Source organism: Sus scrofa, chromosome 7 (genome assembly GCF_000003025.6).
Source record: "Sus scrofa isolate TJ Tabasco breed Duroc chromosome 7, Sscrofa11.1, whole genome shotgun sequence".
NCBI classification, from domain to species: domain Eukaryota; kingdom Metazoa; phylum Chordata; class Mammalia; order Artiodactyla; family Suidae; genus Sus; species Sus scrofa.
The window spans coordinates 77,386,745-77,458,833 of record NC_010449.5 but is presented as its reverse complement, the minus strand read 5'-3'; the positions used below and the strand labels follow the sequence as shown (position 1 = coordinate 77,458,833).

The window sequence follows — 72,089 nt, the reverse complement described above, 5'->3', positions numbered from 1 at the left end:
TTTGACCTGTTGGCCACTTCATAACCAAAACTGAGCCTGGGTCAGTCTATCTGGTTTCCTTGCCCTAAGGATTATTCTGATGCTTTCTATGTAATCAATCATGGACAAAGACTCAGAAGACTATTGTATTTGTCCGATCAATTTTTCTGTGTAAAGTCTCTTAATTTCTCTCATCTTATGTGTCTCCATACCTGAGATGAACAATGTAGATCACAAGAGGGTCATGAACTCATAGATTAGGGAAGCAGGAAATGTCAAAACAACCACAAATCACATCATGCCTCTGAAATCATAAAGACGAGAAAAACTGTGCATCCCTGGGAATTATGGCTATAATGGTTTCAACAGAAAGGAAGAAATGTTCCTGAGTTATCTGATACTAGAAATTTGCCTGTTTCCTTTCTGAGTCCCTCTCTGATGATAGCCCCTGAAACAGCAAGGGATATGGCAAGGGTACTAGAAGAACTATCTCTCTTTGGCCTCCAGAGGGCAATGTTACACAAACTAGAATTATAAAGACAGTATTGATTTCTTTAGCTCCTCCTTTACAGAGCCGACAGAGGTGTGTAGCCACAGCTGCAGTGAGGAGCATTTAGAAGTCAGAAAACAACCAAATGTCTCTGGAACATGCTTAGGCAAGATTATAGATCTGTACTCATTCTTCCTTGTTTCAAGAGTGCTATTTCCTCAGACATATTCCTTCTTGCTCAGGGAAGATCTTCAAAAAAGTATCCCACAGCTCTTCATTGCTTAGCCATGAACTTGGTTTCTGCATTAGTGTGTATGACACTATTTGCCCTGAGTGAGTGAAATTCTTTCTCATCCTCGAAGTATAATATTGGGACTGGACTCTAAATAAAGTCACCTTTTCTTAATAGGTAAGTCTGTCTGATCTCACTGACACAGAATTGATATTTCAGGAGAAGTGCAAGCCCAGTCAGTGACCCAGCCTGACAGCCACATCACTGTCCCTGAAGGAGACCCTCCGGAGCTGAGGTGCAACTACTCATCTTCTTTTTCAACCTATCTCTTCTGGTACATGCAGTACCCCAACCAAGGACTTCAGCTTCTCTTGAAGTACATGTCTGGAAAGAGCCTTGTTTCAGGAATCAAAGGTTTTGAGGCTGAATTTAAGAAGAATGAAACCTCCTTCCACCTGAGGAAAACATCATCCCATTGGAGTGACTCAGCCAAGTACGTCTGTGTTCTGAGTGACACAGTGTCTGGGACTGTAGAGGAGCTGAACAATAGCTTCCAGTGAATGTGAGGCTTTCAGTGACTCAAGAGATCAACTTGGGGCATTTTTAGTAAAAGCTTGTGTTCTATAAAGACAAGTAGGGCAGAGGGGACTCAACTTGTTTGCTCTTGTGCAGACAAGGTCTTTACTTAATCTTCAGAGTCAGGATTCATGAGGAAAGACAATTCATGTGAAAAACACAATGTCTCCAACAGACTAGAGACTGGAACTTGTTTAGAGGACCACTTCATTATTTATTTATTTGCTTTTTAGGGTCTTACCTGGCTTATGGAAGTTCCCAGAGTTGGGGTCGAATTGGAGCAGCAACTGCCAGCTTAGGCTGCAGCCACAGCCACATGGGGTCCGAGCCATGCCTGTGATCTACACCACAGCTACTGGTAGCGCCAGATCCCTAACCCACTGAGTGAGGCCAGGGATTGAACCTGCATCCTCATGGATACTATTAGGGTTCATAACCTGCTGAGCCACAACGGGAACTCATAGAGGACCACTTTATTTTTTTATTTTTTGTCTTTTCTAGGGCTGCTCCCATGGCATATGGAGGTTCCCAGGCTAGGGGTCGAATCGGAGCTGTAGTCACTGGCCTACACCAGAACCACAGCAACATGGGATCTGAGCCGCATCTGCAACCTACAGAGGTGTGCAGCCACAGCTGCAGTGAGGAGCGGCAACGCCAGATCCTTAACCCACTCAGCAAGGCCAGGGATCGAACCCGAAATCTCATGATTCCTAGTCGGATTTGTTAACCACTGTGCCATGACGGGAACTCCCTAGAGGACCACTTTAAACGGGGTAGTGGCAGCATCTGCTTTTGTGTGGGGATTGCCATATGACCTGGGATTAGACATAGGAGAGTACTGTGACAGTCTACACAGATGGCTTTAATCCATTACCTTCACTCTAACCTAAGATCACTTCCTAATGTCCTAGATAACCCACCTGTGTGTGAATATTTGAAAAACTGAGTGGGGAGATGTTTAACCAGAGTTAGAGAAGGGACTGAGAAAAATGTGGTAAAATAAAAATCACTGGAGTTCTCTTGTAGCCTATTGGATTAAGAGTCCGACATTGTCACTGCAGTGGCTTGGGTCCCTGTTGTGGCATGTGTTTGATCCCTGGCCTGGGAACTTCCACATCCTGTGGGTACAGCCAAAAAAAAAAAAAAATCACTAAGGATACTGGGAGAACATTTACTGAACTTAACTATCCCATTTTAACATAATCTCAAAAACATGGAGCTCAGATCATACTAAATCCATCACTAAATCAGTCTGAGGAGGGCCTGGGCTATGATAATTTGACAAAGATGACTACCAGAGCAGGGCTGAGAATAGGAATTTGTTAGATCCACGTGGAGCTGGAGGCTCCAGTGGAAAATATTATCTGTTTCCTTTCCCCCTGATTTTTATAAATAAAAATTCTTAAAATGGCCTTCTACTCCACTGAATTAGAAATTACTAATACCCCTCATGAAATTTCTTATCCTGTATCTCCTCTGAGAAAAAAAGACAAAGAAATGAGGGAAATGAGGACTGAAAGTAAAGAGAGGAGAAAGGAGGGGTGGTGTAAGGAAAGACTAGAGGAGAAAAGAAAAATATTTTGTCTGAACTAAAGACCATGGGCTTCATCTTGTGTTCACAGAGCAGAATCAGCCACGTCATGTGCAGGATGTCAGGAGAAAGGGTTGGATGGGAGAAGCGAGGAGGTGGGAATGAGATCAAGGTGAATATCCTATACAAGTTCGCTTTTTCTACCGAGGTCTCACCGTTTACATCTACTGATCCTATACAGGTTCGCTTTCTTTTTCTACCAAAGTCTTACCGTATACATCTACTGTGTTACTATATAAGTGTTAAGTCTAAATTTTTAGATTTATAAAACTATCCTAATTTCTTTTATTAGAATTTACTTTTCTAACAAAAGGGTTTAACAAGATGTTATGCACCATAAAGCAGTATTCCTCCGCTAGACATTCCATATGAATAAATTATCAAATATTCAGTCAAACTCCATGTCTTAATTCTTGCTTAGAAATCACTCTCACTGAAACTGTCATCTTCCAGGATGTGTTGAACCAGATCCCTATTTACCTCTGATTTGTCTTTTTACTTTTCTTACCCTCCATCCACACTTCCTTTCTTTCCTACTTAAAACAGTTTTGAAGAAAAAAAAGAAGATGGGGACTATTGGATATTTCCCTTTATTGCTTCTCTCACCCCCACCAGCTTGGGTTCCCCTACCCCCAATACAACCACACACTTGAAAGACATTACATGCTCAGCCTGGGCTGGGCCATCACTGGTGGAGTTTCCTGTTAAGAAGAGAAATGATGAAACAGGTGTGTGATGGGTGCTCAGTGGTTCTGGTGGAACATATTGACAGTAAAAACAAAATTTGTCTGGAACCAAGACTCTAAACTCTCCAGAGCAGGAGTGAAGGCACCCCAGCCACTGGGCAAGAAGTCATGCAGAGACCTTGGGGAGCCCTGCTGGGGCTTCTGTGGGTCCAGATTTTCTGTGAGTTGGGGTTGCCCTAGAGGGGACAGGGGAGTGTCTCACAGGTGACAGTGGGAGGGAGGGAAAGAGAGCTGACCCAGAGCTTCTAGATGGTTCTACATCCTCATGGGTGTTTCCTGGGATATTTTACGGGTCTGGAAACTGCATCAGTGACTCCCCAGTGACATTATATGTGTTTGTCTTTCTCTTTCTATACAGGGGTGAGAGGGGTCAAGGTGGAGCAGACTCCTTCATCCCTGAGCCTCCAGGAGGGAACAAACTCTACTCTGAAGTGCAATTTTTCTGCCCCAGTGGACTGGGTGCAGTGGTTCCGACAGAATCCTGGGGGCGGCCTCATCAATCTGTTTTTCATAGCTTTGGGGACAAAGCAGAACGGAAGGTTAAGCTCCACAGTGAATTCTAAGGAACGATACAGCACCTTCCAGATCACGGCCTCCCACCTGGAAGACTCAGCCACCTACCTCTGTGGGGTGGAAGCACAGTGCTCCCAGGTGGGCTGCAGCCTCTACCCAAAGTGCAGCTGAGCCTGTACCCACAGTTTCTGCTCTGGGAAGACTTGCACAGCAGCACTTTCCATAGCCTTTGCTTTCCTCATCCATTTTGTCAGTATTTAAATTTTCTCTCTAATTATACAACATCAAATGCTAACCTGGAGATTCTAAAAAAAAAAAAAAAAAAAAAGGCAAGATCCAAATCCATGTTTAAGTAAACAGTGGAAAGGTCCAAATCAAAGTCAAATTTGGGACCTCAAGGAACAGACACTAAATAGGCTCGTATGGGGAGAAACCTAGAAATGTTCATGCACTGGTGGTAATATGTTAATGTTAACACACGGGTCCGCTTTTAAGGAAAGAAAAAAGAGCTTTGACATCCTTGACCATCTTGTATTCATAATTTTAGTGCCTGGAGGTCCTGAATAACAAATATAATAGCGAAATACCTAATCTTCCTGTAGCCCTTACATGCAACAAGTGCTGTATGAATCTCTTTAGTATTCAATCTCCTTATTACCCTATGATACAGATATTGTGTTGTCCTCATTTTTTTAATGACAGGAGAGAAAACCTTAAAAAGTAAAAAGCTGAAAGACTTAAGGCCAAGTTACTAAATGGCAGACCAGTATTAGAAGAGAAGCAATCTGACTTCAGATGCCACAGTATTAACCCTTACCACCTTCTTAGACATCTATAAGTCAAACTTTAATCATGATACATATGCAGAAAATTTTCATGAGAGTCAACAAAGAAACACATTTTGACCATTTCTAATGAGTGACTTCTAAGTCAAAGCTGGTTTGACGGACCTATTGTCTTCAGTTCTGTAGAACCACCCACTGCCACCTCTAGCAGGTCTCATTGACCCAAGCAGCAGTGGCCAGGAGACACATGAGGCCAGAGGCATCTCATGATTCAACCCAGACTCAGGCCCTACCAGGCCCCTGGGGATCTGCTTTTTTCTCTCTGCTAGAGAAGTAGCCAAAATTATTTTGTTTGGAGTTTGTTCAAGCATACATTCATTCAACAAATATTTATTTGGTTGTATACTCTGACAGGTGCTGGTGTAGTGGTTGAAGATACTTTATTCTACAGTATAGACAAGTTTCTTCACAAGTGGAATTTTTTTTTCCCAAGATATGAAGAGAATTTATTAAAGTACCAGGACATGAAATTTACTTTCAGTTATCAACAGCCTTTGCATCTACAATAACAACTCAGACTATAAAATGAAGATACCTTAGAGTTTCCATCATGGCTCAGTGGCAATGAATCTAACTAGAATCCATCCCTGGCCTCAATCAGTGGGTTAAGGACCCTGCATTGCCCTGAGCTGCAGTGTAGGTCGCAGACAAGGTTTGGATCACAGTTGCTGTGGCTGTGCTTGTCTGTGACCTACACCACAGCTCATGGGTCAGATCCTGACCCACTGAGAGAGGCCAGGGATCCGACCTACATCCTCATGGATACTAGTTGTTTTTGCTGCACCACAATGGAAATGCCTTCATTTCCTCTGGATATATACCCAGAAGTGGAATTGCTGGATCATATGGTAGTTCAATTTTAATTTGTTGTGGAAATGCCATATGGTTTTCTGTAGTCTCTGCACCAATTTACATTCCTACCAACAGAGTGCACATGTTCTCTTTTTCTCCATAACTTCACCAACACTTACTATCTCTGGTCTTTTTTTCTTTCTTTCTTTCTTTCTTTTTTTTTTTTTTGGCCACCCCACAGCATATAGAGTTCCTGGGCCAGAGTTTGAATCCAAGCTGGAGCTGCAACTGTAGCAGCGCCTGATCCTTAACCCACTGCAGTGGGCCAGGGATAGAACCTTCATCCCTGCTGCTTCAGAGACACTATCCATCCCCTCTCTGTTTTTTGATAATAGTCATTCTAACAGGTTAGAGGTGATATATCATTATGGTTTTGATTTGCATTTCCCTGATGATTACTGATTTGAGCACTTTTTCATATACCTTTTGGCCATTTGTATAGCTTCTTCTGATAAACGTCTATTCGGATTCTTTGTCTATTAAGAAGATCGTTACCCATTAAAAATTATTTGTTTGTCATGCTACCGAGTTTTATGAGTTCTTTATCTATTTTGGATATTAACCCTTTATCAGATGTATAATTCACAAATGTTTTCTCCTGTTATGTTGGTTTCCTTTTCCTTTTTTTTGGACAAGCCCAAGGCATGTGGGAGTTCCCCAGCTCAGAGATCGAATCCGTGCCATAGCATCGACCCAAGGCACTATGACGACAATGCCAGATCCTTAACCCACTGTGTCACCAGAGAACTCTAGGCAATTGCTTTCAAACTATGCAAATAAACCCCTTTCAGGGAAAGACTGGGAAATGGTTGTGACCATTTGCTCCCTCTGCACTGAGCTCTGGGGGAACAGACACACTGAGTCCTTGTGAGCCCATCAAAAACTGTTCCTTTGTTTATTATAGTCTTGTAGGTTTCAAGGATTCAAGTGCCACTGATTTTCAGAGGTGGGTGTTTTGTGGAGCTGTCTCTTATGCGGAAGTCTTATGAACTGGGGTGCTAGATGTTGGGTCTAAACCCTTCACACCTAAGGAAGAATGTGGGAGTTGTGAGTTCCCTCCCAATCATGTGTTATGGTGAGATTGTTTTCTGCCTCCCTAACCCATTTTCGATATATTTTCCCCTCATTCACCTAATGTGTTGGAGTCACACATTAGGATTTCTTTGAGGCAAAACTGCTCTGTATGTAGTTGTAGATTTGATGTATCTGTGGGAGAAGGTAAGTTCTGGAGGCTTCTATGTTGCCATGTTGTTCCAGAATCTCTTCCATGGTTTTGATAGTAACACAAAATTTAGTTAAAAAATTGTACAGCTGAGAATTTGTCCAGGGAATAGTTATACTAGGGTTATCCCTAATCTCAAATGATCTGTTCTTCCAGAGGAAAAGATTTCACAGTGAATGTCAGATTTCTCACCACAGCTTACAAGCCAAACTCTTCCCTGTGGTTGGACTAATATTAACTCATGGAAGTGTTTCTCCCTCTTCTTATCCCTTAATCTACAGTTTATCCAATTTTACTAAAGAAACATTCATGTTTTGACTTATGGAACTGTCCATTCCTTAGGGAGGAGGAGATCAGGGGTAAGGCCAGATTTGGGGTAGCAGAGACTGCAATAGCATGCATTTGACATATTTTATGTATTTGTCTATGTACTTGTTTGTTATTGTTTACTCTAATCTTTGTGCTTAAATGTTGCTTTTAGAAAGGGTTTTCCTTTGTGAGAGCTGAACCACGGTGGGTAATTTGGTTCATTAATTAGCCAATTAAAAATGTTGGAGAAGATAAGGAGGAAATATTTTACTCCTCAATTGCTTAGCAAAGTCACTCATGGCATTTTCCTGATTTCAAGTAGACTAAACCTGTCATGGAAAAATGTTGGAAACATCTGACTTCTTCCAGTTTATTCAAAATGACTCAATGGTGTGCTGAGAAGATATAAGATCAAATTTTTTTTTCTTTTTAGGGCCGTACCTGTGGCATATGGAAGTTCCCAGGCTAAGGGTTGAATTAGAGCCACAGCTGCTGGCCTACACCACAGCCATAGCAATGCCAGATCCTAGCTGCATCTGCAACCTACACCCAGGTCATGGCAACACCGGATCCTTAACCCATTGAGCAAGGCCAAGGATTGAACCCATGTCTTCATGTATTATAGTTGGGCTCATTTCCGCTGAGCCACAACAGGAACTTCTAGATGGAATTTGAACTCTCCATTTCCCTCTATGCTTTCTGATAATCCACATGATTTCTGATTGGAGACACACTTGGAACTTAATTTATTTGACCCATTGCTCTTTTATGTGTCAGAGTCTCCCACAGATACAGGACACAAGAGGATTTGACAAGCTAGTTTAGCAGTTGGAGATCTGACCACAAGGTGGCAGAGCATCTTTGCTGATGTGGAATATGTGAAAGGTTCCTTTTGGTCGACTGTAAGCTTAGGCTAAAGCCTGTGTAGAAAGTTTAAGAAACCACTGTGCTTTGGAGGAAAGGAAGAGATAACCTGGTAACAGAAGTAGCTCTCCTGGCTGGAGATTGCAGGTCCTAATTGGGAGAAGAATGAAGACATCCATTGGACCTTTATTCCTGTTCTTGTGGCTGCAGCTGTACTGTGAGTGGGAGAGCTTTTGGGACAGGGTGTTTTAGTAAATATTTATCAGAAGTCTGAGGAGAAGACTTGCCTTTTCCAGACTGCCTGAAATTACTGAGGAAAAAAAAGGGAACTCTGGAAAAATGGTGATGACAATCTTGTCTAGCTTTTCTTTCTTTCTTTTTTTGTGGGGGTACAGGTATGAGAGGAGAAAATGTGGAGCAGCATCCTTCTTTTCTGAGAACCTGGGAGGGAGACACCTGGGTCATCAACTGTACTTACACAGACAGTGCCTCCACTGACTTCTATTGGTACAAACAAGAACCTGGAAAAGGTCTGCAGTTGCTGATACATAGTTTTTCAAGTGAGGCCAAGAAACAAGAACAAAGACTCACTGTCTTATTGGATAAGAAGGAAAAACATCTCTTCCTGAACATCACAGCAGCCCAACCTGGGGACTCAGCAACCTACTTCTGCGCAACAGGAACACAGTGGTCCATAGGCACCTGGATCCTGTACCCAAACCTGAGACTGGGCTGAAGTCCCAGTCTTCCTTCTTTGTCACAGATGGTCAAGTCAGGAATTTTTCTTTACTATTGCATTTTAAATATATAGAAATTTTACACATCCCTCAAAAAAGTCAGCTTTGAAATGACCCAATAAATGATAGAATATTTTGAATGAATGCTTAAGAGGAGTTAATGATTTCTTAGATATCTGGGCTTTAGGATTGACTTTATGGGTACCATTCAGAGTTCCTTCCTACCAAGAACATCTTGATGTCAATGTCAGAAAATATGCTTTTTGATGGAAAGAGTCTCATCTTTTGATAAAATATTTATTAACTTTTCCTGATTTAAAAAATATTAACTGCATGATATAGAAAAAACACCCCAAGAATACAAAATAGAAAATTTAAATGTAATCCTATCATCCAGATAAATCATGGCTAACACTTGGTATACCTTCTTAAATAAAACCTTTTTAAAAATGAGAAGCACACAGACTGATATTTTGACTTACTTCCACTTAATAATATATCCTAACCTGAACATTTCACATTTGTCAAATCTTATAAGACCTAATTTGTAATGATTCCATGAGTGATTTTATTTCACCATTTTTTTCCTTCTTAAATCATCCATTTCCATTCGTGGTAAAAGGTAATATTTTTCTGAACTCAGATGTTATCTTTTAAATGTATAGTTTTGCAAATGTGGTAGCCAATAATAACAATAATGATAATAGTAAAAACTATAAATAAGATAAAAATATCCAATAGAAAGACAGTAAAAAAAAAGCAAGGAATGGACTTGAAAATAAAAGAATCTCAAGAAAACAAAAGAGGCATTCTAACAAAAATAAACAGATGGGTCCTAATCAAACTTACAATCTTTTGCACAGCAAAGGAAACCATAAAAAAATAAAATGAAAAGACAACGTACGGAATGGGAGAAAATGATGCAACCAATGAGGGCTTAATCTCCAAAATACACAAACAACCTGTACAACTCAATGGCAAAAAAATAAACAACCTAATCAAAAAATGGGCAGAAGACCTAAACAGACATTTCTCCAAAGAAGACCTACAGATGGACAACAAGCACATGAAAAAATGCTCAACATCACTGATTATTAGAGAAATGCAAATCAAAACTATAATGAGGTACCACCTCACAATCGTCAGAATAGCCATCATTAACAAGCCTACAAATTACAAATGCTGGAGGGGATGAGGAAAGGGACTCTCCTACACTGTTAGTGGGAGTGTAAATTGGTACAACCACTATGGAAAACAGTATGGAAATTCCTCAGAAAACTAAATATAGGACTACCATGTGATCTAGCAACCCCACTCCTGGGCATATATCTGGACAAAACCATAATTTGAAAGTATACATGCACCTGTATGTTCATAGCAACACTGTTCACAATAGCCAAGACATGGAAACAACCTAAATGTCCATCAACATATGAATGGATTAAGAAGATGTAGTACCTATACACAAATAGTCATAAAAAAGAATGAAATAATGCCATTTGCAGTAACATGGATGGAACTAGAGACTCTCATACTAAATGAAGTAAGTCAGGAAGAAAAAGACAAATACCGTATGATATCACATATCTGGAATCCAATATATGGCACAAATGAACCTACCTACAGAAAAGAAACAAACTCATGGACATGGAGAACAAACTCGTGGTTGCCAAGGGGGAAGGGGATTGGGAATTTGGGGTTAGTAGATGCAAATTATTGCATTTAGAGTGGATAATCAGTGAGGTCCTACTATATAGCACAGGGAACTATATCCAATCTGTTGGGATAGAATATGATGGAAGATAATATAAGAAATGAAATGAATGTATATGTGTGGCTAGGTCACTTTGCTGTATAGTAGAAATTGGCACAACCCTGTAAATCAACTATAATTTAATAAAAAATAAACAAAACAAAAACAAAAGAGTTCTAAATTGATGGGAGGAATTTTTTCACCAATGATGTTTATCAATTGTTTGGACCAGATGTTTTCTGAAACATCCCTACAGAGCAGGGACAATGAAATCATTCCTTTGATAGGCACCTTAGCTCTCTGGGGCCAGTATCCTGTGTTTTCACATCCTGAGTTTCCTCAGGGCTCATCACCTGCCGTGGCTGCAGTCTGATGGCTACTAGATGGCAGGTATTCTTTGTTAACTTCCTGAGTTCCCTCAGGACTCACCTTGAAGCTGCAGTTGCTGATTGTGACATCTTTGTTTTCTGATTGGCAGGCAATATTTTATTTCCCAAGACTCAACAAGCTCTCTTCTAGACTTGCTACTTAAAGTGTCCTCTGAGAACCAGCAGCACCAACATCACCTAATAAGCTTGTTAGGAATATACATTATCCAGCCACACCAGACCCAGTGAAGCAGAATCTGCTTCTTAGCAAAATCCCTAGGTGGTTAAGTAAGTGTGAGAAGCACATTTCATCGGTGTAAACAACCATCTGAACACAAGATGGCAGTGTCTCCTATTTCTTCGTGTTTCTCAGATTTGAAATAAAACTCACTTTAGCATTAGATAGGCCCCTGTGTGTATTAAAGGACTGAAGAGACTTGTCTCTCATTGGCTGGATAGGAGGTGGAGACTTCCTCCAAAGAAGAGCCTCAGTGGTACCCACCAAATAAAAAAGAGCATCTTTTTGACTGAGGAGACTGAGTCCACATTTCAGGCCACAGTTGGGGAGAAGAATGGAACTGTTCCTGAGAGTTGTTTTAATGATTTTGTGGATCCCAGTAGATTGTGAGTTGGAGGCATCCTGGTGATAAAGTGATTCGGGGACACAGCACACAGGATGGAGAGGAGAGGGCTAAGATCCACTCTGCTTCATTTTTGGTTATACTGGGGCTTGTGGGAAGAAAATATGACTCTTAAAAATGTCAGTGTAGTGACTAAACCTCCTGTTTCTGGCCTTGCATTTTTGTCCAGGGGTGAGCAGCCAAAAGATGGAACAGAATCCCCCATCTCTCAGCATTCAAGAAGGTGGAAAAGCCATGCTGATTTGTAACTATACAAATTATTCTCCAGCATTTATACAGTGGTACCGACAAGACCCAGGAAGAGGCCTGCTCTTCTTGCTCCTAATACGTGAAAATGAGCATGAGAAACAGACAGGAAGACTGAGCACCACCTTTGACACCAGAGTCAAACAGACTGCCTTTCATATTGCAGCCTCCCAGCCTGCAGACTCAGCCACCTACTTCTGTGCTGCAGACACACAGTAGGGCCCTGCCACCCACTGCCTGCACCCAAACCCTGCAAATCACTCACAGTCAACAGAGCTGCTGGCTACGCCATCCCACAAAGGCTGACCAAGCTCCTGGCAAAATAAAATGGAGATTATTTGAAGGGGTAAATGGTGTGAGTCAGAGCCTGGATTGAGAGCTAGTCTTAGTTCTACTGATACTGACTATACGACTCTGAGCAACTCATGAGCTTTGTAGGTCTTAGTTTCCTCAACTAAAAATGATGGGAAAAAAAAGGAAGTTTGCATTGTGGCTCAGCCATAACAAACCTGACTGGTATCCATGAGGATGCAGTTTCAATCCCTGGCCCTGTTCAGTAGGTTAAGGATCCGGTGTTGCTGTGAGCTATGGTATAGGTCGCAGTCACAGGTTGGATCCCACGATGCTGTGACTGTGGCTGTGGTGTAGGCTAGCAGCTGAAGCTCCCATTTGACCCTTAGCCTGGGAACTTCCATATACTGTGGGTGTGGCCCTAAAAAGAAAAAAAAAGAAAAGAAAAAAAGTGGATTTATTGAGAGACATAGAATGTGGGCCATCTCACAAAGTTCCATCAACAGAATGCAGTCCATCTCAAGTGAGAGATCAGGCCCTGAAATATGTAGTGGTTAGTTTTTATGCATTGAATAATTTCATAGGCTAATTAGTGGGAGGATTATTCCAACTATTTCAGGGAAGGGGTGGGGATTTCTGGAAATTGGGCCACCACCCAATTTTTTGGCCTTTTATGGTTGGTCTTGGAACTGTTATGATGCCTGTGAGTGTGCCATTTAGCTGATGTATTATAATGAACCTAATGAAACTTCAGGTCTACTGGAAGTGGATCCTTCCACCATCTTGACCCTAGCTGGTTCTAACCAGTTTTTAGCATATCCTCAATGGCTACGTCATTCTGTTTTGTTTTGTTTCCCCCCCCCTTTTTTGGCCATCTTGTGGCATATGGAATTTCTGGGCCAGGGATCAGATCTGAGCCCCAGTTTTGACCTACACCACAGCTGTGGCAACACCATATCCTTTTAACACTCTGTGCTGAGTTGGGGATGGAAGCTGTGCCTAGGCGGTACAGAGATGCCACCGATCTCATTACAACAATGGCTATGTCATTCTTTTAAAGATTGTGCCCTGCCACCTTCTCTCTGATTCAATAGTGTCTTTCTGGACTTTACATCCAGTAGGGGGCAAAATTTGCTATCCTAAAATATGTCTCTTTGGCATGAGGATTAATTTAGGCTGATTATTTTTAAGGTCCAAAAGACTCAGGAAGAACCACTGGCCTTCCCCCCAACTTCCTAAAAAGGTAAATAGAGGACCTATTCCAGGAAGGGAGCCATCACCATAGTTATCTCTAGTAGGAACTAGGGATGTAGACAGGGAGGAACTTAGCAAAGTCTGTTAAAATTCCTCTCTGTGTCCCATTGTCTCTGCAAGGCCCATGTTTTTCCTTCTCCCTGTGAATTTCTTTCCTCTCTTTTGAAGTCCCAAAACACCACTTCCAACATCCTCTTTTGTTTTAACTGAAGACCATATTTAAGGTGAGAGTTTCAGCCATTTGGGTGAGTTACTAACTTCTCCTGCTCTCTTCTGTGTATTGTAGGAAGGGGGACACAAGAATGGGCTCTTGTCTAACACTTGGAAAATGAATTATCTGAGGAAACACACGTGCTGGCAAAGCAAGAGACTTCATTGGGACTTTAAAAAACAAAAGTCGGAGTTCCTGTCGTGGCTCAGTGGCTAATGAATCCGACTAGGAACCATGAGGTTGCGGGTTCAATCCCTGGCCTTGCTCAGTGGGTTAAGGATCTGGCATTGCTGCAAGCTGTGGTGTAGGTGGCAGACGTGGCTTGGATCTGGTGTTGTTGTGGCTGTGGCATAGGCCAGTGGCTACAGCTCCAATTTGACCCCTAGCCTAGGAACCTCCATATGCCGTGGGTGTGGCCCTAGAAAAGGCAAAAAGACCAAAAAAAAAAAAAAGTTTTTTATTGGGAAGGAGTGCCTAGGCAGAGAGCAGCAGGGTAAGGAGACCTAGGAAAACTGTTCAGCCATGTGGCCCATTGTCTCTGGATTTATGGGAATGGAGTTAGTTTACAGGTTGTCTCTGGCCGATCGTCTTGCTCAGCCCATATTTGATCTGGCCCTGGGTCCTTCTTGGTGGCACATGCACCTCTCAGCCAAGATGGATTCCAGCACCAAGGATCCGGGGAGGTTGGTGGTCTCCTTCCTCTTATTGGAACAGAATACTAACTCAGGTAGTCAGTGTAGGAGCATGGGCTTCAATGCATTCTTTGATATGGCTATTGATTAACATTTGTGGTTTGAGGGCTCCAGGGAGTAATTCCCCACAGGCCTTGTTTATTATAGGAACTAACATCCCCACAGGCCTTGTTTACTATAGGGAGTGTACCTATACCCAGATGGGCATTAATCCCTAACCCCTGTGACTCAGTTTACAGGAAGAAAAGGGCAAAGAAATCAGGAGACTAACAGGACATTTCTACCCCTAAGACCCCTGCTGGACAAGGACTGACGTAGGTAACTGGACAAGGCCAATGGGAGAAAACCACATATTTTGGGACCCCACATTGGTGCCCCCCATCTTTAAGGGATAAAAACCCCTATAGGACAATTGAGATCAGGGGCCTTCTCCCCTCTCCCAGCAGCCCTGAGAGCTATTTGCTTTCCTGTAATAATGACTTCGCTGCTTGCTGCCTGTGTGTTCAGAGAGTTCATTCTTCCACTGCATGAATAAGAACCTGGATTTGGTAACATCTTTCCAGCATCACTATCGGCCACTTCCAAATCCTACCGGTTAGTTCAGGGCAGCACCATGTTCCTTATCAAGGACACCTGTCTTGTGACAGCTCATGTAAGTGGTTATTTCTGTGCCCAGCCAGTGGGCAGTTTCAGTCAATGGTCCCCTGACGTGTGTATGTTATGAAAGTTTTGTTTGATTTTTTTCCTGTTAATCTGTCTTATGTCAATTTAATTCTTAGACCAGCCAGAAGAAGCTAGAAGTGTAGAGGGAATTTTCTCAATTTCTGACAATCTAAATTTGTTTAGGCAGTTAAGGTGGAGGTTTAAAAAAAAAGATTTCCTGAGATGAGACTTTTGTTTTTTAAAAACAATTAGTTCAAAATAATCCTCAAGCCAAAAAGACACATTTTGTGGTGGCAAATTTTGTTTCCCTATAGACTGAAATACATGATTTCTCAAGCTTGTCTTAGTCCCAAATTTCAAACAGTCTAATTTTTCAGAAAATGAAACAAATGTGCCTTAAAGAATGCTTGAGAACTTGAAGAAGTTTTTCATTTTGTTTGTTTCTTTGTTTTTAAGGCAGTTAATTCTGTCTGGTTATTGTGACTAGGCCAGAATAACATGAGAAATACACTGAATTGAATTCATTCCTCTTGAACTTAAAATTATATTAGATATAAAAATAGTGAAAAATTTGAACACTTCTAAACTGAACACAAGATAAAAGATGACGGGTGTTCCTGTCATGGCTCAGTGGTTAATGAATTTGACTAGTATCCATGAGGGTGAGGGTTTGATTCCTGGCCTTGTTCAGTGGGTTAAAGATTCAGCGTTGCTGTGAGCTGAGGTGTAGGTCGAAGACTTGGCTCAGATCCTGCGTTGCTGTGGCTGTGAGACAGAATACTAACTCAGGTAGTCAGTGTAGGAACATGGGCTCTGATGCAGTCTTTTGATATGGATATTGATTAACACTTGTGGCTTAAGGGCTCCAGGGAGTAATACCTCCACAGGTCTTGTTTTATTATAGGAAATGCGCATTCCCCAGAGGTGTTGTTTACTATAGGAAATATGAATCTCTAGCCCACTCCTCAACTGATAAAAAGAAATGAGAGGAATGGTGACTTAATCTAAGGACAGAAAAGGACAAAGGAACCATAAACTTACAGGACATTTCCAACTCTAAAACCCCTATTGGACAAGGACCGATATAAGTAATTGAGCAAGCCAATGGGAGAAAAACCACATCTTTCTGGACCCTCCATTAGTGCCCCCATCTTTAAGGAATAAAAACCCTATAGGACAATAGAAAAAGGGGGGCTCTTCCCCCTCCCAGCTGTCCTGGGAGCTATTTGCTTTTCTTTAATAAAGATTTTGCTTGCTTGCTGCCTGTGTGTTCACGGAGTTCATTCTTTGACTGCTGTGAACAAGAGCCCAGATTCTGGTATCATCTTTCTAGAATCAGCTGTACTGTAGGCCAGAAGCTGTAGCTCCGATTAGACCCCTGGCCTGGGAACTTCCATATCTGTGGGTGCGGCCCTAAAATGATCACAATAAAAGATGATGATGGCAAAAATGATGTTGACTAAAAATATATATGCACAACCTTAAAGTTGAGAATTATGTTTTATTCAGTGGACAACCTGAAGATTTAAGCCCTAGAAGCAGCATCTCAAGTAACCCTGAGAAAACATCTCCAAGAAGGTGAAGGGAGAATGAGGATATATAGGAATTCTGCAACAAAGAACAGGTCTGGACTCACTGAAATTGATTTCAGAGAGATAGCAGTGAGTGAAGGCTTGGAGTGAGACCTTAATTCTCTGCTCAGTTATTGAACCTGGGCAGCCTGAATGAAAACCTGAAATCCTAGTCACTAGATAGCAGAATTGCCCTGATTCGTGCACCCTGTTGAAAGCAAGAATGTTTCAAAGAGGCAAAGACTATGAAAATGGGTATAAAGTTTATTGTTAGAAACACAGTACAACAGGAGATCCCATCGTGACACAGTGGAAACAATCCGACTAGGAGCCATGAGGTTGTGGTTTGATCCCTGGCCTCACTCAGTGCGTTAAGGATCTGGCGTTGCTGTGAGCTGTGGTGTAGGTTGCAGATGTGGCTCAGATCTGGCACGGCAGTGGCTGTGGCCAGCAGCAACAGCTCCGATTGGACCCCTAGCCTGGGAACCTCTGTGTGCCACAGTTGCAGCCCTAAAAACCAAAAAAAAAAAAAAAAAAAAAAAAAAAAAAAAAACCCACAGTATAACATGTGGGAGAGCACACAGAGAATAGTCTATTTATCTAAGGCAGAAGTAAAGCAGTAATGCACACCCAAAGAAGTGGGGGGTGCACTCTCCTGAATGAGGAGCATGCCAGAGAGTTGATTTAAGCCACTTATATGGGGCCATTTTTCCAGATCTTTGTAATCCATTAGCCCATTATCTTGTTTTACTTTTCACACCTGACCAGATCCAGGGCCCTTCACTGATCTGCTTGTGCACATTTTGGCCAAGATGGATTCTAAAGCAAAACATGGCAGAAAGGTTATCTGGACTTATGGCCTGACACCCCCTCCCTTTCTGGCTCAGAGAGGTCTCTCTGCACATGCATAGTTGAGATCTCCCTGACTCTGAGATGGGGAGTATATGACCTCTTGGTCTTTTGTCCAAGCAGGGCTCAGCCCCTCTTTTGATCCTGTCATTACTATTGTTTAACAGTTCATAAGACAAGTACCAGTTATTTGCCTTGTGCCTGTTGTTATTTCTGTCTTGTAGTATAGATAGGTGGCTGGCTGTAAAATGTTAATCCCAGAGCACACCTATCTCCCACCTCAGGAAATGTAAATGAGGGGCTAGTTGCAAATGTCTATCCTGAGCACATCTATCTCCTGCCTCAAAATCATTCCTTTGATGTGCTTTGTAGCTGTTAGGGGGCAGTATTCAGTGTTTTCATATCCTGAGTTCCCTCAGGGCTCACCGGCTCACCCTTGGAGGTACTGCAATCCCTGAAGACTATGCCATACATTCTTTTCTGATGTGACAGGGAATATTTTATTTCTCAATGATGCCGCCACTGATGAAACTGAGTAGGACCTTGTGGGGCTCCTGGACACAATTTCTTTTTTTTTTTTTTTTTTTTTTTTTTTTTTTTGTTTTTTTTTTTTGTATTTTTGGGCTCCAAGCATATGGAGTCCAGCTGGGTCGATCAGAGCTTAGCCACCCTACCCAGCCACAGCATCCGAGCCGCTCCCCACCCACCCCCCCGTCAACCACTGCAGCAGGACCCCCCCTCTGCCTCGACGCCCTCGCCCGACGGCTCCCTGGACACAATTTCTTGTTTTTAGGAAATAGGCCTCATTCAGCCTCCATGACCTTCTCTGAGTTCCAAAGGGCAGGTTCAAACAGTTGCTCATCAGGGAAGAGAGGGGTGCAGGGACCAGGGAGGAACAGTCAAGAAACAGTAGTGTAGCCTAGGAGCAAAGTCCTGTACCTCCTCAAGGAATATACATAACAACACCTTCGAGTTCTTCTGAAGAAATAAAACCCCAATATATGAAAAGTGTTAACTACTTGATGAAGCATTCTTCATTCTGGAAAGGAGGACCTCCAGAATCCATCCTGGGGTCACTAAACACCAGCTTTGAAGAAGAATGCAAGCTTGTGTCTAACCTGATCCTTACTGTGGCCGTATTTTCCACTCCCCAAACTAGAAGACCACCTCTTATTTTCTCCCAAAGGGGGGCACATCCTTTAAGGGATTAGCCTGTGGTGGCCTCTTTTGCCTGATAAAGCAATAAAGCTATTTTTTTCTCCTTCACCCAAAGCTCTTCGTTTCTATTTGGCACTGGTGGACAGTGGCTGAGTTTTGACAACAATGATGATAATAACAAATTGACCTGTATCTTGGGTTTTTACTCATTTTGTGAACAGATGGTCATGATATATTGGGCAACATCCCACAGTCACAAACATCACAAAGCTCAATTTAGAGTCTTAATGTTTACTATGCGTGTGGTATTAAAACCAAAACACTTCTGGCTTGAACACAGCTGAAACCCAGATTGGAACTTGAATCCACTGTTGTTGTTGTTGTTGTTGTGTTTGTCTTTTTAGGGCCGCACCCATGGCATATGAAGATTCCCAAGCTAGGGGTCCAATCAGAGCTGCAGCTGCCAGCCTATGCCACAGCCACAGCAAGGCCAGATCTGAGCCACATCTGCGACCTACACCACAGCTCACGGCAATGCCAGATCCTTAACTCACTGATCGAAGCCAGGAATCAAACCTGCAACCTCATGGTTCCTAGTGGGATTTATTTCGGCTGTGCTGTGATGGGAACTCCAAATCCACTGTTTTTTCATTAGAATCACTCACATGGTGTCTGGACTTACTGAGATTTATGTTCTTTGTGTCTCAGTGAAGAAGCAATTCAGTGAGAGGCAAAGTGATAGGCAAGAAATAGATTTATTAAGATAGGACCTTTGTGAGGGATAAAAGTGAGCAGGCAAGGAGGCTCTGCCCAGAGGATTAGTTGGGATACATTTTTATAATTCAAGGAAGTGGAGGAGGGGAAAGACCACTTCTTCCTCATTCTTTGAGTAGACATTAGGCTTATATCACTAACTTCTTCCCTTTGAGGTCATGTTGCAGGATTCTCATAGAGAGACAGGACACTGAGGTTTTTGCCAGGAAGCAGCCTTTATTCATGCCTGCACTGGCTCAGCGGATTCATATCCAAAGGCTGAGCCCCGAAAGCAGGGGGGCATTGTCTGATATATCCTCCTTTATTTTCCCTTTTACATTTTGTTCCCTTTGTCCCCCTTGTAAGACAACATAAATTCTGTAAATTCTGGTTGGATGGTCTATGTTACAGAGTTGAACATGGATACTGATAATGCTCTGCTGCCGCAGAGTTACGCATGCACACACAGATGCTGGTTATGCCACATTGCCTTCCCTTTGTTCTGGGAGGGCCCTTACCACAGTCAAACTAGGACTGTTGTGGTGCTATTTCAAATCAGCAGAAGGGAGGTAACATATGAGAAAATACTTTGAATCATCTCAGGTTTCCATGAGAGGGTCTCCTACTTTGGAATATCGTCTTTCCCTTAAATGCCTGTCTTTGGTCCTAAGGATTATCATCTTGCTGAACTTGAATGCAGGCCTCATTTTACCTTTCAATTAATGACCTGAGGCATATCTCATGCTTTTATTTATGGTTTTATAAGTTAAGTAAGCCTGCCTCATTCTGATGGCAGCATCTCTATAAAGTAAATCACTTTCTCTAATTTACAGTGGTCTCTCAAAGTTCCCTAGGTTTCCCTCTCAACTATGGTCCCCTACTGGACGTGTACAACTACCTGTGTAATTATCCTACTCTATTCTTATCAGGATCAGTGAGTGTTTCTATATACAACTCTTTTAAAAAGAGGGACCTTGCACCTTCCTTTGCTAGGCATAGGTTCTGAGTTGAAGACTTCTCTTTTTTTTCTTTACATTGCACTGCACTAAAATTTCTCCTGAAAGGGTACAAAATACACCACCACAACATATGCCTCTTTGGAATTTGGAATATTGCTTATTCTGAGATAGGTTTTTTTTGTTTTTTTTTTAGGGCTGCACCTACAGCATCTGAAACTATCTAGGGTAGGGGTTGAATTGAAGCTGCAGCTGCCACAGCCACAACATTGGATACGAGCCACAATCCTGTTGTGCCACAGCAGGAATTCCAACAAGGCAGTATTTTAAAATTTAAGTATTATGTCTAAATATATATACATTATATATAATATATATATCATGTATAATATATATATACATGATATATATATTTAGACATAATGCCATTGCACACTAAATAGACTAGTGTATAGTGTAAATATAACTTTTATAAAAAATTTGTGTGACTTGCTTTATTGCAATATTGGCTTTATTGGTGTGGTCTGGAACTGAAGCTGCAATATCTCCAAGGTGTGCCTGTGCTCAATTTCATCTGTAGATATTCAAACCCATCAATATTCTTTTGATGATGTAGCACCCATAAATGGGTGTTATATTTCAGTCATGTTCTACGTGGATAGCAGTGGGATTTTACTTTTTTATCTGAATATTATATCATTATTGTTGTTGCTCTAAAACCACTGAATCTTCATAATTCTGTTTGAAGTAGACAGATAATCTACTTCATTTTCATGGTGTGGACCTGTGTGCTAAGCTGTTTGTTTGTTTGTTTTTTTGTTTTGGCCATGCCTGGGGCATATGGAAGTTCCTTGGGCAGGGAATGAACCCATATCACAGCTGTAACCTGAGCCACTGCAGTGACAACACTGGAACCTTAACCTGCTGAGCCACAAGGGAACTCCCCGTCTGATCTGATTTTTAATTTCACCAGACAGGGCAATTATCTCCACATCCCACTGTGTTCTCCTCTCAATTTGATGCTGACTGCCAGCAAGGCCATCCAAAGCTCAGCTTAGGGAAGTTGATCTGATTATCTTGAACAATGGTTCCACTGCTTTTACATAAAGACTCTAATATATTACTGCAACTTTTGGTAGACTGCTTGTTAATCAGCATCTCTATATAGTAAATCCCTTCTCTATTTTATAGCTCCATTTTTCATTGAGGCAAGGATTGATAAAATATAAGGAGAGTGATATATCACATATTTGGGAAGAAAGAAGCATGTTCAGTGGAAATTTTTTTTTTTTGTCTTTCGGTTTTTTCTAGGGCCGCACTCACGGCATATGGAGGGTCCCAGGCTAGCAGTATAATCCGAGCTGTAGGCACCGGCCTACACCAGAGCCACAGCAACCCTGGATCCTTAATCTACTGAGCAAGGCCAGGGATTGAACCCGCAACTTTATGGTTCCTAGTCCGATTCGCCAACCACTGTGTCACGACGGGAACTCCTTCAGTGGAATTTTTTCATGCGTCTCTAAGTAGAAGGAAAGCACATGTTAGCTTCCTGTGGGGGAGTCTGGGTCCTTGGTCCTATGTGTGGCCTCCAGAGGGCGATGTTGCACAAACTAGAGATCCCTGTTTCCCTTGGAGATGGGCCTTTTCCCCTAAGCCCCTCCTTCCTGCAGCTATGAGGGCAGAGGCATCCTTTCCAGTTCTTTGAAGATAGGGACAGATGAGGAGAATCACAAATCAGAAAGCACTCAAGATCATCTCATCAGTTTTTGTATTTTCACCTCAACAAGGGGCTTGTCCAGCCCAACCTTACTCACACCTCCTATTTTCAAGAGCTAGGTTCTGCACCTGCTTCCGGCCTACTTGAGATCTTCCAGAAAGAAGTCGGCAGCGTTTCCACTGCTCGGCCATGTTCCTGTTGCTCATCCCAGTACTGGGGCTGCCTTTTTCTCTGAGTGAGTAATAGTCTATTATAGTCACTAAGTCCACAGGAGTAAGTGTTCTCTTCCTCAAATTTTAGCAGAAATGCTTTTCATAGTGAAATCTGCACTGCTCTTACTGATATAACGTTTATTTCGCAGGGGATGCCAGAGCCCAGTCAGTGACTCAGCCTGATAAACATGTTACCGTCTCTGAAGAAGGCTTGCTGGAGCTAAAGTGCAACTATTCCTATAGTGGAGCTCCTTATCTCTTCTGGTATGTCCAGTACCCCAGCCAAGGCCTCCAGCTGCTCCTGAAGTACTTATCAGGTCCCCCCCTGGTTGAAGGCATCAAAGGCTTCAAGGCTGAATTTAAGAAGGATGAAACCTCCTTCTACCTGAGGAAAACGTCAGCCCTTTGGAGTGACTCGGCCAAGTACTTCTGTGTTTTGGGTGACACAGTGCCCAAGTCTGCAGGGGGAGCTGAACACAAACTCTGAGATGCTAGGGAGGATAAGTGCACCTGGAAGGTTTTAGATTCTGACAGAGTAGAAATCTTGGTGTTTTTATGACCCAATGTATGGAAGCTCAAGACCTTGCTGAGCTGGTGTGGGGCAGAGGAATGTAAAGTGGTTGGATATGTGAGTGGGACATGGACCAAAAGGGTTTTTCTTTTCTTTTTTTTGTCTTTTTGTCTTTTCTAGGGCCACAACCGCAGCATATAGAGGTTCCCAGGCTAGGGATCTAATCAAAGCTGTAGCCACCGGCCCATGCCGCAGCCACAGCAATGCCAGATCCAAGCCGGGTCTGCGACCTACACCACAGCTCATGGCAACACTGGATCCTTAACCCACTGAGCGATGCCAGGGATCAAACCCGAAACCTCGTGGTTCCTAGTCAGATTCGTTAACCACTGAGCCACGACAGGAACTCCGGGTTTTACTTTTCATTCATCATTTTATCTTCCAATAATCCAAAGCAAATGTGAACTCCTTTTGATAACTTAACTCCTTTCAAACTTACTACTTCCCAATTTGGTAATTTCAAGCTGGTTTTCTTGGAATCTTTCCTTCCAGTTCCACTCTGTGCTGGTTATTTTTGCTCATTTTTTTTAGGTGCCCAATCTAGGAGTGACAAGATGATTGGGATTGTGAATAGCTTAGAATATGGTATTTTTATGTAGATTTAGTAATTTATTAGGAATATTAAAGAAAGTAGACTGAATAACTCAAAAATTTTAATATCTATTTAGGTGAGAGGAGATGATAAATATAGATGCTTTTTTTTTTAAAGTAAAGCTCACTTAATTTTTTCCAGTTATAACAATAGATTCCTATTCCTTGGACATTCTGCAAAGCCACTTATTATAGGAAAATTTTAGAATTGGTGGGATAGTAACTTTTGGCAATTTCTCACAAATACTGTCAGTGTATTCTTTTTTTACTTTTATTCTGTTTTAATATGGTCTCACTGTGGGAATGTTAGAAACTGGTTCTCATCTGTTTGACACTGCTATAATGGTGCACAGGGTTTAGCAATGTCTGGCCCCCGAAGATATATGATTAAGAGTTGCCACAAGGAGTTCCCATCATGGCTCAGCGGTAATGAACCCTATTAGGATCCATGAGGATGTGGGTTTGATCCCTGTCCCCCATCAGTGGGTTAAAGGATCTGGCCTTGCCATAAGCTGTGGTGTAGGTCACAGACTCGATTCAGATCTGGTGTTGTTGTGGCTGTTGCGTAGGCTGGCAGCTGTAGCTCTGGTTCGACCCCTAGCCTGGGAACCTCCGTATGCCGTGAGTGCGGGCCTAAAGAGAACCCCCGCCCCCCCCCCCCAAATAAAGAGTTGCCACAAAAATTAAAAAAGTCAAAGGGCATGAGAAAGATATGACTGTCCCCTGGTTAGGATGAAAATCTCTATAAGACATCTAACTGTATTCTTAAGTACCTGAAGCCTTGAAAATCGATAGCAACTTTAAAAGAAAGTAAAGGGGAGGATGTGAAGGAGGGTAGGATTTTTTAGTTGTGAACCTCTTTGAAACAGTTATCAAATGTAATGTTTTGATTTTTAAAAATAGAACATTACAAGTAAAATTGCCATCTCTTTTATTTTTCTCCTCAATCTTCTTGCTTTTCCCAAGACAAACTTATAATGAATTTTGTTTCTCACATCCATGTTTTTAGTATTTCTAATATACATATGTTTATCTCTAAATAATATGTGGTGATGTATTTTGTGTTTTTAGATTTACATGAATGCTATTGCATTGTTTGTATAATTGTGAAACTCGGTTTTTCATTAAAATATTTCTGAGATACAGAAAAATTTATACAGAGTTATATTTCATTACTTTTAACTGGTATGTAGTCTCCCACTTTATGACTATACCATATATCTCTTTTTGATGGACATTTGTATTGTGCAAAACCACCAATGATTGTCTTAGGCTAAAGTAGACATTCTGATTTACAAAGCTCAGTGGACCACAGAGGTATTGACTTCTTTCATGCCAGGAATGTTTTTAAGGTGAGTCCCCTCAGTTGTCTACATAGGAGCTCAGGGACTATTTTTTTTGCAACTCCCCGCTTCTCCTCCTCCCACATCAAGTGCTCCGATATGAAGGAACATGACGAAACAGCCTACCCAGACTTAGAAGCCCTGTGTCCCAAATAGGAACCAAAATCTCTAGTAAAAATTTCAAAAATCATTGCCTCAAAGCCATTGCTTCCTACCAAGTAGTCACAGTTCATTTACATGCAGAAGTTCCTGCAACTCAGCAGCAACCTGAACTGCAGCAGTGACAATGCTGGATCCTTAACCCACTGAGCCACCAGGGAGCTCCAATCAGGGATCATTTTTTCATAAGCAATGTTATCTAATAATACAACTGACGTCTCACCTTTATCAGATTTCCAAAGGAACAGAGGTATAAAGTTAACCTAATTTTTTTTTTTTGTCTTTTTGTTGTTGTTGTTATTGTTGTTGTTGTTGTTGTTGTTGCTATTTCTTGGGCCACTCCCGGCATATGGAGGTTCCAGGCTAGGGTTGAATCGGAGCTGTAGCCACGGCCTACGCCAGAGCCACAGCAACGCTGGATCCGAGCCGCGTCTGCAACCTACACCACAGCTCACGGCAACGCCGGATCGTTAACCCACTGAGCAAGGCAGGACGAACCCACAACCTCGTGGTTCCTAGTCGGATTCGTTAACCACTGTGCCACGACGGGAACTCAAGTTAACCTAATTTTTCATGCAGAAAGAAGAGTTTTGCTAATCTTTTACTCAAGAGGTGTTTCTAATTTTTTATTATTATAGCAATTCTACAAGGAATATATGTTTTCTTTGTCTTTCTTTTTTTGTCTTTTTTTTTTTTTTTGGTCTTTTTGCCATTTCTTGGGCCACTTCCACAGCATATGGAGGTTCCCAGGCTAGGTAGGGGTCGAATTGGAGCTGTAGCTGCCGGCCTATGCCACAGCCACAGCAACTCAGGATCTGAGCCGCATCTTCGACCTACACCACAGCTCACGGCAACTCTGGATCCTTAACCCACTGACCAAGGCCAGGGATCGAACCCACAACCTCATGGTTCTTAGTCGGATTCATTAATCACTGAGCCACGATGGGAATTCCTATGTTTTCTTATATATAAATTATAAATATTTCATTGCATATAGGTTAGAATTTCTATGTTATATACCTAGAAGTGGCATTGCTGGGTCATGTAATTTGCATTCCTAAAATTTACTTGCTATTGCCAAATTGCTCGCCAAAACATTCTTACCAACTTTTACTCACAACGGCAACATAAAACCTCCTATTTCCTCATATCAAAGTCTTAATAGTCCCTGAATCACATTCCCCCTCTCCTCCCTGTGTTTCTTATATTTCCCAAATAAACTTCTTGCATGCAAAAATTTTTTCAGGGTTGGTTTCTGGAGGAGTTTGGGTACATGAATGGTCCTAGCAAGAAAATATACAGAACAGGAGTTCCCTGGTTAAGTGAGTTAAGTGGGTTAAGGATCTTGCATTAGTTCAGTGGCTCAGGTTGCTGCTGTGGCATGAGTTTGATCCCTGGCCTGGGAACTTCTTCAAGCTGTGGATAGGGCCACAACAACAACAACAACAACTACAACAAAAGCCTACCAAAACCAAAACAAAGAAACAAACGACAAAGAAAATATACAAAATGAGGTTCTGGAATTAAATTATTCATGGTCAGGGGGCAACAAGGATCCCATTATTCAAGGTAAGTGTGGGTGGTGATAAGTCCTGACAGGCTGCAGTATCACAAGTACTAATTACTTGTGGGGAACTGGCAAGGGATTCAGGTATAAGTTATTGCAGTAGCTTATGTGATGCCTTTAGTATTTGAGAGGTATTGTGATAATGGTAAATTTGTGTACTGTGGAGTTGGTTAGTTGTTAGGTTTTAGCAGGGAAGGGTTAAAGTCAGCCAGCACCACTGTTTGTCTTTCACCGTCTTTAATCAACAGTGATCTTCAGAAGATAATGGCTGCTGCTTACTGCCAGTCTCCCAAACCTTGTGAAAATTCACTTTTGTACTCAGAACCATAAAAAGAATTTTGGGAAATGTATTTATTACACAACCAAATTGGCTATAGAATAACCCAGTATGAAATGCATAAAACCACTATGAACAGAAAGAAATCTTAACCTCTTGAGTATCATACTCTCCCAATACAGATATTCCTCAAATTTTCTTTCACTAGATTCAGTGGGAATTACTCAGTGGGAGAATCTGACTAGCATCCATGAAGATGCGGGTTCGATCCTTAGCCTTGCTTGGTAGGTTAAGGATCTGACATTGCTGCAAGCTGCGAGTTCCTGTCGTGGTGCAGCAGAAATGAATCCAACTAGGAACAGTGAGGTTGCAGGTTCAAACCCTGGCCTCGCTCAGTGGGTTAAGGATCTGGTTGCTGTGAGCTGTGGTGTAGGTCACAGACAAAGCTTGGATCTGGCATTGCTGTGGCTGTGGTAGGCAGGCAGCTGAAGCTCTGATTCAACTCCTAGCCTGGGAACTTCCATATGCCGCAGATGCGGCCCTAAAAAGAAACAAAGAATACGCACTTTGGAGATGCAGGCTGCTGAATTCATTACACTCCAGAATTCCTTGTAATTAATCTTTGCTTTATCAACTCTTCCTACGTCTGAATGTCTAATTCCCTGTACTGAATTTCTTTCTATTTAAAATATTTGGACCTGTCTCTGTTTACCTGACTGACTTTTGCCCAATCCCTCTGGGTATATCTAAATCCCTTCAGCAGAGCTCTGAGTTCTTGAAGTCTGGGCATCTGAATAAAATCTGCTATTAGCTGGTCATTAGCTTAAGCCATTTTTGTTATCAATCACTGTCCCCATACATTTCACCAGATCTTTTGGTACAATTCCTCAACAATACTCGCCTGTTGTACTTATGAACTCATGATGTGCATGTTAGGAATGGAGGGTTGTTACATCACAAAGGGAGAACGCTGACTTGAAAAAGTAATGGAAATATGGAAGAAAGACTGTTCACTCTGTTTATTTCTACTTTGACTTCAGGTAGAGTTAGATTAGAGGCATGTGCCAAAAAACCAGGTGAAAAGGAAGAAGACTCTGCTTGTTCAGAGATTTGACACTGGATGGAAGGGAAAAGGGAGAGAGAGAATTGCTTATGAACACAAACGATATCTAGAGTTAAATTTTCTACCCAAGGCTGAAACTTGTTATTATTTAAATCCTTGATGCAGGACCATGTAGCTGGCTTTTCCAAATTCATGGAGAGTGAGTTTTCCAGGAGACACATGGAAAAAGGCTTCCACACTCTGATACATGTTAGTAAGGCTTGATAGGTAAAAGGCATCCTCTCGCCTAGGTTTGTCCTGTGAACAGTCAGAGTGTTTTAAGTTCAATGGGAAAGAATAGAGAGACTAAGTAGCATTTGATTTTGCTACTGCGACTTCAGCACTACCACATAAAGAGAATGGCTTTAAAAATCTCTCTGAGGATTGGAGGCATTTTTCCCATGCTGTCCCCAGAAGTGATCACTGAAACTTTGATTGTCCTCCTTTTTTTTTCCCTTTTCCTTTTTCTTTTTTAATGGTAGCATCCATGGCACATGGAAATTCCCCAGCCAGGGATTGAATCTGAGCCACAGCTTCAACATAAGCAGGTGGGCTGGCCGCTGCAGTCAGATTCTTTTTTTAAAATTTGTTATTTTTTTTTTTTTTATGGCTGCACCCATGGCATATGGAAATTCCTGGGCTAGGAGTCGAATGGGAACTGCAGTTGCTGGCCTCCGCCACAGCCACAGCAATGCCAGATTCAAGCCGCAACTGTGACCTATACTGCAGCTTGTGGCAACGCTGGATCCTTAATTCACTGAGTGGGGCAAGGGACTGAACACACATCCTCATGGATACTAGTTGGGTTTGTTTCCTGCTGTCAGATTTGAACCCATTGCACCACAATTAAGAACTCTAGTTTTTTGCTTGTTTGTTTTTTGTTTTTTGGCCTTTTAGTTCAGGGTTCCTGAAAGTTGTTTTGTAAATTTGTGTAACATTGGCTACATCACAAACCACCAGAGATTTTTTAACTTCTCAGACTTCAAGTCTAGAGATTATGATTTTTTAAGTATAGAGATCTTTAAATCTGTATTTTTAAGTTGATGACCAGTTAACACTTATATACAAAAAGAAGTTCCACCCTTGCTATAAAACATTTCTGTACCTCAGCAGACATGTCTTTACCAATTCTAGAAGCTGAGATGGAGCTCATTTTTTTTGTCTTTTGAGGCAAATCCATATCATCTGAGTATCTTATCATGTCACAATTTTTCTGAACTATATTAGTCAATAATTTTGACAGAAAAATTTATGTAGAGAGCATACTTCAGGAAAAATTTCCATTAAAAGTTTAGTCTCACAACATTTTGCCTGATGTGCATAGGTCAATCAGATTATCTGAGAATCACTAAAATCCTAAGGGAGAAGAAGGTTTTGTCAGATATTTTTATAGGGATTCAATTATTTTAGTGACTGTATTTCTTCAGTGCTAAAAGTCATGTATTTTTTACTTTTTGATGTGAAGCAGTAGGGTATTTCAAGTAGCAGCAAATTTTCAATCACTGATAATTCACGTAGTCACTCATTTATGCACTTAAAAGTATTTGCAGACTACTTGCTAGGTGGTTTATGTGTAGGAATAAAGTAGTGAAAAAAAGTTTAATCTCTGCTGTTCAAAATCAACTAATGACTAAATGTGGTGTTTCTCTGATTTTACCATAAAAATTGCTTATATAATGTTTTAGGGGCTCATGAAATAGGCAAACAATGGCTAAATAAGAAAAAGTAAAATTGAATGCTTCTCAGAAATGGCATGATATGGGTGGGGCTCCCATGTCAGATTGTGTGCTGGGGGAAACAAAGGCTTATGGAAAATATCAGCTATTTAAAAAAAAAATTATTGGAGAATAGTTGACTTAGAGTATTGTATTAGTCTCAGGTGTATAGTAAAATGAATCATTTATACATATACAAATATCCATTCTTTAACTACATAGGCTATTACAACTATTGAATAGATTTCCTTGTGCTATAAGTAGGTTCTTATTAATTATCTATTTTAAACAGTGAATCTTGGAGTTCCCATTGTGGCGCAGTGGAAACGAATCCGAGTAGGAACCATGAGGTTGTGAGTTCGATCCCTGGCCTTGCTCAGTGGGTTAAGGATCTGGCATTGCCATAAGCTGTGGTGTAGGTCGCAGACACAGCTCGGATCTGCCATTGCTGTGGCTGTGGTGTAGGCCAGCAGCTGTAGCTCTGATTTGACCACTAGCCTGGGAACCTCCACATTCCTCAGGTGCAGCCCTTAAAAAACAAAACAAAACAAAACAAAACAAACCAAAAAAACTCAAACAAACCCAAAAAACAAAACAGTGGTATCTATATGTTATTCCCACCTTCCTAATTTATCCCTACCCCCCATGGTTCCCCCTGTGGTAACCATATATTTGATTTTGTAATCTGTGAGTTTTTTTCTGTTTTATAAAGTTCATTTGTATCATTTTAAAATAGATTCCATGTATAAGTGATATCATATGATATTTGTCTTTCTTTCTGGCTTACTTCACTTAGTATGATAATTTCTAGGTCCATCCATGTTGCCAAAAATGGCATTGTTTCACTCTTTTTTTATGGCCAAGTAACATTCCATTGCATCCAACTATTCTTTAGATTTACAAAGATCATCTTGAAAGCTAACATTCATCATAAAAGTAAAGCTAGAGACTAAGATATAGGACTGACTGTTGAGAGGAGAACATGTTAGCAGCATCTGAGTGTAGCATCTCACCCACAAGGGGGTGCCTCTTCCTAAGATATACGCATTTCCTGTTTAAATTCTGTGTTCACCTTTATCCATTTACTGTGACCTTAACATTTTTTCACACTGAGCAAGCACAACTCAAGGACAACAGAGACTTTTAGAATGAACTCTTCTCCTGGATCAGTGATTGTGCTGTTCTTAATGTTTGGTAAGTGAAATGGCACATAGAGCTTAGAGGCTTTTGTTTCATTATGGGAGTGTCATTTTTTTCTTTTGGCTATACCTGCAGCATGTGGAAGTTCCTGGGCCAGGGATCGAATTCCCACCACGGCAGCAACCTGAGCTGCTGCGGTGATATCACCAGATCCTTAACCCTCTTCACCACAAGGGAATGCCATGGTGGTATAACCTTTAACCGCAGTTTTCATGAAGGAGCCCACATCATGCCAAGGTAAACAACCATTATTATTATTATTATTATTTTCAGGAGGAAGCAATGGAGACTCTGTGACCCAGATAGAAGGTCAAATGACCCTCATAGAAGGGGATTCCCTGACTGTGAACTGTTCTTATGAAACCACACAGTATCCTGCCCTTTTCTGGTATGTCCAGTATCCTGAAGAAGGTCCACAGCTTCTGCTGAGAGCCTCGAAGGTCAATGATAAGAGAAGTAACAAAGGTTTTGAAGCCACATACAATCAAGAAAACACCTCCTTCCACTTGAAGAAAGCCCTAGTCCAAGACTCAGACTCAGCTCTCTACTACTGTGCCCTGGAGGACACAGTGACAGGAAGTGCAGGGGGAGCCGACTCTGGGCACTGGCCGCTGAGTGTCTGACCTCATGATCCATTCTGATTTAGGAACCAGGAACTAGGCTACTGTTTTATCACCCACACCCACCCCAGGCACTCTTGCTGGTGTAAAAGAATTCCACTCTAAAGACACAGCAGAAAAACAAACAAACAAACATGTCTCATATAAGACAGTTTAATGATGAGAGTGAAAAAAACAATCTATTACCATAGTTTCTTTATCAGGGATGAAATTTGTGAATTTTTTTTTTTTTCTTTTTAGGGCCGTACCGTGGCATATGGTAGTTTCCAGGCTAGGGGTCGAATCAGAGCTATGGCTACCAGCCTACACCACAGCCACAAAAACATGGGATCCAATCCACCTCTGCGACCTACACCTCAGCTCATGGCAACGCCAGATCCTTAACCCACTGTGCGAGGCCAGGGATCAAACTCTCATCCTTATGGATTCTAATAGGATTCCTTTCCACTGAGCCATGATGTGAACTCCCTAAATTTGTGATTTTAAAAATATAAAATCTCAGAGTTCCGGCAGTGGTGCAGCAGGTTAAGAATCTGACTGCAGTGACTTGGGTTGCCACAGAGGTGCAGGTTCAATCCCTGACCTGGCACAGTGGTTTAAAGGACCCAGTCTTGCCATAGCTGCCATGTAGATTGCAGCTGTGGCCCTGATTCAATCCCTGGCCCAGGAACTTTCATATGCCACGGGCACTGCCATTAAAAAAAAAAAGTATAAAATCTCCAGTGGATGAAATGGTCTATGTGTTCATCCTTGCATATAATTCTAGCCCCCGACCATGTCCTAGGTCATCCAGGGAAATAGTATATTTAAACATACACCTGTAATAGATGAGGATGTAAATACTCAATGTTTCAGTGACAAGCTGGGCAAGAAAGGATGATTTCTAGAGAAGCTTCAGCCCAACAAACAATAGATTCTTAAAGGAAGAAAGAAATGTAAGAAAGGAGGAGGAGAGAGTCCTGTGCATGATCACTCATACAGAAAGTAAAGATAGAACTCTTCCTTCCTTCCTTCCTTCCTTTCTTTCTTTCTTTTTCTTTCTTTCTTCCTTCCTTCCTTCCTTCCTCTTCCTTTCTTCCTTCCTTCCTTTCTTTCTTTCTTTCTTTCTCTTTCTTTCTTCCTTCCTTCCTTCCTTCCTTTCTTTCTCTTCCTTTCTTCCTTCCTTCCTTCCTTTCTTTCTCTTTCTTTCTTTCCTTCCTTCCTTCCTTCCTTCTTTCTTTCCTTCCTTCCTTTCTTTCTTTCTTCCTTCCTTCCTTCCTTCCTTCCTCTCTCTCTCTCTCTTTCTTTCTTTCTTCCTTTCTCTCTCTCTCTTTCCTTCCTTCCTTCCTTCTTTCTTTTCTTTTCTTTTCTTTTTTTTTTTTTTGCTTTTTAGAGCTGCACTCGTGGCACATGGAGGTTCCCAGGCTAGGGGTCAAATTGGAGCTCAGCTGCCGGCCTATGCCACAGCCACAGCAACTCCAGATCCGAGCCACGTCTGTGACCTACACCATAGTTCACGGCACTGCTGGATCCTTAACCTTCTGAGCGAGGCCAGGGATTGAACCCGCAGCCTCATGGTTTCTAGTTGGATTTATTTCCTCAGCGCTATGACAGGAACTCCAAGATGGAACATTTCTTACAGTTATTTTGGGGGAAGTTACATGTCAGACATGGATTGGTGTTCTCCATGTGCTTTTAAAGTAAAATTGTTATATTCACTTTAATTAGAATAGTGCCTGCATCATAGTAAAGTCTCTTCAGGTATTTGTTAAATGAATAAATGAATAGGAAAACCCATTATTGTTTCCACAAAAAAGCTAGTAATTTTTTCATTACACAAATGTATTCAATAAAGAATTATTTGTGCATACTCAGTGTCTGATCATAATCTAAGAGACAGTACACAAAACAGACAAAATCTGCTGCCCTTAATAGAACTAATTTTCTTATAGAGCTTACTCAGTGTTGCTGCCATTCTAAGTCTTTGCTGTGCTCAGATCATTTGATTCTCTCCAAAATCTGCTCTATATTACTATGTCCATTGTATATGAGGATATTGAGGCACAAAGCATTTAAGTCACTTATCCGTGCTCACATAGGTAGTTTGAGCAGAGCCAACACTCAAACTCAGTTTCTTTTTTTCCCTTTTTTCTTTTAATAGCTGCAGAGGTGGCATACAGGAGTTCCTGGTCTAGGGACTGAACCTGTGCCACAGTAGCAACCTGAGCCAGATCCTTAATCTATTGTGTCGCAAGGGAACTCCTGTTGATTATCTTTTATTTAGTCATTTTCCTCAGTCCTTTGTATGCTGGGTATTTTGGGAATGCTCTTACACATTCTAAATATTATGTTGTGTAAACTTAAAAAAATGATCTTCGAAGAATGTTTCAGCAGGAAATTGACCTATGTTGGTTGATTTAGTAAGTTTTCTCTCTCCTTTTGTAAGTGGTGGCTCACATCTTGGTTCAGTTCTTTACTCTTTGATATGTTGATATGGGTCCTTCCAAGCCCTGTGTAGCTTAGGAATTAGTTTGAAACCTGTTGGAGTGGCTCAAATCTCAGGTCAGTTCCTGAAATCGCTGCTGTGTTGGTTTGAGTCTGCCCTGCATGTATGTCACTAGGTTTGGTTCAACTCTCAGTTCAGGTACCCAAGGTTTGCTATTCTGGTTTGGAGAAGCCCAGTGCATACAGTGCTTTGGGATTAGCCTGAGACTTAAGCTCTATCTCCTTCCTTGGCCCACAGGGCCAGAAAGATGGTGTTTCTTTCAGTTTTAGCTTCTTGGGTCATTGCCACTCTGCCATTGGAGACCTAGGATCAGAGTAAAGCCAAAAGAGGAAAAGAGAAAATGTGAAATTCACCCTTGTGGGAGGGTGTTTCCAATTCTTGAATCCTCTACACAAAATCTGCTTTTGTATAATTTTTAGAGTCCATAGGTCATTATCTTTCATATTTTGTTTGGTTTTTACTTGTAATCTGTGGAAGAGATGAAGCCTAGGTATCTTAAAACTATCTCCTATTCTACCAAGTTCCTGCATTAACTTCTGGTTTTCCAAAACTCTCAGCAAGAATGGCTATTTGATATTTCCCCCTACTATTATTTTTTATTATTTTCCTTGAGTTGATCTCCTCTAGTTTTTATATTTTCAAATTTGTTTTTCTATCATGATTATTTGATCATCTGATTATAAGTTCTGATTTTCTGGGTCTTTTATCTCTCATTCTCCAAATTAATGAAATTTTCTCTCTGGTGTTGGAAAGTGAGGATATTGCTTGTTTTTTCTCATGTATTAAGTACTACAATTTTTTTCCTAAAATCTAGAACTTCTGAATTCTGCATCAATTCCCAAGATTATTCTAAGGCATGGTGCAGCTGTTGAAAGACTATCTTTTCAGTACCTAAAACAGAGCTATTTTGTTTACAATTTCTTCTTCCTTTATTTTTTTTTAATGTCTTAATTTTTTCTTGCCTTTAATGGACCATTGTTTTTGGTGTTATGGGCTGTCTGTGAAGACTCTTTAATCTTTCTAGCAAGTAATACATTTCTTAGAGTCCTGTCAACATCTTTATAGGAGAATATTCCATTTCTTGTCTTATTATTTTTCAATTCTCAAATGTTGCTTTACTATAGACAACAGGAAAATTTTTTTGCATTCTTCCAGTGCAGAGAAAAGAGCACTGTTTTGAGGGGTCAACAAACCTGTAGACTTTGTTTTTTGTTTTGTTTTGCTTTTTTGTGGCCATGCCCATGGCTTGTGGACATTCCCAGGCTGGGGATTGAACCTGAGCCACAGTAGCAACCTGAGCTGCTACAGAGACAATGCAAGAGCCTTAACCCTCTGAGCCACAAGTGAACTCCTAATCCTGTGGACTTTGACATTGTCCATGCTGGGCTTTGCCACTACCCACAAATGCTGAGAGGAGTTAGAATGACTGTCTACCTGAAAGCCAGCAGGAATTCCTCCTAGTAGCTTATTTTTGAAATAAGGATACTGTTTCTTTCTGTCCTAACTTTAATCCTTAATATCATCCCATCCATTTTGTGTATTCTGGAAATGTGTAAATCTCTCATCTCCAGATGATCCCTATTTTTTTTTTTTTTTTTTTACTCTTATGAGTTTTGGTTTATTCTTTGTCACATTTCTATTCTTTTAGTTATGAGGAAAATTGGAAGAGATGGGAGGGAAGTGTATAGCTTCAGAAACTAGAAGGCCACACTCATAGACTATAGATCCACAAACTGACAGCACTACTAAATATTCTATGTAAAAGGCAATCATAACAGGAGGAAATAAGTGAATGAAGAACCCAAGGCGAGGGCTGGGCTTATGCTCCTGGAATCAAAGAATAGAAGTATTCTGACTTTTGTCAGAGGGTTCCATTGACCACAGAGAAAGTACAGATTTTCTCCAATCCCAAGTTTTTAAGAGATTGCTCTCTTGGTCTGGTTGTATTTCCTTTAGCCACAGAGGCTTCGGTAATGGTCTTTCCTTTAGCCCTTAGGACAAAGCCTTCTCATCCAGAGCTACTTCTTTCTCATAGCAGCATTACTCTCATCATACAGGCTGTGCCCTTTTTTTTTTCCTTCCTCCTTCATTTATTTTTCCCACCTCTTCCAACCCCTATTTCTGGGAACCACCAATCTGTTCTCTATAAGTTTTTTTTTTTTTTAAGGTTTCATGTATAAGTGACATCATACAGTCTTTCTTCCTTCCTTCCTTCCTTCCTTCCTCCCTCCCTCCCTCCCTTCCTCCCTTTCTTTCTTTCTTTCTTTCTTTCTTTCTTTCTTTCTTTCTTTCTTTCTTTCTTGGCTGTACCTGGCATATGGAAGTTCCCAGACTAGGGTCCAGTTGGAACCATAGCTGTGCCACAGCCACAGCAACACCAGAATGGAGTCATGTCTTTGACCTATGCTGCAGCCTGCAGCAGTGCCAGATTCTTTAACCCACTGAGCGAGGCCAGGAATTGAACATGCGTCTTTATGAATATTAGTCGGGTTCCTAACTGGCTGAGCCACAAAGGGGAACTCCTTATCATACAGTATTTCTATATATCTCTCTGACATATTTCACTTAGTTTAAAGCCCTTATGATCTATATACATTACTGCAAATAACAGGAGTTTCTTCTTTTTTTTTTTTAATTTTTTTTGTCTTTTTGTTGTTGTTGTTGTTGTAGTTGTTGTTGTTGTTGTTGTTGCTATTTCTTGGGCCGCTCCCGCGGCATATGGAGGTTCCCAGACTAGGGGTCGAATTGGAGCTGTAGCCACCAGCCTACGCCACAGCCACAGCAACGCGGGATCCGAACCGCGTCTGCAACCTACACCACAGCTCACGGCAACGTCGGATCATTAACCCACTGAGCAAGGGCAGGGACCGAACCCGCAACCTCATGGTTCCTAGTCGGATTCGCTAACCACTGCGCCACGACGGGAACTCCAGTTTCTTCTTTTTTATAGTGTGTGTGTGTGTGTGTGTGTGTGTGTATATACACACACACAAAGACAGGTATGTGTGTGTGTGTATAGCATTTTGTTTTCCATTTGCCATTTGTCTGTTGATGGATACTTGGTTTTTTTCCATATCCTGGCTATTATAAATAATGCTACAAAAAACATGAGGGTGCAGATGTCTTTTCAGTATGATGACTTTGTTTTCTTTGGACAGATACTCAGAAGAGGATCATATGGTACTGCTATTTTTAATGTTTTGAAAAACCTCCATTCTGTTTCCCAGAGAAAAGCTACTCCAATTTACATTTCCATCGACAGAGCACAAGGGTTCCCTTTTCTCTAACTTCTCCAACACTTGTTATTTCTTGTCTTTTGGATAATCACCATTTCAACTAGGTTGAGGTGATATCTCACTGTGGTTTTGATTTGCATTTCCCTGATGATTAGTGATGTTGAGCTCCTTTTCACGTACCTATTGGCCATCTGTATGTCTTCTTGGGAAAAATTTCTTTTCAGGTCCTCCACCTTTTTTTTTTTTTTTTTTTTTTTTTTTTTGCTTTGTAGGGCAGCACCCACTGCATATGAAATTTCCCAGGCTAGGGGTCAAATCAGAGCTGTTGCTGCTGGCCTCCACCACAGCCACAGCAATGCAGGATCTGAGTTGAGTCTGAGAACTATATAGCAGCCCTCGGCAACACCGGATGCTTAACCCACTGAGTGAGCCCAGGGATCAAACTGTGACCCCATGGATATTAGTTAGGTTGTTATTGCTGAGCCATGACAGGAACTCCAGACATACTGTTTTCAGTGCTAGTGTTTGTAGTATAGTTTGAAATCAGGAAGTGTGATGTATTCAGCTCTGCTCTTCTTTCTCGAGATTGCTTTGTATATTCAGGATCATTTTTAGTTTTAATTTTAGGATTATTTTTCTATTTCTGTGAAAAATGCCATTGGCATTTTGATAGGAATTGCATTGACTCTATAGATTGCTTTGGGTAGTATGGATATTTTAACAATATTAATTCTTCCAATCTTTGAGAACAGTGTATCTTTCCATTTATCTGTGTCTTCTTCAATTTCCTTCATCAATATCTTAGAGTTATATGCCTTGTCTTTATGTCTAAAAGATTTCACAAGGATCATGTAGCTTCATGAGCATCAGCCAGGGAAACTATATCTGACATCCTCCATCACTGTAGCACTGGGCCATCCAAAACTTAGTCTGAGGCAATTAGGTTGATTCCAAAGACTGTCATGGACTCAAATTCTAAGTCTGAGATACCTAAAAAAAACCTGATTTCTCAGTGTAGTTACTTGTTACTCTACTTTTATATGACATCTAATTTCTATGGATGGTAGGACTAATATACCGTCATAGATTTGGGAAGGTAAAAACATATTGGGAAGATGGAATTTTTGATATAGCTCAGGAAATACAAGGAACTAATAATTAGTTCTCTCTTGGGCTTTGAGACCTTTGGTTCTGCATCTGACCTCCAGAGGGCGATGCTGCACAAACTGGAGATTCTTGTTGAACATCATCTGCTCAGGTCCTTTTCCCTGCAGCTGGCTGAGTTCTTTGCAGAGGTGAGAGAGAAGACCTAGACATCAGAAAGCTCCAGGCTCATCTTTGCAGCTTTTGCATTTTTATCTAAGCAAGGAACTTGTCATCCCAACCTTCCCCACACTTCTTATTTCCTGCCACTTTCCTGTCTGCTCGAGGGAGATTTTCCAGAAAAGACCAGACAGCGTTTCCACTGTGCAGCCATGCTCCTGTTGTTCTTCTCAATACTTGCGATGATATTTGCCCTGAGTGAGTAAAATTTCATAGTGGTCTAGAGTTCGACAGACTCGTACCACAAATGCTTACTTTTCATAGTGATGTCTGCATTGCTTTCATTGATATCACATTTATTTTTGCAGGAGATGCCAGAGCCCAGACAGTGACCCAGCCTGATGACCACGTTTTGGTTTCTGAGGGAAAATCCCTGGAGCTGAGGTGCAACTATTCCTATGGTGCAACCCCATATCTCTTCTGGTATGTCCAGTACCCCAGCCAAGGACTCCAGCTTCTCCTCAAGTACTTTTCAGGGGATACCTTTGTTCGAGGCATTAAAGGCTTTCAGGCTGAATTTAAGAAGAGTGAATCTTCCTTCAACCTGAAGAAACCCTCAGCCCATTGGAGTGACTCAGCTGGGTACTTCTGTGCTGTGAGTGACACAGTGCCAGGTATTGTAGGAGGAGCTGAACACAAACTACTCATGGTAGTGGAGTTTTTGGAGACTCAAGATCTCTTCTTGTATTTAAAAAGTCTCTTGCTATATGGTGGCAAATGAGGCAGAGAGCTGAGCAGACCTAAGTACTTATATATAAGCCTATAATTCCATGTCTGGTAAATTTTATTTCAGAAACTTTTTGCTTTTTTGTAGAAACCACAAAATTCTAGAATTACATTCTTATATAATAATCATATGCCTAAGGACTTGCCTTTAGATTGACTGCTGAAGGAGATGACTACATGGGTTTTCATTTATCATTTCATGTCTCACCCAACACAGACAATGAAAGATGATCTCCTCATGTTTTCTCCCTGAAAATTTGCATTTATGTCTACTTGGTCATTCACAGACAATTTTCTTGAAATTTTTCCCCTTAGATCTCACTGTGCTGGTCACAGTGTGTTAGAATATTTCCTCTGAGTTTAAGCATCTCATTTAGGAGAGATTCTGAAAAATTAGAAATGGATTCTTTGGATTCTTTTTTTTTTCTTTTTAGGGCTGCACCTGCGGTATATGGAAGTTTCCAGGCTAGGGGTCGAATCAGAGCTGCAGCTGCTGGCCTATGCCATAGCCACAGCAATGTGGGATCCTAGCCACTTCTTTGACCTGCACCGCAGCTCACAGCAACGCCAGATCTTTAACCCACTGAGCGAGGCCAGGGATCAAACCCATGTCCTCATGGATACTAGTCAGGTTTGTTACCACTGAGCCATGACAGGAACTCCAGAAATTGGTTCTTATATGTTAACATTGTCGTAATGAATCACATAATAAGATTAGCAATGCCAAACTCTGCTAGAAATATTGATAAAAATTGTAGTGAATACTAGAAGGTTATTGGAACCAGTATAAATTTGTGATCTCATATAAACTTTTTGCTTAGGATGGAAAGAACTGTAGAAGAAAGAAGCTTTTATAGTCCTTGTGTTCTTCAAGGAACATAAAAAATACTCTGGAGAAAGAGGAAAAGGAAAAAGAAGTTTTCTAGCTGCTGTTTGGCTTACACTATAGTGTATAAAAAGATAGGTACCTAGGAACTCTTAAATATAAAAGGAGAATGAGTAGATTGTGACCAGTGGTACATCTTAGTGAAACAGTCAGTCAGAAGATAACAGTAATTTTAGGACGTACTGATAGGTTATACGTAATGAATGTGTTTAAGTGGTTGCTGGATGGGCCTAAGGAAAGTAAATGGGAAGTTAAGAGACATGAAACTGTGAATAAGGACTGTATGCCCATTTAACATCTCTCTTCCTCCCTCCCTTCCTTCCTATTGTTGGACCACACTCTCTCCTCCCTCTATTTCCAGGCGACTAACTGTCATTGGTTCAACGACATTGCCCAAAGGTACTATGGTGGGCATTTTATGTATGAGAAGGAGAAGTTTCTTTTGAGTCTGAACTCAGTCAGGCTGAGTTTGAAGAAAAACAGTTTCTACACGAAGGACCCCAAGGAGCTGGGAGATCATATCTCTCTGTCCCTCCCTCTCTTCCCCTGCCCCTCCCTTCCTTCTTTCTTTTTAGTAATAATTTATTATGATTTATATTATATGATTTTTTGAGAAACTATAATAAAGAATTATATTAGGAATAAAGTGGAAATCCTGAGGTATTTTATCTATGAAATTAATAATTTTGACTTTTAGTGTAATTAACTGGTCTTACCACATACTCCCACAACTCAGAAGGAGCTGGCCTAATTGAAGGGTGGAATAGCTTACAGTGCCAGACGGAAGACAACATCCTGACAGGACGGGGCTGGGTGTAATAGGATTCAGCGTGTGCTTTGAATCAGAGGCCATTATATGTCACTGCCTCCCACATAGCCGGAATATGTAGGTCCTGGAATTAAAAGGTAGATATGGGAGTGGCCCCTCTCCCTACTACACCTAATAACTCATCAACAGACTTTTAGACTCCCATTTTGGCAACTTTGGGCTGTGTTGATCTGGAGATCTTAATTCCTAAGGGAAGAATTCTTCCACTGGAGGCAGGTGGGGAAAGGCTCCAGTCAGTGGACAATTAGACTATCTCCTGGACATTTTGGGCTCTGTAGCCATCAAACCAACATGGAAGAAAAAAATCTATTGGCTGGAGTGATTGATCCTGATTAATAAGTGCATATTGGGTTGCTTTTATACAATGGAAGCAAGGAATATTGCGTTGGAGCCTCTTAGTACTTTCATGCCCAGTGGTAAGGCTTAATGGAAAACTTCAGCAACCAAAGCTAAAACAGAACAATTGAAAATTCAGCTCTTTCTAGATATACAGATGGCCAACAAACACATGAAAAAATGCTCAACATCGCTGATTATAAGAGAAATGCAAATCAAAACTACCATGAGATACCACCTCACACCAGTCAGAATGGCCATCATTAATAAATCCACAAATAACAAGTGCTGGAGGGGCTGTGGAGAAAAGGGAACCCTCCTGCACTGCTGGTGGGAATGTCAACTGGTACAGCCACTATGGAGAACAGTTTGGAGATACCTTAGGAATCTATACATAGAACTTCCATATGACCCTGCAATCCCACTCTTGGGCATCTATCCGGACAAAGCTCTACTTAAAAGAGACACTTGCACCCGCATGTTCATTGCAGCACTATTCACAATAGCCAGGACATGGAAACAATCCAAATGTCCATCGACAGATGATTGGATTTGGAAGAGGTGGTATATATACACAATGGAATACTACTCAGCCATAAAAAAGAATGACATAATGCCATTTGCAGCAACATGGATGGAACTAGAGAATCTCATACTGAGTGAAATGAGCCAGAAAGACAAAGACAAATACCATATGATATCACTTATAACTGGTATCTAATATCCAGCACAAATGAACATCTCCTCAGAAAAGAAAATCATGGACTTGGAGAAGAGACTTGTGGTTGCCTGATGGGAGGGGGAGGGAGTGGGAGGGATCGGGAGCTTGGGCTTATCAGACACAACGTAGAATAGATTTACAAGGAGATCCTGCTGAATAGCATTGAGAACTTTGTCTAGATACTCATGTTGCAACAGAAGAAAGGGTGGGGGAAAAACTGTAATTGTAATGTATACATGTAAGGATAACCTGACCCCCTTGCTGTACATTGGGAAAATTAAAAAAAAAAAAAAGAAAATTCAGCTCTTTCTGAAATAAAGGTTTAGGTCACTTGACCAGGCAAACAACACAGGCCAGGTAAGATTTTGGCTGATGGCAGGAGAAATATGGAATAGGGATAGATGAGGGAAATCATACATAAAATTACAGACCTGTGACCAATTATACTAAAAAAAGTAGTACTTTAGCATCATTTCTATTTGCTTGTTTTATATGTATGTGCTTATTTGTATATGCTGAACATTTTCTTCTCTCCTTTCCAATTGTATTTTCTTTTTTTAAATTTATTTTTTATTAAAGTATAATTGATTTATAATGTTGTAACGACCTCTGCTGTACAGTAAAGTCACCTTGTCTCTCTCTCTCTCTCTCTCACACACACACACACACACACACACACACACACACACACTCCTTTTCCTATATTATCTTCCATCATGGTCTATCCCAAAAGATTGGATATAGTTCCTTGTGCTATACAGTAGGACATCATTGCTTATCCATTCCCCATTTTTATTTTCCATGCAATTTAGTTGGAAATTAACTTTACAGTTTAGTCTATAGGTAATAGGATTTTCAGAGAGAACTTTGACTGAATTTGAGGAGTTATTAATATAATTAGGGAGGCACTATTGCAACTGGAGATCTCATCTTGAGGAAAGGATGAGAAGTTCTTCCCTCGACCGTGTTCCTTTTAGAAAGACTTTTTTTCTCTATAACAGACAAATGAGGATGTTAGATTTGGCTGAAAAAGAAGATTTTACATTTTCTTTATTTTAGGGAGTGAATCATGGTGTTTTCCTGATTTCAAACCTGAATACCAGGCACATTACTGCATAAACAACAACAGCATCTACCTCTTTCCGGTTTATTAACAATAACTCAGGCCTGTGAAGAGATGTAAATGTAATGTATACTATTACCGTGCATTTAATCTCTGACTTACAACTAAATTTGTTTGCCCTCTTGCTGCTTTTATGCATCTGAGTCCCTCTTAGGCACAGGGTGAGAGAACATTTATCAGAATTTTCAGTAGTTTTGAGATGTGACCACCAGATGGTGGTGCACCTCTGCTGATGCAGGGTGTGTGGAGGGTTCATTTCAGTGGATTCTGCATGAATAGGCTCAGGGCAGAAGCAGGGCCCTTTTCTTATTGGCTGGGTAGACAATGTGAGAACCCACTATGGCTGTTGGAGAAAAGTAGGGATCACTTGATAATCAGTGTAGCTCTCTTGGCTGAATACAGCAGGTCCATAATTGATCCTAGATGGGGAGAGCAATGAAGACCTCCATTGGAGTTTCAATCCTGTTCTTGGGGCTGCAGCTGGACTGTGAGTTGAGGGCTTATGGGAAACAGAGTATATCAGTGGGTGTTATTTAAAAGTCCACGAAGGAGACTAGCTTTATTCTGGTCTCCTCTAGTTACTGTGGAAAAGGAAAGGTAAATTCAGGAGTGTAATGACCTAACAACCCTTCTCCTTTCTCTGACTTCTTCTTTCTGCCTAGGGGTCAGCCTTGGAGAGAAGGTGGAGCAGAGTCCTACCCTGAGTGTCCAGGAGGGAAACAGCTCTGTTATCACCTGCACTTATACGGACAGTACCTCAGACTACTTCCCTTGGTATAAGCAAGAACCTGGAAAAGGTCTCCGGTTACTTACATACATTCGAGCAAATGGGGTCAAGCAGGAAGAAGAAAGACTCACTGTCTCATTGAATAAGACAGCCAAGCATTTCTCCCTGCACATCGCAGTCACCCAGCCTGAAGACTCAGCTGTCTACTTCTGTGCAGCAAGTGCACACTGCTTCTGAGGCACTTACCCTCTGTACGCAAACCTGTGACCAGGGCAGCTCCCTTCCTTTGGCACAAACCTTTTGTTCTATTGTTTGTGTGCAAGTAGAAACTAATGTATTAGATGTGAAATGTCAATAAGAAGAAGATTCTGTTTAAGATGATTAAGAAAGTGTTAGAACATTTTGTTGGATGACTATTACTTAATGGATTCTTGGAGGGAGTTAGTGAGGTTTTAGTTTGATATTCAGGCTTTAAAATGATTTTACATTTCCTAATCATCTCCTTTCATATAAACAACAATATCACAGTCTTTTTATAGGTGAGCTCTTTTTATACATGAGCTTTAACTCATCTTATTTTTTGCTTATTATAATACATTCTGTGATAAAATTAGAAAATGCATAAAATAAATAATATGAATTGATAATTCTGCCCTCTATTGCAAATATGTGGTTTGCTATTTTCATAAATTCTGATATAATTTGAATTTGATTTTTTTCACTGAATGTTTTACTTTGAATTGAGCATTTCCAATTTCTCCTCTGATACTTGCTTTTTAAGTCTTCATGAGAGATTTTTATAAACCACAATTATATTTAAAATTTTCTTTCTCTGTGTTTTTCTGGCAAAATTTTATAGCTCTTTGTGTTCTGAAGACTGTCTTGTTGAAAAAATGTGACTTGGGGTTTCCTTTAGCGTCCAGTGTTGGTATATATTTTCTGTGTGTTTAAGGGAATTTGAAATAAGAAGCATTTCATTCAAGAATATGAATGTGTTTTAGGTTTATAAGTCAAGTCTTCTTGTCAAAAATGTTGTTACTGCTCACCTTTACTCTCATATAATTTAGAAGGGAGAGCTGTGTTTTTTTTTTTTTTTTTTTTTTTTTTTTTTTTTTTTTTTTTTTAGTGCCCCGCTTGCATGGCATATGGAAGTTTCCAGGCTAGGGGTCTAATAGGAGCTGTTGCTGCTGGCCTACACTACAGCCACAGCAACACAGGATCCGAGCCCTGACTGCAACCTAAACCACAGCTTATGGCAATGCCAGATCCTTAACTCACTGAGCAAGGCCAGGAATCGAACCCACAACCTCATGGTTCCTAGTTGGACTTGTTAACCACTGAGCCAGGAAGGGATCTCCATGTGCCTTAATTATTGCTATGTAGCGCAAGTTTTTTACATAGTGTATAATCAGTACGAGTTTGCTAATATAGAAGGAATTATGAATTCTGCTAGTATACTTAAATTTTGTTTTGTGATTAAATAAATTTATAATTTGACATGATGAATAAACTCTGGAAAGTCTATATTTGATTAGTGATGGACAAAGCATTTCTGTTTATCTATGTCTTTATCAAAAAAGTTCCATTGTTTTGATAATTCAATCTATTCCAAGATATTTAATTTTTGTTGTTACACTTATGATTGATCTCTTTCTTTCTGAGGTGTGTGCAGAAAATTTTATATATGTTTCTTATGTACCTTGCTCAAGTGTTGTTGATAGATTAGAGAAGATATTTGGATTCATGTTTAATATTAGAGATATCTTGCTACAAATTTCCATGCTTCATCTTCATGTTTTGACTTAACATTACTTCCACAGCTTCTTTAAAAAAAATATTTAGGAATTCCCATTGTGTTCAGCTAATTAAGAACCCAACATAGTGTCCATGAGGTTGTGGTTTAGATCCCTGGCCTTGCTCAGTGGATTGAGGATCCAGCATTGCTGTGAGTTGAGGTGTAGGTTGCAGATGCAGCTTGTGGTGGATGTGGTGTTACTGTGGCTGTGGTGTAGGCTGGCGGCTATAGCTCCAATTCAACTCCTAGCCCAGGAACTTCCATATGCCCCAGGTATGGCCCTAAAAAGAAAAAGAAATATATAATAGGAAGACTAGTCATTGATAGTTGGAATAGTAGAATCAAAGCACCAATGTAAATGATGGGATTTCCAATAAGTCACACACATTCCTCAGTGAACTGAAAAGAATTTCCTATATAAACAAAAGGAATTTTCTGTCTCTCCTCTTGCTTGCCAAACAATGAGAGGGTCACAGGCTTGTTCACTATTTATGGAGCAATGACAGTACACATGGCATTGTGCAGTGTTCATAAGGGAAATGCACACATGACTCTTCTCAAATATTTTATTTAGTTAAGAGATAAAACTAACAGCATTCACACTGTTTATTTTTAAAAAATAAAAGGTATTTATTTTAGTATTGTAGATAAATAAAAGGAAAGAAGTTGCATAAATAATTTCCTAATTCTCCCACCCCTGGGAATCAAGGATAAGCTATTTTCAAGATCCTTCATATTTTCTTAAGGGTGGGAATAATTGGCAATTGGTATGGTGACCACTTGGCTGATTTATGGTTCTTATTTATCAGCTGAATGGCTCATTCTTACAGCAAAAGTCATGAGATTAAATGTGGCATAAAATATCAGAACAAGAAAAGTCACCATGCAGCCTAACACCTGGCTTTGGTTACTGCCCTCAGTGGAACCACTAACTCTTGCTCAGTAGATTGTCTCTCGACTAGTCCATGTCCTCTAAGACAATAATGGAGTGAGAGGGAGGCGTGGCATATATTTTATCATTCAATTCTTAAATCCAGGTTAAAAGAGAGAGAGGGTACAATTACTGTGTACACTCTTTATCGTACTCACATGAGAATATATCCAGTGGAAGTGAAAACAGTGCTCCAGCCAGAGTGTGCAGCATTAGAACATAGTTACCTTAGATCCAGAAATTCAAGTGGAAACTTTCACCATGGTTTGTATTTGTTTCCTATTGTCTCTGAACAATATATCACAGTCCCAGTGGCTTAAAACAACAGAAATGTTTTCTGCCATGGTCCTGAGGCCAGAAGTTGAAATTACTGTCACAGGGCTGGTATTCGGGCATCAGCAGGACTGTGTCCCCAAAGTTCTAGGGGAGAAACTGTGTCTTGCTTCTTCCAGTTCTGGTGGCTGCCAGCATTTCTTGGCTTGTGACCACATCTCTCCTGTCTCTGCCTCCATGATCTCATTGGTTTCTCTTCCTCTGTCATCAAATCTTCCTCTACTTTTCTCTTAGAATCATACAGGTACTTGCATTCATACACATATAATCCAGGATTATCTCCCAATTTCAAGATCTATAACTTAATCATACCTTGATAGATTTTTTTTCTTCATATAAGATAACATTCATAAATTCAAGGGATTAGGACCTGATTTTTTTCTTTCTTTTTTTTTTGGTTGGGGGCGTAATTGTTACATTGCCTATTACAATTGGCATTCTGATGCTTGAGTTTTAAGTAAAGAAAATTTTAAGTAAAGAAAATTTTATATACATATTAGACAAGTCCAGTAATAAAAATAGAGGCCACATCAATTATTTCATTTTACCAATGTTTTACATTTTTATTTTAAAAAATTATATAGTAAAAATAGACTGTTAATGTACAGTTATATCTGTGAATTTTGAATTGCACACATAGTATCGATTCATGAAAATATCCCACAATCATGATACAGAACAGTTTCACTGTTCCTCAAAACATCCTGTGCTATAACTTTGTAATCATATCATCTCCCTAACTCCTTGGAAACCTTGATTTGTTCTTTTATCTCTTTAAGATGTTATATGAATGGGACCATACAATAAAAACCCTTTTAAGATCTCTGGATAAGAGGAAGCACATGCTACTGGGCACATGCATGGCCTCAATCCCTGACATCACTCTAAGGGTTTTCTATTCCTGGTGTTTTGAACTTTTAGGTCATTTTCTAGGAATAACTCATCCTTTCAAGTGTTTGAATTCCTTCAGAGATTTTTGTTTTGTTTTGTTTTTTACTTTTTTGGCTACACCTGCAGCATAAGGAAGTTCCTGGGCCAGGATTAAATCTGAGCCAAAGCTGTGACCTATACCACAGCTTCACCAGTGCTGGATACCTAACCCACTGCACTGCCGCAGGAACTGCTTTAGAGATTTTACTTTCTGATCTACAGAAGGAACACAATGGCAATTAATAATGAAGTGGTTCAGTATAATGTTGGACCAACTCATATATCAGACAGAGACGTACATATTCTTTATGTCAGTCTGTTTGTACCAACTCTATTCTAACATTTTTCTAGTATTTTATAACAAACTTTATTGATAAAAGTTCATTTTAGTGGTACTACTTGGAGTGTGGTTATTATTTGGCTTTCAGGAGTTGACATTAAATAATATACTCAATAATTCTTGAAATTTGTTGCACTAGAAATGTCCTTGTAGAGCTGAACAATAGCATTAGGATGGTTATCGCTTCAAGTAAAGCTAATACCTTAGCAAGTGATATTTTTGGTAAGAGCATAAATTCAGATAAATCAGAAACACAGAACATTCTAGTATTAAAGTGGGAAAAGACGAGTAAAAGGATGAAAACCAAAAAATTCAAAGGAAAGTATGACAAACAGTGGTTCCAAACATCCAGAAAGATTCTCTTCCAATGATACTGATTTGAGATGTCTACTTTACATAATTATATGTTTGTCTCAGGAATCTTGGGTCAGCCTTATCTTCTCTGGACCGTCTGCTTCTGACCATTTGCTGGAGAATCTTAGTTTAATATATAATGTGAGTAACTTTTCAATGCTTGTTAATTAAGGATGCATGGTTTCATACTAGTTGGTAAACATGTAATGAAGGATTAACTTCTAGTATTTTATCTGCTAGTAAAAAAGAAATCATACTTAATAATAAGGTGATTTCCACAAGCTCAATGGCAGTGTTTCTCTGGGATTTTTGCAAAGCCCCCAGTCACCCAGCTTAAGGTTATGTAAAGGCTGATTAAATGAAAGGCAAGGAAATCAACCTGTGCCTGTGATGAAAGGACTGACTATGCTGGGTTTATTTATCTAGTTCAGTTTGTGAAAGATTGAAATATGTATGGTTACCTGGGCCTATCAGTGACCAGTTCATAGTGAGGCAGCCTATGACTTTGTAAGGGAAAGAAAACAGAGCCACAGGGGCTCAGGCTAATTAATAATTCATTAGGCCATGTTAGATCAAGGTTGTCTGACATGGTAATTCACTTCAGTCTTAACATTCCATTTGTTCTTTCCACTTTTTCAGAAGATAGCGGGGTGATAAGAATAGTAAAATCTCTAAGTGAGGGCAAAACTTTATGTAACTGTTCCAGAGAAACTTGCTTCTCTATATAGATGTGCATTGAAATGGAACAGGTAGTAAATACAATATCAAGCTGATTTTTAACGATCATGAGTGCTGAGGTCTTCTGACAGAAGATTGCTTCAACATACATAGAAAATGCAAATGCTATTACTAGTTCGTACTCCTATCCCATGGGGAAAATTCCATTTTTAAAATCCTTTTAGAAAATATCCAGGTATTTTCTAGGGAAAGTATTCCATTTCATCCCCTCTTTACAGATTTTATGGGATTTTGCTGGTTCCAAGATAGGCATGACTGGCCCTTTTTTTCATCCTAGAAAAGTTTCCCCACAAGCATGGGGTTAATTTTGCAGCCACTATGTCCCTGCTGTGATGTCTTCACTATGGAGGATTTGAGTAGCAGGCAGCTTTCCTGGCTCTGACATATCTTGTCCTCATGGATCAAACAAATCACTTGTTCCTAGTGATTCCTTATGAAATCAGGATCTGGTATTCTAGAGCTAAGATGGACTTATTGAGCTTGTCCGTGTATTTGTTTTTATGTTCCAGAAGAGGTGTTTGCATGAGGCCTCCAGTTAGAAATTATGTTTAACACCATGATCGCCACAATAATTTTCCCGCCCTAACTTCTGCAGTCTTTTGTAATGTGAAACTTTGTCTTTATAACCAAATTTCTTTGAGTAACTTAATTGTTGCTGGACTTACGTACAGGGAGACAGGACACCAAGGCTTTTTTTTGCCAGGAAGCAGCGTTTATTTGTGCCGGCACTGGTTCAGCGGATTCATATCTAAAGTCTGAGCCCCGAACGCAGCAGGGTGCTGTCTTATATACCCTCTGTTATTTTTCCTTTTACACTTTGGTCCCTTTGTCCCCCTTATAAGGTAACAAATCTTCTGTAATTTCTGAGTGGACAGTTATAGGTAGGCTTGCACCCATGGAATCAGGTTATGTTACATTGTTACGGAACTGGGCATGCGCACACAGGTACCGCTGTTGCATGTTGTCTTCCCTTTGTTCCGGGAGGGCCCTTCCCGCTTCCCACTACATAATGACATCAAATATTTCATGTATTTGGAGTCCATTTTTAACAGAGATACATGAGAGCATTAAGAAATGTTAGACAGTTAGCACACCTCATTGTCTCCATAGTATTTGGAAGCTATGAACTGTGTTAAAAATGTACTCACAATGAATATAATTTTTTTGTAAATTGACTTGCCCAAGTATGAGCTATTAGTTCAGCTACTTGAGTGAATTTTGCTTCTGCTAGTGGACTGAATTTTTATAAAGGGGTCTGAGTAGTTATTGCATAAATAGCCAGTTAGCATCCCTTTCAATTTTAAAGATAAGAAAAACTTATCAATGTAGAATTTGGTATAAGAGTGTCCAAAATATTTGTTCTGGACATGGACACTTCTTGAATGACAGAGGCACAATCATGAGATTCCCTTGATTGAGAAATGTATTATAGTTGAGTAATGTGAGAAGTTAATAATTGATATTTACTCAGCCAACTGGTAGGAAAATGTTGAGTGTCTTTAGAGAGTTATAGTATATAACTCAGAGAGCAGAACTGCTTGTACTGTATGTGGTACCATCAGATTTATTGGAGATTCCAGTGTGAGATCTGAAGTTGCTTCAACCAATTTAGCTAGCACATGTTACAAATATTTTTAGGCAAGGATGATGAACTTTGGCTGATGTATCAGGAGATAGGAATGATATGCAATGGGTCTTTGTTGCTTGTCCTGATGATGAGTCATATTCTGAGGGCATGGCTTTACTTTTAATATACATACACAGAAAAAAATTTATTACATTCAATGATCCTAAGATCAGGTGTAAGGAGTCACCTATTATATATTATCTTCAGAAATGGGCATATAGCATATAGAAGCTTACTGTGATGACTCAACACAGTAGTTGATGGAGTCATCATTCTTCCTTTAGTATATAGTATAAAATTTAACTCCTCTTTATTTATTTAAGATTTAAATATTTTAGTTGAAGAACTGGTTAATGCTAAAGGAAGTTTGGGTTGAGGAAGACCCTCACCTAGTCTGTTAGAGAAGTTTGACGTGACCCACATCAACTTGCTGCACCAGGAAATCCCTGTTTCCTGTTGTGGTTGTGGGGCAGCAGCAGCACATAGTCCAGCAAATGTTCCTTCACTTTTTCAGGGTTGCCTCACTTTGCAGAGCCTTGAAATTGATGAAGAAGGTATTTCCCTTCTAGTGGAAGACATCAAATATGCGTCTCACCAGCCTTCTGAAGGTGATCGTGGCTTCATTGTGGCTAGGTAGGGATGGCCCAGGTGGGATTGTAAGTTCTCTATGATCTAAGGACTGGGGGAGCAAGCAGTCTTATGGGTACCCTGGAAGGGAGGGTAGCTGGGTTTAAAATAGAATTTCTTTCTTCCACACCACTTATTACTAAACCTCTTAATCTATGAGGTTTTTTTTTTTTTTTTTTTTTTTTCCTTTAGGATCCAGTATTGCCCAGAAGGTAACTCAAGCCCAACCACCAAAGTTCACACAGGAGAAGGAGACTGTGAACCTGGACTGTACATACGACACCAGTGATCCAACATATAGCCTATTCTGGTACAAGCAGCCCAGCAGTGGGGTGATGATTCTCCTTATTCGTCAGGACACTTATAGCCAAGAAAATGCCACAGAAGGTCGCTACTCACTGAATTTCCAGAAGGCAAACAAATCCATCCAACTTGTCATCTCAGATGCACAGGTGGAGGACTCTGCAGTCTACTTCTGTGCACTGAGTGAGCCCACAGTGAGAGGTGTGTTGGAGGGAGGTGTACCAAAACCCGCAGTTCTCCTTGATACATCCACCTGCTGTTGGGTCCAGGGCTGAGAGTTGCCATCACAGACAGGAAGTGGTTAGGGCTGTGGCAGCACAGGTGTAGGGTTAGAGGGAAAACACTCAGTCTAAGAAATACCTTTCTAGGTTCATAGACTATGTCTGGAACTAACATTCATCAAAATCATTCTTATCCCTGAATCATTGGCTTGAAGGTAAGACATATAGAATTTTTAGCTAAAGATTGGAGAGAAAGAACACCCAGGTAAAATCTTTGGTATTTGGTGATTAGGTTGAGCTAGAAGAACTGGCTAAGGAAATTCAGAAACATATGGCCATAATTAGTATAAATATTGTGAATAGTTGGATTTTCAGATTAATTTATTCAATAAATATTTACTGAGAATATATTATTTGCAGAGAGAAAGAAAGTTTAGAGGAGGATTCCACTGAGAGAGGAGGAGACTTTTGGAATGATGCATATTTTCATTAACTTGATTGTGGTGAGGGCTTCCCAAGAATATATATAGGTCAATCTTGTAAAATTGTCCACTGTAAATAGGTGCAGTTAATCTACAGAAAAGAATGAAACTAGTGGACATGGAGAACAGACTTGTGGTTGCCAAGGGGGAGGGGAAGGGAGTGAAATCGACTGGGAGTTTGGGGTTAGTAGACACAAATTATTGCATTTGGAGTGGATAAGCAATGAGGTCTGCTATATAGCACAGGGAACTATATCCAATCAATATCAGATGGAAGATAATATGAGAAAAAGAATGTGTATATATATATGTATAACTGGGTCATTTGCTGTAGAGCAGAAATTGACCGAACATTATAAATCAACTATAATGAAAAATTAAAAACAATAGGTGCAATTAATTCATAGGTCAACTATACATCAATAAACCATTAAACATTCAAATAACAAATATCCTACATCAATGTTGTACAAGTCTTATGTTGTCACTCAAAATATAAAATATTAATCTTGTAGGTTTTCATTGGCCTAAAACTGTGCTTTTATAAAAGTATAGATAACAATATTTCTATGATGTTTGATTCTATTTCAAACTGCTTTATTCTTATAGAAACACAAGTTTAGCATACATTATATGTATTTATTTTTATTTTATATCAATTATTTCTATACGAGAAAGAGTGTATATATAGATGTATGACTGGGTCACTTTGCTATACAGCAGAAATTGACAACATTGTAAATCAATAATAATAAAAAATACAAAATTATTTCTCTCTGATTATTTCTAGCTTTTCATTATCAGTGTTTGGACTCATTCCAACATTTTGGTTAGCTAGGCATGCCCTTGTTTTATTCTTTTCGTTTCTAGTCTGTACTCTGTTGCATTGATAAAGTTTTGTTTTTTTCTCTCTGCCGATTTATAAAAAGTAAATTATATTTCCATTCTGACGAGTATCCTTAAATTTTACATACACCTAACTGGATATACTTTCTATGCCAGTTTGACCCTATAATATTTTTTCTCTTATATATACCACTTCTCCTTGGATGCACCTCTTCTCTTATTGTTTTACTATCTTTAGAAACATCTGAAGGCTGATTGAAGCAAATTCCCCACCAGTTATATATCAGGACAGTAATTTTAGAGAAAAATTATCAAATGAACTGATAAACTATGTTCCAATGCACATCAAGGAAGATAGTAACAGAAACCCAAACAACTATTCAACATAATAATCAGAATTTGAATCCACGGGATTCTTCCTCTGAGCCTTTGGTCTTCCCTCTGCTAGGAGTGATTTTTACCCACCAGCCTCATGGTTCATTCTTTCACTTTTTCTTAGTTTATGCTGCTAGAGAAGCATGATCATATGTGAATAAAGAAGAATATTGAAAACAGTTTATTGCAATTTTTAATTTCATTGTTAAAAATATTCATCTTAATTGTTCATCAAGAAGGGAAGTGCTTTATAAATGGTAGTATATGCGTAAGCAGGATATAATGTAGCAGAAGGACCCATGTGTGTTATTAATAAGACCTATGAGATTTATTACTAAGTTTATAAAGCAAGTTAAAGAAATGTATGCACAACATGTATCATTTTGTATTAAAAACCTATAAATAAAATACTATATATTTTCTGTTGATTCACGTATTGGTATTCAGATATGTTTATGTAAATCTATAGTAAATTAACTGGAAGCATCAATTCCAAATTGATGAATGATGAAAATTGGGAGTTAATTCAAAGGGATTTTAGGTTATCAGTAATGTTTTCTGACTTTTGTATCATTCTCATATTCACGAATTCCTCTTAATGTTAAATTAATAAGAATCATAAAATCTCTCATAGAATTTTATTCATATTCCATCAAAAAAGCAAGAGAAAGAGAAAATGACAACTTTCTTTTAAGGCTTTTTTTTTTTTTTTTTTTTTTTTTTTTTTTTTGGTCTTTTGTCTTTTTAGGGCCGCACCCACGGCATATGGAGGTTCCCAGGCTAGGGGTCTAATCGGAGCTGTAGCTGCTGGCCCATGCCACAGCCACAGCCACGCCAGATCCAAGCCTCGTCTGTGACCTACACCACAGCTCACGGCAACGCCGGATCCTTAACCCACTGAGCAAGGCCAGGGATCGAACACAAAACCTCATGGTTCTTAGTCAGATTCATTAACCACTGAGCCACGGCAGGAACTCCTAACAACTTTCTTCATAATATTTTGTTCAACCATACAGAGGAAAATTTCCTCCCTCCTCTGGGATCACACAGCTTATAGTTTGTATTCATCTTAAAAGAGTCCTGTTCTTTGTCAAAATTATGTATATTTTTGTCTTCCTTGCTGGACTCTAAACTGCTGCTTTATAGGTTTTATGTATTTTTAACCTAGTAATTATCTCACCTACAGTAAAACAGCAATAATTTTTTTGTCTTTTTTTTTTTTTGTACAGCAAGCTTGGGGCCATCTGTGGCTTAGCAGGGTCCCAAAGCGGGTAGCAGAAAACCTTGTTGATAAATTATGACAAAACGAAAGCTTATATGTGAATACTGCAATAAAGTGTAAGGAGAGATAGAATTCTCAGAAAGTTGAGAAACTCTGATTTTGAAAATTGCTGCAATATGCAGAGTAAATATCCATAGGCTTAGAAATAGAAATTAATGTAAAGATAAGAGCTCCAATGAAAAAGCATACTATTTTCATGTGAAGTCTTAACTAATTCAATGAGCTGACTTTTAACACAGAAGATAATTGACAATTACTTTTTCCTGTCATTGAAGACACAGTGGTAGGATGCATAAACAAGCAATCTATTTTGAACAAATCATGAAGCCACTTTTAATCCTATAGGCTTTCTACATGTTACAGAAATTGGCAGAAAATATAAAATGCCACTATAGAAATTTACATTTAATATTAATTTTAGACTTATTTGAACTTGATTCATATGGAGAGTTAAATTGTTATAGGGAAATTGTTCCACTAGAGTATCAGTTCTAGATACACTAGAATTTATATTTCAAACCAATTTATCAGGTATTTATGTTAATACTGTCACAACATATAAAATACTCTTAAGAGCTCTAATATGATTTGAATCAACAGAAATACTCTTCTCAAAATTAAAAATTCACAGAGTTCCCTTCGTGGCTCGGTGGTTATCAGGTCCAACTAGGAACCATGAGGTTGCGGGTTCGATCCCTGGCCTTGCTCAGTGGGTTGGGGATCCGGCGTTGCCCTGAGCTGTGGTGTGGGTGGCAGACGCGGCTCGGATCCTGCGTTGCTGTGGCTCTGGCGTAGACTGGTGGCTACAGATCTGATTAGACCCCTACCCTGGGAACCTCCATATGCTGCGGGAGCGGCCCAAAAGACAGCAAAAAGACAAAAGAAAAAAGAAAGACAAACCCCTCCCAAAAAAAACCCCTCAAATATTCTGTTCGCAATCTTGTATTTACCCACAAGAGCTGACATTGATTTTAAAGAGATTGAAATGAAGTTCCTAAAAATGAATATTTGATATTCTAATGAATAATCTATAGGAAAGCAAGCTAGAAAAATTTTATTGTCAAGATAAAAGCTAATAAAGTATTATTAGTAATTGAATTATATAAAATTGTAACCTCCAATTTTTTATTTTGTAAATTTATATTGTTACTTATATATCATTAGGAATCCCATCAATTTTATGACTAAGAAAATATGTCTAAAGAGGCCTTTCTACTTTATTACATAATATGACTTTTTCTTGCTTTTTGAACCAGGGACCCCATTTTTGCACTGGGTGTTATGGTCCTCTTACAGCTAGTGGTTCTTAAAGTACTAGAAAAAGTCTGGCCCAGTCAACATTTTTTGAGGATGAATTAGGCAATATTCAATCAAATTTTCATGGTGTATGAATTTTATACAGGGGGTGGCTGTACTTGTGCTAAAGTTAGGATATGGGACACTGTGCTGAGGAGAGCAACTTCACTTAATCTTAGCCAAAAGAATGGGAAACAATTGTATCTTCAAACTATAACATCCAGTTCTGGATACCATAATTTGAAAGGGAAATTTTGATATAAGTTTTCTGTCTTTATGAAAAGGAAATTTGCCCAGTGAAGCATTTGGGAATTCTATACTATGAAGGATGAACGAGAGGATAGATGAACATCCTTAGAATAAAGGAGTTTTATATGAGTAGAAGCACACATTTCATATTTACATACAAATTTATGTTGATTTCTGATTCTTTATCAAAACTCTCCTTAAATCTTGAAGGTTTGAAATGTGGATGAGGGTTTGTGTTTATTCTCCATGCCTCCAGAAGACCAATGGGTATATGTCACAGGAGAGGGGCTTCCACTGCTAGAACTGAGGTGGTGCTGGTTTCCCAGGAGTCACTTCTCAGGATCAGTTATTTAGAATCAGTTACCTATTTGGACTATCCCACTGGTAAACACAGGTGCTATTTAGGTTTCCCTAGATTTTTTACTTACAGAGGTAATTGGTAAATACCAAGTTATATAAGAAGAGGAGAAAGGGTTTTGGCAGAGGGAGATAATCTTGGCCATTTACAGGACTGAGGAGCTTTATCAATGTCTTGGGGGAAAGAATGTAGCAATAGAGTTGGGGAGAAAAATGAGAGTATGGAAACTGAGCCAGCAATAGCCATGGCAGCAGAAATGTATGCTTTATACTATAGAGGAAATTCCACTAAGGATAGGAGTAAGTCACTGCATTTAGGACATGCCATACTTTCTGACAGCAGAAAGTAAAAGTAATGTAGAATAAATTTACATATGATTACATTTTCTGAACCTGCAGCTTGATATTTTCTGAGACCTTGTATTCTTAGTCTAAATATTTCACAGTGTATAATCCACCTAGCAATAGGAAGAAATATCTTTTTTTTTTTTTTGGTCATTTTAGGGCATATGGAGGTTCCCAGTCGGGGGTGGAATCAGAGCTGCAGCTGCCAACCTATGCCACAGCCACAGCAACATGAGATCCGATCCACCTCTGCGATCTGCACTGCAGCACATGGAAACGCCAGATCCTTAACCCACTGATCAAGGCCAGGGATCTAACCTGCATCCTCATGGATGCTAGTCAGATTTGTTTCCACTGATTCACGACGGGAGCTCCAGGAAGAGATTTCTTAAAGCATGTCAGGTTTTTCATGGCAAAGTAACCAAACCTGGGGTCAAACTATTTCCTAACTTATAGAGCTTTTCTCCAGGCTCCCTTATCATTGAGATTTGATCTTTTACCTCTTATTCTCCCTCTTACAATAGGCTTTACTGAAGGAAGTTTCTGCATTTTGACTGCTGGTGGTGTTGATTCTCAGGGAAAAGAAAGGTCACGTGCAAGACCAGCTTATAGGAGCAGAGGCTGAAATAATAGGAACTTGAAATAGAAACAATCTTCTCTCTCCTAATTTTATCTTTGGCTTACACATTCCTTTTACAAATAATTTTTCTCCATAAAAGACAAATAGGATATTGCCTGAAAAGGAAGATTTTACATTTTCTTTGTTTTAGGGAGTGAATCATGGTGCATTCCTGATTTCAAATCTGTATACCAGGCACATCACTGCACAAGCAGCGAAAGCATCTACCTCTTGCTAATTTATGAACAATCAACTCAATCCTGTGCGGAGATATAAGTCTGGATCTCTATAGTATTACATACACTTAATCTCTGACCTACAACTAAATTTGTTTGACGTCTTGCTGCTTTTATGCATCTGAGCCCCTCGCAGACACAGGGTGAGAGAAAAATATTTACCAGAGTTTTCAGTAGTTGGAGATGTGACCACCAGATGGTGGTGCACCTCTGCTGATGCAAGATGTGTGGAGGGTTCATTTCAGTGGATTCTGCATGAATAGGCTCAGGGCAGAAGCAGGGCCCTTTTCTTATTGGCTGGGTAGACAATGTGAGAACCCACTGTGGCTGCCGGGGAAAAGAAGGGATCATTTGATAGTAGATGTAGCCCTCTTGGCAGGTCCTTAATTGATTCTAGATGAGGAGAGCAATGAAGACCTCCATTAGAGTTTCAATCCTGTTCTTGGGGCTGCAGCTGGACTGTGAGTTGAGGGCTTATGGGAAACAGAGTATATCAGTGGATATTGTTTGAAAGTCCAAGAAGGAGACTGGCTTTATACTGGTTTCCTCTAGTTACTGTGGAAAAGGAAAGGTAAATTCAGGAGTGTAATGACCTAACAACCCTTCTCCTTTCTCTGACTTCTTCTTTCTGCCTAGGGGTCAGCCTTGGAGAGAAGGTGGAGCAGAGTCCTACCCTGAGTGTCCAGGAGGGAAACAGCTCTGTTATCACCTGCTCTTATACAGACAGTACCTCAGACTACTTCCCTTGGTATAAGCAAGAACCTGGAAAAGGTCTCCAGTTCCTTACATACATTCGAGCAAATGGGGTCAAGCAGGAAGAAGAAAGACTCACTGTCTCATTGAATAAGACAGCCAAGCATTTCTCCCTGCACATCGCAGTCACCCAGCCTGAAGACTCAGCTGTCTACTTCTGTGCAGCAAGTGCACACTGCTTCTGAGGCACCTTCTCCCTGTACTCATTCCTGTGACCAGGGCAGCTCCCTTCCTTTGGCACAAACCTTCAAGTATAAGAGTAATGCCAAATCAGTAGATGTTTATTAAAGAAAAAAAAAGGAAAATTTGGTATTTATTCATAATTACAATTTTAACTTTGAATTAACTTATAAATTAGTGTGTGAAGGACAAAACTTAATGTGCATATTGGATACTTTGATTAAGAACATATTATTTGTTTTCATTTATGAATATCTTTTAATCTCAGTAAAGCACTGTTGTTTAAAATAAATTTATTCCTAGGTTTGTAATGTTCTGTTACCATTATAATTGAAATATTTCTTTCTGAGGAATATGGGAAATTTTTAAAATGTTTTCTCACTCTCCTTGTATTATTAGTAGATTGACAAAAGTCTTTTGGACTAACAGTTAGGTTAGTGATAATTTGCTACAAATCTCCCTCCCTCATCTTCATGCTTTGACTGGATTAAACATTACTAACCACAAATTTCTCCTTTAAAAATTACATTAGTGTTGTATATAAACCAATGGATTGGAAAATATACATGTATAATTAACTCTCTAATTCACCCACATCTGGTCAAGGGTGGGCTAGTTCTTCCTTTTTTTTCTTTTAGTGCCACACCCTTAGCATATGGAGGTTCCCAGGCCAGAGGCTGAATTGGAGCTGAATAGAACCATACAATACATAACCTCTTGAGATGTCTGAATCTTGGTTAGATGAAGCACATGCCACTGGGTACATAAATGGTCTCCATACCTGTCACCACGCTGTGTTTTCTACCCCTGATGTTTTGAAACTTAAAGTTATTTTTAGGAGTTCCCATGGTGGCGCAGCGGAAACGAATCTGACTAGGAACCATGAGGTTTCGGGTTCGATCCCTGGCCTCGCTCTGTGGGTTAAGGATCAAACATTGCCGTGAGCTGTGGTGTAGGTTGCAGACATGGCTCGGATCTGGTGTTGCTGTGGCTCTGGCAAAGGCCGGGGCAACAATTCTGATTAGACCCCAAGCCTGGGAACCTCCATATGCTCTGGGTGCAGTCCTAAAGAGACAACAACAACAACAAAAAGTTATTTTTACAGGAAGAGTTCATCATTCCAAGTGTTTGAACTCCAGTGCATTATTGATTTATAGTTCTACAAAAAACTCTATGGCAATTGATAATTATGAGATAGTGCTGAAGGTCAGACCACATCATACATTCAGGCTGAGTCATGTTTTGTATACAGGTTTACTTGCAAAAACTCTATCCTAAATTTTTATCAACAGATATTTTTTATAATGTTTTAAGGCTAATTTTACTGATGAAGATTTTATTCGAGCAGTATAATTACCATTTAGCTTTTCTAGGAATTGGCACTGAATGAGATATCCAACAATTCTTTTTTTTTATATTCTCTATCTTATTTCATTTATTATTATTATTTTTTTTTTGGTTGCATCCATGTCATGTGGAAATTCCTGGGCCAGGGGCTGAACCCAAGCCACAGCAGTGTCTTTGTAATTTAATATGTTCAAGAGAGATCCACATGTTGTTACTTGAGTTAATTTTACTTATGCTAATGATTGGTTTAAAAGGGAGTTTAGAGTAGTCATTGCATAACTAGCCTGGTATTGTTTCTTTTCAATATTTAAGATAAGATTATTTTAAAACGTGTTAATTCAGAATTTGGTACAAGGGTGTCCCAAAGATCTGTTCTGGACCTGAAGGCATTTTGAATAACAGAAGTACAGTCATGAGATCTTTATTGAATAATATGAGGAGAATTCATATCTTATAATTAGTCAACTAATTGGTAGACAAAGTTTGGGTGTTTTAGATTGGAGGAAAATTTTGACTATATTTGGTACCATCAGGTCTAATGGAGATTCCAGAACAAGATCTAAAAATGTTTCAATGAATTTAGCTGAGGCTGTAATTACTTTGAGACACGGAGGGTAAATTTTGTTTAACTATATTAAGAGATAGGCTGTGATAGGCAATGAGCCTTTGTTGTTTGCCATGGGATAGAGTAACATCCTTAGGTATGGCTTTTCTCTTATATTCATACACAAAGAACAGTTTACTACAATCAGTGGTGATCTTACAATTAGCTATCTTACAGAGGTGAATGAGGTCACCTGCGATATAGTCCCTTTAGAGTTGGGCACACAGAATAAGGAGGTTTCTTGTGGCTCTTTTAGGGTCCCAATCAAGTTAATGAGAAAAATATACATTCAAAAGTTTAATAACCTAATGACAAAACTCTGGCATCTGTTCTGGCCTTTCTGAACAGAACTAGGCTGTCAAAACGAGTAGAGAAGAGGGCCTCTGTGACAGGACTCCATCTCTTGGGGCTTCAATCTTGTCTTCTGCAAAGAGAAAATTATCTTTTCTCCTGCTCTTTGGTCCCAAGATAACTTAACAGATGTTGGTGATGAAGTAGTGATTGCTATATTAATACAGAGGTTGAAAAAGCTGCAGTAATTAGTCCAAATAGCTTTGCCTTCTTATTATTGTGATTTGTTTTTACCTTAAGTGAAAGAACAACTTACAGAGCTGTGAGGACACATGATAATTACGTCTTATATTGTTTCCATGTCGTTTTTTTAACTTCCATCATAGATGCAATGACTGAACACAGCAGTTAATCAAATCTTCAGTCTCCCTTTCAATATAAAATTTAACTCATTTATTTTCAGATGTAGTTGCTATTGATTGAGGCACTGGTTAATACAAAAGGAAGTTGGGGTTGAGTGAGCCTGTCACCTAGTCCACAGAGAAGTTTTGACATAACCCACATGAACTTGCTATACCAGGAAGCCCTGTTTCCTGTTCTGGGGCAGCAGCAGCACATAAACCAACAGTTCCAGCCTCACGCGGTCAGGCTCGCCTCACCTTGCAGAGCCTTGAAATTGAGGAAGAAGGTATTTTCCTTCTAGTGGAAGAATTCAAACATGCTTCTCTCCAGCCTTCTGAAGGTGGTTGCGGCTTCACTGTGGCTCGGTAGGGATGGCCCAGGTGGGGTTGTGCTTTCTCTATGACCTAAAGACTGGGGGAGCAGGCAGTCTTATGGGTACCCTGGAAGAGAAGGGTAGCTGGGTGTAAAACAGAATTTCTTTGTCCACAACTCTTATTCCTAAAACTCTTATTCTGTTTTTTCCTTCAGGATTCAGTATGGCCCAAAGTGTAACTCAAGATCAACTACCAGTCAAAATGCCAGAAAAGGACACTGTGACTTTGAACTGTACATATGAAACCAGTAGTTTCAGTTATAGTCTCTTCTGGTACAAGCAGCCCAGCAGTGGGGCAGTGATTCTCCTTATTCATCAGGACTCTTATAGCCAGGAAAATGCCACAGAAGATCGCTATTCACTGAATTTCCAGAAGGCAAACAAATCCATCCAACTTGTCATCTCAGATGCACAGGTGGAGGACTCTGCAGTCTACTTCTGTGCACTGAGTGAGCCCACAGTGAGAGGTATGTTGGAGGGAGGTGTACCAAAACCCACAGTTCTCCTTGATACATCCATCCAATGTTGGGTCCCCAGGGCTGAGAGTTGCCATCACAGACAGGAAGTGGTTAGGGCTGTGGCAGCACAGGTGTAGGGTTAGAGGGAAAATACTCATTCTAAGAAAATACTTCTTTAGGTTCATGGACTACATCTGGAGCTATGCTTCATCAAAAAATCCTTATCCCTGAAAATTTGGGTTTAATTTTTTCCCCCACACCTGCAGCATATGAAAGTCCCTGGGCCAGGGATTGAATCCAAGCTGCAGCCGCGACCCTATTGTCCTAGCTGTGGCAATGCCAGATCCTTAATCTGCTGTGCCACAGCAGAAACTCCAGGTTTAAATTGTTTATTGAAGACAGAAAAATAGGCACATAAAATCTTTGCCATTTAAAATTAACATAAGCTACAAGGATTGACCAAGGAAATTCAGAAACATCTGACTCGAAAATCAGTAAAAATATGTATGATTTGAAACTTCATTTCAATTTGTTCATTGATTTTGAATTGAATATATATTATATTATTGAATATATATTAAATTAAAGGCATTGTTTTGAATGAGGAAGGTTGTGTAATCTCTCTAGTTTTCCTCTTTTGAATATCATGCTGCTTTACACTATTTAATACATTATTTTATTTTTAAAACTATCACTATTATTTTTTGGTCTTTTGTCTTTTTAGGGCCACATTTGCAGCATATGGAAGTTCCCAGGCTAGGGGTCTAATCGGAGCTATAGCTGCCGGCCTACGCCAGAGCCACAGCAACGCCAGATCTGAGCCGTGTCTGCAACCGACACCACAGCTCATGGCACCACCAGGTCCTTAACCCACTGAGCGAGGCCAGGGATCAAACTTGCAACTTCATGGTTCCTAGTCGGATTCGCCTCCATTGAGACGGGAACTCCTATTTTTTGGTCTTTTTAAGGCCAAACCCATGGAATAGGGAAGTTGCCAGGCTAGGGGTTAAATCAGAGCTACAGCTGCCCGCCTGCACCACAGCCACAGCAACTCCAGATCTAAGCCATGTCTGCGACTTATACCACAGCTCACAGCAACACTGGGTCCTTAACTCACTGAGCAAGGCCAGGGATTGAACCTGCATTCTCATGTATACCAGTCAGGTTCATTACCGCTGAGCCACAATGGAAACTCCTAAATTCATTTAGTTTTGTTAGTTGAGTTAATGTACTCTTATTTTCTCTCTAATGTGCCTAATATGTCACAAACTTCGTGCTATACTAACTCCATCTTATTAACACCTCTAGCATGGGAAGAGCACAGGTTCCATAATGTAAGTTTCCTGCCTCCACCAGTCTTATCCACAAAATGATCAATAAATTGATGGCTCTTAATACTTAGTGAAGGAGCATACAGTGGATTATCTTCTTTCTCTGCTCTTGCCTTTCACTGCACCACTCCTTGAAAAGCATTTTTGCTATCATGTGGCACATTTTGCCTATCTCCAGGCCTTTTTTCAATCAGTGGTTCCACAATCCCAAATACCCCTTCTCTCTAATTTTTTCGTTCTACCTCTAACCCCACTTTTTTCAGTACCTTAAAATTTGAATGGTAGTGGATGACTGATAAATATTTTTGTATTGTAACTGTCTATTATATTTGCATTTGGAAAGCAGTTGCGTGGGATAGAAATCTTTTTCTTTCTTTTTTGGCTGTCCCTGCGGCATAGAGAAGTTCCCTGGCAAGGGACAGAATCCGAGCTGGAGCCGTGACCTACACCATAGCTGCAGCAACATCAGATCCTTAACCCACTGTGTGGGGCTGGGGATTAAACTGGCACCTCCACAGAGACATGTCGGATCATTAACCCACTGTGCCACTGCAGGAACTCTTATAGGGTAGAAATCTTAAAAGAAGAGTTTTAAACTTTTCTTTTAACAAAAATTTTACAGATTTAACATATTTTTTCATATTAACAATTTTAAAGTGTACAATCCAGTAATATTAAGTGCATTTACATTGTTGTTCAATCAGCACTACCAGCCATCTCTAGAAAATCTGAAAATTTACACTCATAAAAACAGTAACTCCCCCTTCCTCTGTCTCTCCAGCCCCTGGCCACAACCATTCTACTTTCTCTTTTGATGAGTTTGACTACTTTAGACAGCCCATGTAAGTAGAATCATGCAATGTTGGTCATTCTGAGACATTTCATTTAACATAATGTATTCAACTGTCATCCACGTTGTAGCATGTGTTAGAATTTCTTTCCTTTTTAAGGTTGAATAATATTCCACTGTATGTATACACCATATTTTGTCTATCTATTCATCCGTTGATAGATATTTTGGGTTGCTTTCACCTTTTGGTGGAAACATGGATATATAAATAACTCAATATTTTGGGGGCGCACATGCACATTCTTTCAAATTTTTAAAGTATGTAATTAGAAGTGGGTCTGCTGGATCTTGTGGCAATTCTATTTTTAAATTTAAGAAATGTTTATACTGGTTAATTTGAACATCTGCGCTCTAGACTGCTTTATCACAAGCCACTTTCAAGCAATACAGAAAGTGAGTGATCACTAGCCATGAATGAAGTTTCAGTACCCTGGTGGTTCACTTAAACCTAGAAGAGTTTGTCAGCCCGCTACAGTGCCTTGTTCCTTAGGTGCCTAATAATTGGTACAGTCAAGGCTCCACCGAGTGGTCAGCTCCTGAATTGCATATTGGGTATCCTTTATAATATGTTTCTTCTTTTGGTGAAAGAGCCAAATCTGCAATTATTTAATCATTTTTATTAGTTCAATATGAATAAATAAAGAACAGAATAAATAAATAAAGGTAACAGACTATCTTAAAGTTTTTCAAATGCTTAAGGAGAAGTAATTCTGCCAGCCTCTAGTCTCTCCAGTTTTCTCTGAAAATAATCTATTGCAGAAAAAAACAAGAAATAGATTTTGCAATCGAAGAGATTTGTGTTCAGAACTATTAGCCTTACCATGAACTTTGTTTCATGAACTTTGTTACCATGAACTCTTGTGTGAGCTTTATTTCATTATTATATAAAATGAGAGAGTGATGTATTTGATATTTTATATTGAAAATTTATCAGTGATGTAGCTACAGAGACTGACAAATAGCCAATGATTAATTAATAAGGGTAACCTCAATAGATCCAGAAAAAAATAACTTGACAAAATCTAGTATCTATTCCTGATTAGAAACTCAGTGAATTAGGACTTAAAGGGAATTTCCTCAACCTAATAAAGAACCTCGGCAGAAACCACATCAAATATCATACTTGGTGAAAGAATGAATGCTTTCTCCCTAATTTCAGGACTAGGGGAAGATTTTGTCTCTTGTCACTTTGATTTTATATTTTACTAGGGATTATATCCAGTGCAATAAGGCAAGCAAAACAAACAAAAGACATACAGTTTGGAAAGGCAAAAGCAAACCTGTCTGAATAGAAAAATCCAAGGAAATCTACTAGAACAAATAAGTATGTTTGATAAAGTCAAATATACATCTACCATATGCTTCAACCATTTCACTTCCAGATATTGACCCAAGAGAAATGCATATGTCTATTTTAAAAAAGTCTGCTACTCAAAAGTTCAAAGCAACTTTATTTATTTTTTATTTTTTTTAGGGCTGCACCCATGGCATATGGAGGTTCCCAGGCTAGGGGTCTAATTGCAGCTGTAGCCACTGGCCTACACCACAGCCACAGCAATGCCAGATCCTTAGCCCACTGAGCAAGGCCAGGGATCGAACCTTCATTCTCATGGATGCTAGTCAGATTCATTTCCTCTGAGCCATGACGGGAGCTCTACAAAGCAGCTTTATTTGTAACAGCCTAAACTAGAAATGTTTGTCAACAGGTGAATAGATAAACCAATTGTTTTATATTTGTATAATGGAATACTACTGGACATCATGAAGGAAGGAACCATTGATACTTATAACCATGAAAGAATCTTAAAATAATTACACTGAGTGAAAAAAGCTAGACAAAAGAGTACATGCAATTCCATTTATATCACATAAAATATGCAAACTAATTCATGACAGAGTGGTGCATAAAAATGAGAGTAGGAGATGGGGAGAGAGTTGAGAGAAGGACTGCAAAGAGAGGTGAAGAAACCTTTAGGTTGATGCATTGTTCATTATCTTGATTGTGGTTATGGCTTCATGAATGTGTACATATGTCAAATTTATTAAATTTTTACTTAAAATAACTAATTTTTTAATGAAAGCTGTATGTTAATAAAACCATTAAAAACCTAAGTCAGGGAGTTCGCACTGTGGCTCAGCCATTAATGAACCTGACTAGTATCCATGAGAATGCAGGTATGATTCCTGGCCTCAGTGGCTTAAGGATCCAGCGTTGCCATGAGCTGTGGTGTAGGTTGCAGATGCGGCTCGGATCCTGAGCTGCTGTGGCTGTGGCATAAGCTGATGGCTACAGCTACAATTAGACTCCTAGCCTGGGAACTTCCATATGCCATGGGTGCACCCTAAAGAGACAAAAACAAGAAACAAACAATAACAACAACAACCTAAGTCAACATTAGGTTGACAGTAATAAATATCTTTCTTCAGTGTCTTCTAGTGTGACCCCAAATGCAAATATTTCTTCTCTATGTTCTCATTGGACTTAAACTATGTTGTGTGTTTTTTTTTTTTTTAATTTTCCCACTGTACAGCAAGGGGTCAGGTCATCCTTAGATGTATACATTGCAGTTACAGTTTTTCCCCCACCCTTTCTTCTGTTGCGACATGAGTATCTAGACATAGTTCTCAATGCTATTCAGCAGGATCTCCTTATAAATCTATTCTAGGTTGTGTCTGATAAGCCCAAGCTCCCGATCCCTCCCACTCCCTCCCCCTCCCATCAGGCAACCACAAGTCTCTTCTCCAAGTCCATGATTTTCTTTTCTGAGGAGATGTTCATTTGTGCTGGATATTAGATTCCAGTTATAAGTGATATCATATGGTATTTGTCTTTGTCTTTCTGGCTCATTTCACTCAGTATGAGATTCTCTAGTTCCATCCATGTTGCTGCAAATGGCATTATGTCATCCTTTTTTATGGCTGAGTAGTATTCCATTGTGTATATATACCAAATCTTCCGAATCCAATCATCTGTCGATGGACATTTGGCTTGTTTCCATGTCCTGGCTATTGTGAATAGGGCTGCAATGAACATGCGGGTGCATGTGTCTCTTTTAAGTAGAGCTTTGTCCGGATAGATGCCCAAGAGTGGGATTGCAGGGTCATATGGAAGTTCTATGTATAGATTTCTAAGGTATCTCCAGACTGTTCTCCATAGTGGCTGTACCAGTTTACATTCCCACCGGGAGTGTGTTTTTTTTTTAAGTGTGGATAACAGTTTTTTGCACTTATGTGTTATATGTTTATTTTCAATTCAACATCACCCCAAGCTATTTTTGCTTTCTCTCTAGTGTGTCAAAACAGAATTTTGTAGCTGTTTTTTCCCCAGAATTCCTTCTGAGCATAGTTTTAAGGTAAATTCTGACAATATGATTAGAAAGGTGAAGGAGAAGGAAAGGGATATGTGAAACCAAACATTATCTAACCTTACTTTGTTACTTAAATCTGGATCTGGGAAAGTATTCACATGTTGTCTTTGGATTCATGAAACTCCTTGATCTGAACCTATGGAGAGTGAACTTCTGGGAACAGACTGAACTAAGCTTCCATCTATGTGCCTAGGGGTTTATGGTTGCAGGGCTTTACAGAAGAGTCCTGTAGAGTCATCCCTCTCCAGAATTTCATCCTGATAGCCCTCAGGATTTTCTGGTTTATTTTATGATTGACCATGAAAAGGGAGCTGAAGCAGTGCTTGTTTTTGCTGCTGGTACTTCACAGCAAAAGACAAGTTTAAAAAAAATTGTGTAGTCGTGGGGACATTTTCCCACACTGATCGCAGAGCTTTCTCCCTACTCTTTGAGGACCATCTTGGTCTAGAAGACTGATCACAAGTGAAATCTTATAAACTGGTGTTGGACCGGCTCAACAAAACCATCTGAGAGCTTTTAAAAATTATACATTCATGGATCTCAATCCTGGCAAATATGATTCATGAAGTTAGTGGTGGGATCCCAGAATCTGTAATTTTAAATCACTCACATATTGACTCTGTCATTAGATGTTGTATTAATATCAGCTCTGTCTTTAATAATTTGAACAGCTGGGGAGAAAAGAGTTCTAATTCATGTTCCAGGCAACGTGTTTGTTGATGCAAATGCAACATGTTTGTTTTGATGCAAATCCACATCATTAGGGTTCCCAAACTAGAGGAGGAAAATTGTCTGATTAAAGTTTGGCCACAAAACGCGGCAGATGGATGGGAATAGAAAGCATCCTTAAGGTTAGATGTTCACTAGGAGTATAGGATTAGTTCTTGTCTGATTCACATAGACTAGCCATTTTATCTTGGAAACAAGGAAATAGTGGGAGAATAAAGTATTTTTAAAGAAATGTATTGGAATATAGTTGACTTACAATGTTGTGTTAGTTTCAGGTGTACAGCAAAGTGAATCAGTTGTACACATACATCCATCTTTCATATTTGGGGATAAGGCATTGATCTCAGACCATTCTATAAAGATTTGATAACTTTAATTATGATATTTATTTTGTTGTTTTCACATTTTAGTAATTCTGATATTGATTATTGATGAGATAGTGTGATTTTTCCCCCTGAAAAAATTTATTAAGAAGATAGCATTTTTTACAAATGATATTATTTTAGGACCAAGAAAATATTTTATTTCAAGTAGCAGTGATCCTCAACCAAAGACCCTTTATTTATTATTTTTGTGTCGTATAGCAAATATTCAGAGAGCATGTAATAAATGTCAGTCACTGTTGTTCTATAAACTGAGGTACAATGCTGAAAAACACAGATTCATTTGATACTGACTTGACTTCTCATTACTTACTCTGCAATCAGCCTTAAACCCTTTCCTGACATTCAGTGGGTTATATACGCTGATCCACGATCGCTACGTGAGAAGATAAAATACTGTATTAAAGTGCTTAAGAAAACTGATATCTTCTTAGCTGTAGAGATACTTGGGTAGTTCACTTATGGCTCAGTGAGTTAGGGATCTGGCCTTGTCTCTGCAGCGACTTGGGTCGCTGCTGTGCCAGGGGTTCAGTCCCTGCCCCTGGAATGTCTACATGCTGTGGGAGTGGCTGGAAGAAAGAAAAAGAAAGAGAGAAAGAAAGAAAGAGACACCTGAGCTACTCTGCTGAAGAAGTTCCATGTCAGGTAGTATTTTAAGAACAAAACAGACCTGAGAGTTTATGACAGCTGTTGAACAGATTTCCAAGGGCCACCTGAAGACAGACATGTGCCTCCTAGATAAAGTCAAAAATAACATTTTTCTGATTTGGGGAAACCAGGAAACATGCATCCCATTTCTGTCCCTGACCACCAGGGGGTGCAGCTTCCTAAAACAAACACATTTCCTGTCTGAAACTAGGCTTCACTCTGTCACTTTAACTTCAACATTTCTTCATGTTAAGAATCAAGAACATTACTCAGGTGACACTTTAGAGATGAGCTTATCTCCAGGCTTAGTGACTGTGATAATCTTAATTCTTGGTAAGTGAAATACCTCGAAAAATTTGAATTCTTTGTTCTGTTATGTCAACAAAACATTTAACCATAATTTTATCACAAAGGTTTCTGTTCAAGGTGATACAGAACTCTTTTTATTTTTTCCTAGGACAAACCTGTGGAGACTCAGTAATCCAGGATGGTCAAGTGACCCTTTCAGAAACGGCTACCCTGACTGTGAACTGTACTTATTCAGCCATAGGTTACCTCCTTCTTTTCTGGTATGTTCAATATCCTGGAGAACATCTACAGCTCCTTCTGAGAGCCACGAAGCCCAACAATAAGTGAAGCAACAAAGGTTTCGAAGCCACACACCACAAATAATCAAAATCCTTCAACTTGGAGAAAGCCTCAGTCCAAGACTCAGATTCGGTTGTGTACTACTCTGCTCTGAATGACACAGTGGCAGGAACTGCAGGGGGAGTTGAGCACACACTCTGAGCAGCACCAGGGGCCTGGATGCTGAATGTCTCTGACTTTTTGATCCATTCTGGTTCCAGCACAGTCTGTGCTGGTTTGTCTCTCGGACTCTGGTTGATACAAAAATCATACCAACGGCTAGAGCATAAGAACAAAAAATGAATATTCCACATACCCAACTTTCCCTTAGTGAAGCTGAAAACTGACACAAATATTTCCTCATCCAGGGCCAAAGTAATTTCAAGGTAAAACCACATAAACAATGAAACCTGGGCCTCAGGTGAGAAGCAACAAGAAGCCCTTGCTTGTATGCCGTACCCTTGTGGAGGAGCTTAGAAACTAGAAGCACCAATTACATTTGAATAATTAGGGTGGATGGTGCTGTGTGTATGTGTTTGTGTGTTTTGAGGGCATTCAGGGAGTGGAGGTTCAAAATAGGAGGACTGAAAACATACAAGCAGCAGACAACCCATGTTCCCTACCAGTTCCTGCATAAGAAGCAACGGTTTCTTCCCTCACCCAGTAGAAAGTTGGAAGTTAGCCATTATGAATTGAGCAACAGCACATATAAAGTAAGAAAGCCAAAATAATTAAAAATTTAAAAGATGATAATTAACTGTTCACTTCAGGGAAATAAAATATTATTCAAGAAAGTAACATACTTATGGTAGTCTGTACGATTCAACAAATTTTCTTCTAGCTAAGTTGTACTACCAATTGGTGATTAGGCAGAATACCTATTTTCCCCAAATGTTATTACTAAGGTTTTGGACTTTTGCTTATCAATTAGGCTTTTTTTTATTTTTAGTAGCTTTACATTATTAAGATGGAACTTCATTCCATTTAAAAGTTATTTATATGCTTTTGTATAATTTGTCCATTCATATATCTGCCCATTCCCCACTGTTATAGTCATTTGAGTGTAGATTTTAAAGAACATTCTCTGTGTTAAGAAAGTCATCATAAAGCTGTCATATATATGTGTCATTTAAAAAAGTTTAATATGGGAGTTCCCGTCGTGGCGCAGTGGTTAACGAATCTGACTAGGAACCATGAGGTTGCGGGTTCGATCCCTGCCCTTGCTCAGTGGGTTAACGATCCGGTGTTGCCGTGAGCTGTGGTGTAGGTTGCAGACGCGGCTCGGATCCCGCATTGCTGTGGCTCTAGTGTAGGCCGGTGGCTACAGCTCTGATTCAACCCCTAGCCAGGGAACCTCCATATGCCGCGGGAGCGGCCCAAGAAATAGCAACAATAACAACAACAACAACAACAACAAAAGACAAAAGACAAAAAAGACAAAAAAAAAAAAGTTTAATATAGTCTATCTGACTTTATGATCTTATTTGTTTGCCACGTAGAATTTTTAAAATAGTATATAATAAATTTATCAAAAATTTCCTTTATGGATTCTGAGCTATATTTTATGCTTAAAAACCTGTAGCACTCTAACATGATACAATTTTATCTCATTTTTTAAACATTTCATTTTC

At 39.7% G+C, this 72,089-nt stretch overlaps 7 gene segments (V, D, J or C); all 7 read left to right on the top strand.

Moving 5' to 3' along the window:
- LOC102160153 lies at positions 3,603 to 4,359 on the top strand. The segment is given in 2 exon segments: positions 3,603 to 3,774; positions 3,973 to 4,359. Coding segments are annotated over 2 exon segments (378 nt in total).
- On the top strand, positions 22,031 to 23,023 carry LOC102158447. The segment is given in 2 exon segments: positions 22,031 to 22,314; positions 22,441 to 23,023. Coding segments are annotated over 2 exon segments (384 nt in total).
- On the top strand, positions 38,408 to 39,508 carry LOC102157901. The segment is given in 2 exon segments: positions 38,408 to 38,678; positions 38,789 to 39,508. Coding segments are annotated over 2 exon segments (459 nt in total).
- Positions 43,399 to 44,911, top strand: LOC102164367. The segment is given in 2 exon segments: positions 43,399 to 43,588; positions 43,764 to 44,911. Coding segments are annotated over 2 exon segments (366 nt in total).
- On the top strand, positions 51,351 to 52,081 carry LOC102157761. The segment is given in 2 exon segments: positions 51,351 to 51,509; positions 51,696 to 52,081. Coding segments are annotated over 2 exon segments (435 nt in total).
- On the top strand, positions 58,455 to 59,896 carry LOC102164233. The segment is given in 2 exon segments: positions 58,455 to 58,575; positions 58,751 to 59,896. Coding segments are annotated over 2 exon segments (366 nt in total).
- On the top strand, positions 61,089 to 71,633 carry LOC110261597. The segment is given in 3 exon segments: positions 61,089 to 62,071; positions 62,220 to 62,531; positions 70,289 to 71,633. Coding segments are annotated over 3 exon segments (555 nt in total).